The sequence below is a fragment of the Piliocolobus tephrosceles genome, chromosome 20, assembly GCF_002776525.5.
Source record: "Piliocolobus tephrosceles isolate RC106 chromosome 20, ASM277652v3, whole genome shotgun sequence".
Classification (NCBI taxonomy): Eukaryota; Metazoa; Chordata; class Mammalia; order Primates; family Cercopithecidae; genus Piliocolobus; species Piliocolobus tephrosceles.
Window position 1 is genome coordinate 1,298,806 of NC_045453.1, and position 68,843 is coordinate 1,367,648.

General features: G+C 49.3%; 5 protein-coding genes across 7 annotated transcripts in view; 1 reads left to right on the plus strand and 4 right to left on the minus strand.

Annotated features, from left to right (window-relative positions):
• Nucleotides 1-1,213: 1,213 nt before the first annotated feature.
• On the minus strand, nt 1,214-1,907 carry TMEM239 (transmembrane protein 239). 2 transcript variants are annotated; one of them, XM_023220299.2, is made up of 2 exons: nt 1,825-1,907; nt 1,214-1,697 (listed from the first exon to the last, which is right to left on the minus strand). In XM_023220299.2, the coding sequence occupies exon 2, from the start codon at nt 1,684-1,686 to the stop codon at nt 1,228-1,230; it is 459 nt and encodes a 152-aa protein (XP_023076067.1). In that variant the 5' UTR covers nt 1,687-1,697; nt 1,825-1,907; the 3' UTR covers nt 1,214-1,227. The 2 variants fall into 2 exon arrangements, with proteins under 2 accessions (XP_023076067.1, XP_023076066.1); XM_023220298.1 differs by having other exon boundaries at nt 1,228-1,734; nt 1,825-1,905.
• A 509-nt stretch (nt 1,908-2,416) lies between these two features.
• On the minus strand, nt 2,417-3,235 carry C20H20orf141 (chromosome 20 C20orf141 homolog). Its single transcript, XM_023220300.1, has 2 exons — nt 2,802-3,235; nt 2,417-2,708 (listed from the first exon to the last, which is right to left on the minus strand). Exons 1-2 carry the CDS (start codon nt 3,059-3,061, stop codon nt 2,471-2,473), a joined length of 498 nt encoding a protein of 165 aa, XP_023076068.1. The 5' UTR covers nt 3,062-3,235; the 3' UTR covers nt 2,417-2,470.
• Nucleotides 3,236-17,671: 14,436 nt separating this feature from the next.
• On the plus strand, nt 17,672-24,429 carry CPXM1 (carboxypeptidase X, M14 family member 1). Of its 2 annotated transcripts, none has more exons than XM_023220301.3 (14): nt 17,672-17,898; nt 19,341-19,502; nt 19,691-19,800; nt 19,937-20,076; nt 20,170-20,260; nt 20,886-21,036; nt 21,134-21,222; nt 21,565-21,688; nt 21,772-21,968; nt 22,054-22,233; nt 22,319-22,616; nt 22,799-22,938; nt 23,864-23,966; nt 24,072-24,429. In XM_023220301.3, exons 1-14 carry the CDS (start codon nt 17,727-17,729, stop codon nt 24,311-24,313), a joined length of 2,199 nt encoding a protein of 732 aa, XP_023076069.2. In that variant the 5' UTR covers nt 17,672-17,726; the 3' UTR covers nt 24,314-24,429. The 2 variants fall into 2 exon arrangements, with proteins under 2 accessions (XP_023076069.2, XP_023076070.2); XM_023220302.2 differs by having other exon boundaries at nt 17,727-17,898; nt 22,319-22,392; nt 22,797-22,938; nt 24,072-24,313.
• Nucleotides 24,430-39,440: 15,011 nt separating this feature from the next.
• LOC111548056 (COP9 signalosome complex subunit 9) lies at nt 39,441-39,867 on the minus strand. The gene has a single exon (XM_023220213.3). The coding sequence runs from the start codon at nt 39,857-39,859 to the stop codon at nt 39,686-39,688; it is 174 nt and encodes a 57-aa protein (XP_023075981.2). The 5' UTR covers nt 39,860-39,867; the 3' UTR covers nt 39,441-39,685.
• Nucleotides 39,868-62,888: 23,021 nt separating this feature from the next.
• EBF4 (EBF family member 4) overlaps nt 62,889-68,843 on the minus strand; it is a 68,974-nt gene continuing 63,019 nt past the window's right edge. Inside the window, exons 16-18 of the mRNA XM_023220206.2 lie at nt 67,145-67,342; nt 63,989-64,064; nt 62,889-63,713 (exon numbers count right to left, since the gene is read on the minus strand). Of these exons, the coding sequence (XP_023075974.1) occupies nt 63,994-64,064; nt 67,145-67,342 (269 nt within the window). The 3' untranslated portion in view covers nt 62,889-63,713; nt 63,989-63,993. The remainder of the gene's footprint in view (nt 63,714-63,988; nt 64,065-67,144; nt 67,343-68,843) is intronic.

Below are 68,843 nucleotides of genomic sequence, written 5' to 3' on the forward strand. Positions count from 1 at the left end.
ATTTGGCGGGCGCCTGTAGTCCTGGCTACTTGGGAGGCTGAGGCAGGAGAATGGCGGGAACCTGGGAGGCGGAGCTTGCAGTGAGCTGAGATCCGGCCACTGCACTCCAGCCTGGGCGACGGAGGGAGACTCCGTCTCAAAAAAAAAAAAAAAAAAAAATAGTTCAGCATCTGTGCATTTTGAGATTTCATGGCACATGACCTTTTATATCTTGTCCACACTTAACCAACCTCTTGTTTACCATTTTAGGGCCAAAATTGTCTCCAGGACAGAGAGTTGATCTGAAAGCCCAGAGAAGCTTCCTGTTCCTTCAACAGTCTTTGGGGTCAAAAGATCTTTTGAGCCTACCGAATGTTCTTAGAGTTAAAAACAACATCTTACAGGTTTTTGGTTTTTACAAAATGCTTCACAAATAGATACTGTCTTTGACTCACAACAACCCCATGACAGAAGTGGCCCACCTAACATTGAGACTCAAATGAATGAATTGGCCAAGGCCACACATTGTGTAAGTGGGTGAAATGAGACTTCTTGATCATTTTTCCATAACAGACCTTGGGATTCTTAGAGAGTGAGTAGGTACTGTCTGACCCCAGTTGGCCCATTTCTCAGACTTGGGGATGGGGACTGAGGCAGGAAGTAGGAACTCTAGGGAGGAGGATGCCTGGGCTGCAAGGTTTGGAGAACGAGGGAGTTGAGGTTTCCTGGGGCTTCTGGGCAGCCTTCTCCCTGATAGATTTTTGTCACTGGGACCCTCTCTAGAGTCTGTGGTTCTCCTGGAAATGGAAAGAGGGGATTGCTGGGAGGAATGGCAAGGCCAGGGGTGCCCAGGTAGAAGTTCTCAGTGAGTCTGAAGCTGAGACAGCTGAGTGGCTGTGAGAAAAAGATGCTGTCAGTTGCCAAGAGAGCCCCACGGGTATTATCGCATCCATATGGGCGCTGTCAGTGGCTTGGTCAAGCTCTGCCCCTGGCTAAGCAATTTCCACCAATGGCTAAGCCATCTGTCCTGCCCGCTCTTCTCAAAGGCCCCGGCCCCTCACACCAGGAACCTGCAGCATTGACTTGAGGAAGGAGTCCGGGGTCAGGCCAGTCTACCTGTTCAGGACTAGGGGTCTGGGGCCTGCCAAGGCAGGGGGCCCTTATCCCATTGCCCTCCCTCTGCCCACAGGGTCTCAGGCCCTAGGCCAGGGCTCAAAAGACACAGGCAGTGGGATGGGGTTGCCCTTCTTATTGATCCAAATCCTGAGTGTAGCCTGGGTGAGTCATGGAGGTGAGGAGGCCCACGAGGCTTAGCAGTGTGGAGAAGAGCAGCAGGAAGGAGGCCGTGAAGAGGAGGGCAGGCAGGGCACTGAGCACCAGCAGCAGGAGAGCCGGCAGCAGGTGGCGCCACACGGCGGCCACGACGGGCCACAAGGAGCTCAGCAGGTAGGAGCCAGTGGTGAAGAGTGCATGGCACAGCATCAGTGCCAGCAGCAGGTAGAGTATCCCCTCCAGACCCCACAGCAGGCGCTGCAGAGGTTGCCGCCAGTTCGAGGTGCTCCACCACTGGATCCAGCTCGGGGGCATGTGGCTCACCCACCAGCGCACCCAGCCGTGCCTTGTGACCCAGGCTGACCAGGGCACTGCCTGCTGTGGCCCCTCGCCAGCCCCGATGGTATCTGTCTCCACTCGCAGCTGCTGCATCATGGCTGGTGCACCTGGGGAGAGGGCCAGGGTCTTGGAGATGCCTGGGACCTCGGGGCAGGGGGCAGAGAGGGGGTACAGGGGTCAGGAGGACACCAGTGTGGGTGGGGTGGGGCAACAGAGTTGGGGTCTGGGACTTACCTCTGGGCAGTTACCTAAGTCATGTTGCTTCCTGCAGCACCCAGGACGGCCTGGCAGGCAAATCCAAGTCCCCACTCTCATCTACCCCCACCCTTCCCACAGGAGCTCCTTTGTGACCCGGGCTGGGGTGGGGTCCAGCCAAGAGAGGAGTCACTGCAGGGTGTGAGGCCCACCCGAGTCCCTCTGCACAGACCCTCCAGGCTGGCAGGGGAGCCTCAGTGCCCCGCAGATGTAGTTTCTCATGCTTTCTCATGGGAAGCCCTCCCTGGATCCCTGTCCCTTCCCTGCTTTCCCTGCTGGCTGATACCCACCCCTTTCCACCCTGCTCTCTTGCAAGTCTTTCTGTCTGGACCTTCATTCTCTAGAGCCACAGAGGCCAGAGTGACTGCCCCCAACCCACAGGCTCTGAGATGGCTGCCACATTCTTCCCCAGGCTCCCTGGCTTGTATCCTGCCTTCTCTTGCGGCCCCAAGACTCAGACCTAGGTATCTGATACCTATATTATGGGACTGGAGGTCCTGTGAGGTTCAGGCTGGGAAAAAAGGGGTATTGTCCCACCTGCCCAGCCAGGAAGGAGAAAAGGGGGCCTGAGGAAGCAGGGTGGCCATTGTATATTTGAAGGACACTGAGTTGTGGGGAGGGGCTCTCAGGCCCAAGGATGGAGGCAGAAAGCCAGGCCAAGCAGGGTCAAGGGCATGCCGCAGGCTCTCAGGAGCGGGCCCAGCCCCATGAGCAGCAGCAGCAGCGCGTCCTGGAGGGTAAGTTGTCCTGAGACTCTCCCCATTTGCAGGAGTAGAGCCTCCTGCTGTCCTGGACCCTCACCGGCCCCCTGACTCTGGCCCCTGGTGAGAAGTTTGTGCTGTGGCAGAGTGCGACCTGTGGGCCTGTGGAGAGAGAGGGTGGCGGCTGGGCTTAGGGAAGTTGTCCACCGGCCTGCCTGCCTACAATGCCCACCTGCCAGGCTGTTGGCCGCTTACCTATGGAGTAGGTCGAAGGTGAGGAAGCTGACTAGAAGCAGCAGCAGGGCTGGGCCAGTTGTGGAAAAGACTGCCCAGATTGTCAGCCCTAGTGCCCCCAGCCCTAGGACACTGTCCAGGAGCTGGGCCCAGTTAGGGCCCCAGGAGGACACACGTGGATGCACTGGAGTACCCGACCCCTCCCCAGCACCCAGGCCCCTAGGAGGAACTGGGATCGGATCCTCAAGGGCTTCGGGTCTGGGTAAGCAGAGCCGGGTCATGGAGGGAGGTGGAGGTGACAGGAAGAACTAGTGCTGAAAAAGATTACAGGAATGGGAGTTGGGGAAGGGGTAGGGCCCTGGCAGATACAAGGGTAAGCTCAGAGTGGGGAATTAGGCTCCTGCAGAGTCTCCCCCTCCCCCACACCCACCCACCAAACCCTCCTCACCTCCTCCCACTTTGGTCAGCATTCTGGGACTGGGCACCCGGGGCATTGTGACTTGTTGCCAGGTGGGGCCGTGGGGTAGGGAGGGGGCTGCTGCTGCTGCTGCTGCTCTAGCCTCATAAGCAGCTGGCGGCCTAGGTGGGGCTTAGCTGGAAAGTCAGGGATTTCTGAGAACTAAGACTCATCCTCTTGCCTTTGCTAATTCTCTGCCCTAGGGCCCTCCCTTGGGGATCTGAGTTGTCAGGAAGGCATTCTAACCCCATTACTATTTGGGCATCTGTCCAAGGGAGCGAGGTCTGCTTTCTTCTTCCTGTGAGTTTGCAGAGCTGCATGTCCAGGGGCAAATCATTCAATGTCCCCAGCTGTCTTCCCTGTGGGTCCTTCTGGGGGATTTTTCAGGCCTGCAGTTCCAGATTGCAGAGATGGGCTCTGCCAGGAGACTGCCTGAGGCGTCTGGGGCTGGGCTGTCACATAACCTGCTAAATGGGGGTGGGAGAGGAGGGGGCTATTCAGGTGTTCTAAGCACTACAGTTTATAGGAGGTATTATGCATACTGGGGTTCCAGTAATGAGGTAGAGGATATGAATTTAAGAGGACTATGACCTAGTAACCCCCATATTAGAGGTTAAGGTTACACTCTGAGAATGGAGTTATATGAACTTATAACTGAGAAGGGAGTTATATGAATGGAAAAAGAATATATAATGAAGGGGTTAGTCACTGGATTATCAGTATATCATATTACACTGATAATCTGTAAATGGGTGGTAGCCATAGGGGTCCAGCACATCTCAGTTTAGTGACTTGAGAGGGAAGAGTGGAAATGTGTCATAATTAAAAGAACTTAATCTTTGCCTGCATATCATACTTTGAAGGAAAACTGGTAGGGGTGGCAAAAGGGGAGACAATGGCTATACAGCCCCTAGGAGAGGAGGAGACAGAACAAGAATCAGGCTGCATATCCACCTCCAGCAGGCCTTGCCCAGAGACCAGTGTCACCAGCCCTAGCGACCATGCACTGATTGCCCTTGCTCTGGCTGTTCTTGCTTATCGCTGGACTTTAGGAGTAGATTTGTCCATAATAGGATAGGGTATAACAGAAGATCCCATATTTTTTTTTTTTTTTTTTTTTTGCATTAAGTTCCAATTGTGTTTGTAAAGGAGCATTAAGGTCTAAGATTGCCAATTCCCTGAGCCTGATCAACCCTGGATGCATCCACACAATTGCATTCCTGGACATACAGACCTGGGGAGCATGTCCTGATGAGTCCACCAAGATGAGGCTACTCCATATTGCAGGGCATGGGGGAATTGGAGAGACTAAAGCTCCTTAAAGATTTACTATGCACCAGGTGCTCTCCATGCATGTATAGGAGAGTTCTGTCTGTGATTTTCTCAGAGTTTATTTTTTATTCAACAATCATTTATTTAGGTGCTTCTTATGGGCCAGACACTGTGCCAGATGGTGAGTGTATTAGGCCATTCTTGCGTTGCTATGAAGAAATACCTGAGACTGGGTACTTTATAAGAAAAGAGGCTTAATTGGCTTGCAGTTTTGCAGGCTGTACAGGAAGCAGGGTACCAGCATCTGCTTCTGGGGAGGCCTCAGGAAACTTCCAATCATGGCAGAAGGCAAAGGGTGAGTAGGAGCAAGGGAGAGAGTGGTGGTTGGGGGAGTTGCCACACACTTAAACAACCAGATCTTGAGAGAACTCACTCACTATTTTGAGGACAGCACCAAGCCATGAGGTATCCACCCCCGTGACCCAAACACCTCCCATCAGGCCCCACCTCCAACATCGGGATTTGAGATTTCAACATGAGATTTGGACGAATATTCAGACTATATCAATGGGTCATAATTTCTAAGAATAGAATCTGAGATGGGGATACTTGTACACATGGTTTATTGAGGGAGTGCTCTCAGGAGGAAAACTTTTTTTTTTTTTTTTTGAGACAGAGTTTCGCTCTTGTCACCCAGGCTGGAGTGCAATGGCACCATCTCAGCTCACTGTAACCTCCGCCTCCCGGGTTTAAGCGATTCTCCTGCTTCAGCCTCCCAAATAACTGGGATTACAGGCACCCGCCACCACATCTGGCTAATTTTTGTATTTTTAGTAGAGACAGGGTTTCACCATGTCGGCCAGGCTGATCTCAAACTCCTGACCTCAGATGATCCGCCTGCCTTGGCCTCCCAAAGTGCTGGGATTACAGGTATGAGCCACCCTGCCTGACCAGAAGGGGAAGATTTTTAAAAATGAAGAGACTCTTCAGAATTGAAGGACATGATTCTCTAGACCATAAGTTTCCACCAATTCACAGCCCAATAAGTGAAAAAGGACTAGCTAACACCAAGGCATATAATGAAATTCACATTTAGCCGGGATAAAATGACACTCCTAAGAGCTTCCATCATATAAAAAATCACATACATTGGATCTGAAGCAAGAATGGTATCACACTTCTAAACACCTATACTGGTAGCTAGAAGACAATAAATACCCTCAAAATGATTTCCAATACAGAAATGTATATGTCTAAATGATTATTAATTGGGAGGGCAGAATAATGACATTTCAATTATACAAGTTCTCAAAAATTTGACCTTGCATATACCCTTTCTTAGAAAGCTACTAGGGGATGTGCTTCAGCAAAACAAGGAATTAAACTAAGAAAGAGAGCAATATGGCATTCAATAAATGAGATTAAACACAGAAAAGGGATGATGAAAAAAGCCTAGGATGTCAAATATACCCCCGGGTAAAGAAAGTAACCAACCTAGCCTGAAACCAGAAGATGTGCTCCAGGAGTGATGTCTCCAGAGGAAAATGAAATCAACTGATTATTAGCTATGTTTGGATATATTGAGTAAATGTTCAGTTATACTGGAAGCTTTGGGATTGAATTAATGATTGGTGCCTAGAAAACTAAGCAAATGATAAAAACAAAGTAATTACTAACTCCAGGTAGCACAAAAAGGTAAACATAATATTTACATAGTCATAACAAAAGCACTGAATATTGATTCCAAATGGTGATTTAGCTTTACGAAGACGGAAGGAGGGAGTGTATGTTTGTGTATCTGGATGTGCGTATTGAGGGGAGGGTGGTAGAAAAACTCCTTTTTTTCATAGCAGAAATCCACAGATAACAACTACATACAGAAAAATCAAGAAATGCACAGTGGCTCACATCTGTAATCCCAGAACTTTGGGAGGCTGAGGCGGGCAGATCACTTAAGGCCAGGAGATCAAGACCAGCCTGGCCAACATGGTGAAACTCCATCTCTACTAAGAATACAAAAACTAACTGTGTATGGTGGCAGGCACCTGTAATCCCAGTTACTTGAGTGGCCGAGGCACAAGGGTCACTTGAGCCTGGGAGGCAGAGGTTGTAGTGAGCTGAGATCTTACCACTGCACTCCAGCCTGGACAACAGAACAAGAAATTGTCTTTAAAAAAAAAAAAAAAAAGGCTGGGTGTGGTGGCTTAAGCCTGTAATCCCAGCACTTTGGGAGGCCGAGACGGGCGGATCACGAGGTCAGGAGATCGAGACCATCCTGGCTAATATGGTGAAACCCCGTCTCTACTAAAAAATACAAAAAACTAGCGGGGCGACGTGGCGGGCGCCTGTAGTCCCAGCTACTCGGGAGGCTGAGGCAGGAGAATGGCATAAACCCGGGAGGTGGAGCTTGCAGTGAGCTGAGATCCGGCCACTGCACTCCAGCCTGGGTGACAGAGCAAGACTCCGTCTCAAAAAAAAAAAAAAAAAAAAAAAAAAAGAAGAAGAAAAGAAAGAAAAAAGAAAAAAGGAAATAGCAAGAAATCTAAGCATAGAGATAAATATAGGAGAAATAACAAAAAGAACTAAAAGTGCTTGGCTTGGGAAAGGCATAGAGCAGAGTCTTCCATTACAAGCCTAAATGTGATTTACCTTTAAAACTATATTGTAGCCTGGACGTCTATGGAAAACTGTATGAAGATTTCTCAGATAACTAAACATAGATCTATATTCAATTCAGCAACCTCACTACTGGATATCTACCCAAAGGAAAATAAGTTATTATATCAAAAAGACACCTGAATACACAGTTTATTGCAGCACAGTTCACACTTACAAAGATATGGAACCCATCTAAGTGCCCATCAACTGATGAGTGAATAGAGGGAATGTGGTGTGTGTGTGTGGAATACTACTCAGCCATAAAAAAGAGTGAAATAATGTCTTTTGGATGGAACTAGAGGTCATTATTCTAAGTGAAGTAACTAAGGAATGGAAAGCCAAATACCATATGTTTTCACTTATAAATGGAAGCTAAGCTGTGGGTTTGCAAAGGCATACAGAATGGTATAATAGACATTGAAGACTCAGAAGGAGGAAGGTAAGTGGGGGTTGACAGATAAAAAACTACATGTTGCATACAATGTACACTACTCAGGTGATGGGTGCTCTAAAATTTCAGACTTCACCACTGTACAATTCTCCCTTGTAACCAAAAACCGCTTGTACCCCTAAAGCAATTGAAATAAAAATAAAAACTATGTTGTAGCCTGGATGACACAGCGAAATCTTGTCTCTGGAAAAAAAAAATATGGCTGGGAGCAGTGACTCACACCTGTAATCCCAGCACTTTGGGACGCCCAAGGCGGGCAGATCAGGAAGTCAGGAGATTGAGACCATTCTGGCTAACACAGTGAAACCTCGTCTCTACTAAAAATTTCATGTGCCTCAGCCACTCAAGTAGCTGATGAAATTTTAACACAGTGAAACCCAGTCTCTACTAAAAAATTAGTCGGGTGTGGTGGCACGCGCCTGTAATCCCAGCTACTTGGGAGGCTGAGGCAGGAGAATCGCTTGAACCCAGGAGGCAGAGGTTGCAGTGAGCCTAGATCACACCACAGCACTCCAGCCTGGCGACACAGCGAGACTTCGTCTCAAAAAAAAAAAAAAAAGGTGGAAATTAGCTGAGCCTGGTGATACGGCCCAGATACTTGGGAGGCTGAGGTGGGAGGATCGCTTGAACCCAGGAATTCAAGGCTGCAGTGAGCTGTGATCACACCACTGCACTCCAGCCTAGGCTGTGGGAAAGAGAGTTTCCGGGGTGCCAGCTGAGTTAGTCTTCCCTATGTGAGACACCCATGGGAAGTCATGGGCGGCCTCTGAGGAGAAACGTCTCCCTATTGCCTTCATGTCTTTATGCCAGAGAGCATAACCACTCAGCGGCATTCCACAGGTTGCTCAGGCAGATAACACTCCCTTAAAGCAGTGTAGTATACTCAAACATCTTGGCTCCTCCTGAAACCCACTCCCACCTATTTAAGTCCTGATAAGGTAAAGTTTTTTTTTTGTTTTATTTTGTTTTTTCTGAGACGGAGTCTTTCTCTGTTGCCCAGGCTGGAGTGCAGTGGCACGATCTCGGCTCACTGCAAGCTCCGCCTCCCGGGTTCACGCCATTCTCTTGCCTCAGCCTCCCTAGTAGCTGGGACTACAGGCGCCCGCCACCATGCCTGGCTAATATTTGTATTTTTAGTAGAGATGGGGTTTCACCGTGTTAGGATGGTCTCGATCTCCTGACTTCGTGATCCATCCGCCTTGGCCTCCCAAAGTGCTGGGATTACAGGCGTGAGCTACCGCACCCTGCCAGTTAAAGATCTTAAGTAGTTTAGACACTCGCCTTTTAACTGCCACTGCTATACATCTTATCAAATGACTCTCGAGTTCTCCTTCACTGATTAATCCTTTTCCTCATCCCTTCCTCCTCCTCCCATCTACCCTAAGAACAAAGAGCTTGTAAACCAATAAATTGGGCGGAGCCTGAGAGCTCTGGGCCCTGAGCAAGCCTCCGAGGCTCCGGTCCCTCCGGTCCGTGGACCCGCCTTTTAAACGCTTATTCTGCCTCTTTCTAACTCCTTTGTCTCCGCCGGACTCGGGGTAAACGCTAGGTGGTATGGGGCTGTTTTCCCCAACATAGGCAACAGAGCAGAACAGTGTCTCTAAAAAAACAAAACCAAAACTATGTTTTGTAGCATTTTGATAAAAATGACTTAGTTACAAAGAACAAATCAACAGTCATGCTGTGGAGATCAGGAATATTCCTTCCCAGGATAAATGAAACATTATGTGGATATACTCTTGTGGCTTAAGATAAAATTACCAGTGACAGCATCAAATACCAGGGATAAAACTCAGAATGTTGTGAATCTCCTGCATTTCATGTGGAGGTGCTCTAAACTACCATGTAGTGCTTCTCAGCCTTTAACACGCATATGTATCTCCTGGGGTTGAATCCTCTGGGGGTCTTGTTAAAATGCAGATTCTGAGGCCAAGGTGGGAGGATCACAAGGTCAGGAGTTCGAGACCAGCCTGGCCAATATGGTGAAACCCCGTCTCTACTAAAAATACAAAAATTAGCCGGGTGTGGTGGCAGACGCCTACAGTCCTAGCTACTTAGGAGACTGAGGCAGTAGAATTGCTTGAACCCGGGAGGTGGCAGTTGCAGTGAGCCGAGATCGGGCCACTGCACTCCAGCCTGGGAGACAGAGCGAGACTCTGTCTCAAAACAAACAAACAAAATGCAGATTCTGATTCAACAGGTCTGGGGCAGAGGTGCTTTTGTTTTGTTTTGTTTTGTTTTGTTTTGAGACACAGTCTAGCTCTTTCACCTAGGCTGGAGTGCAGTGGAGCCATCCCAGCTCACTGCAACCTCCACTTCTTGGGTTCAAGCGATTCTCCTGCCTCAGCCTCCCAAGTAGCTGGGATTACAGGTATGCACCACCACGCCCAGCTAAGTTTTGTATTTGTAGCAGAGACCGGGTTTCACCGTGTTGGCCAGGCTGGTCTCGAACTCCTGACCTCAGGTGATCTGCCCAGCCTCGGCCTCCCAAAGTGCTTGGATTACAGGCATGAGCCACCGCACCCGGCCTGTTCTGCATTTCTAACAAGTTCCCAGGGGACGCCACTGCTGCTGGTCTTCTGGTCTTTAACCACACTTTCTGAAGCAAGGCTCTCAAAGACCTTGATGTACGTAGGAGAGAAAGCTGGGGAGGACAGTTATTAGGGGAGAATGGGTGTGTGGGGAGATGCTACCCTGTGCATCCTGGTCCCATGTGAGGCTCCACCAATGCTCACCTACATCACAGGGAGTGAGTTCTGCTTTAGCATCCAGGCGCAGGAGATTAGAGGCACAGGCAGGCAGTAGATTCTACTACTTCATTAGTTGTACTGCTGGACACACAGTTTCCTTTCTTTTCCTTGATACTGTTTTATTCCATCTAAGTATGTAGGAGTAATAGGGCTGTGTTATGCTGTTTTCCCCACCTTTAATTCATCTGATTAATCTAGGAGCCCCCTAAGGCCCCATATTATCTCACTTTATCATCACAGCAACCCTGGGAGAAGGATACGGTTCCCATTTTACAGATGAGGAAACTAAGTCCCAGGGAAGTGAAACTACTGCCCAAGGATAGCCAAACAAAATACACGTCAGAAGTGGGACGTGAAACGAAGCCTGTGTGTCACCAGAGTCACCAATCCTCTCCCCCTCCAGCCACCTAACCACACCAGGGAGCTGGCAGGAGATTCCTAGCCCACCCCTTACATTAAAATCTCTTTTAGGCAGGTGCCACTATCCAGTCCTTTTCAGTTGCACCTAGTGAGACCACGAAAGATCTACCTGGCTCCTGGTAGACGAGATTTGGCTATACAGGTACCTGGATGCAAACCTACCCCTCTGCCCCAGGAGCTATCACCTTCAGATCCTGATGCTTGTACCTTTGCAGTCCCAGGTAGCCAGTGGCAAGGGCAGCAGGGCTGGGAGTGGAGAAGAGTGTGAGAAGGTGCTGCGGAGCTCAGGAGACACAGCAGGGAACCAAGGGGTCCTAAGGGTTGCAATAGGGCAGAGGGGCAGGGAGTGCAGAGTGGTGGGAAGGGGAATGGGGGGTGGGTGCAGGAGACATAAGGGGTGGAACATCCTAGCCACACATGGTGGCTCACGCCCATAATTCCAGCACTTTGGGAGGCCGAGGTGGGCGGATCACGAGGTCAGGAAATCGTGACCTTCCTGGCTAACACGGTGAAACTCTGTCTCTACTAAAAATACAAAAAATTAGCCGGGCATGGTGGCGGGTGCCTGCAGTTCCAGCTACTCGGGAGGCTGAGGCAAGAGAATGGAGTGAACCCAGGAGGTGGAACTTGCAGTGAGCTGAGATCCCACCACTGCACCCCAGCCTGGGAGACAGAGAGACTCCGTCTCAAAAAAAGAAGAAAAGAAAAAAGGTCTGCATCCTGCAGACCTGGCCCCTAAAAGATTGGTGAGAGGGTGCCAGCCGCTCCACCCTAGTCACTTTGGGAACTGGTCTTTCAGTTCATGGCCTGCCATGTCCTCTCCTGCAAAACCTGGCACTGTTAGGGAGGTCCTTTCAGCCCTTCCTTTGTCCCCTCTAACCTTGAATATGTTATACACACCCTTTATGAGAGCTGACTAGGGACCAGGTGGCTGTTCTAGGCTCTGAGGTACAGCTGTGGACATTTGGGTACAAAGTTCTTCTGGCGGGGTACTTACCTCCTGCTGGGGGCGGGGAAACCTGAACAGCCAACACATAAGTGTAGCAAGATCATCTCAGTATTGAGTGCCTTTAAGATAATAATTTAAACGGGTGGGAGGATAGAGTGTGTAAAGTGAAAGAGTTTGTTTTAGTCATGGTAGTCAGGAAAAGCCTTTGGGAGCGGGTGATGTTGAAAGGAAATCTGACTGAGAAGACAAACTTCATGCACAAGTGAAAAGGCCAGGAGGCTAGGTGGGCTGGTGCGTGGGAGGACCAGCTGGAATGCCAGAGTGACTGGAGGGATGGGAGCCAGGGAACAGGGAGGCAGATGGAATGGGAAAGGCGTGGGCAGGAAGAACTTGGTCATGAAGACCTTGCAGGTGAACCCATTGGGGACTTAAGCCTGGAGGAACTTGACACAATTTGCCTACTGTGTGGGGAAGGGCTTGGAGGGGGTGGGGGCTTCAGGAGGCTGAGATATTCTGTTTCTTGTGCCCCCTCCTTCTTTCCTGAGAAACATGGATGGGTGTGGGGACCAGAGACCTGGAGGTGGCCAGATTGGTCTTTGGCGGAAGGCTTAGCAGCCCACGGGACCTGTTCTGACTGCGGCCTCCCACCTTCGGGAAGCATCCGCGCTGCGCATCTGCCCCAGGAGTCCCAGCTGTGCAGCGCTTCCCTGGAATGTCTCTCTGTCCGCCCATCCAGTGCCTGGGATCCGGCAGCGCCGTCGAGGCAGGGCGCCCCGAGGCGGGACCCAGTTGTTCGTGGGCCCTGTGGGGTCACTCCCTTTCGGGAATCCTGTAGCTCTTCACCCTGTGTGAGTGGGGCAGCCCAGATGCCTTGAGGAGCTCCAGGACCGGTGCCTATGAGGTAGTCCCTTCCGGTGGTGGGCCCCAGTCTCAGACTGCGGTGAGCTATTTCTTTCTGGGGTTCGTGTGAGCGTGGGCTGCCAGAATGGTGCCGACAAGCTGATTTTGGGCGATTCTTATCATTTATACAGATAGTAGCCCCGCAAAAACATTTGCGCAGGGCCCCGCTTACGCCAGATGATTGCTGGCCACTTCTGGGCATCGCTTCTCACTTCTCGTGGGGATTGGGAGCATCTCGCTGGAGGGCCCTTTGCAAAGGCCAAGCGCTGGCCAAAGGCACACCACCGGACGCATTTCCTTCCTTCTGGGGAGATGACCAGGAATGGAGGATCCAAAGGGGGTCTTGGCGGGAGGACGGAAAGGGCATCTCCGGATCTGAGCAGCCCCAGGGCTGCCGGCTCCCCGAGGAGAATACGGGTTGGGGGCGAGGAGCTGGAGGGGAGGTCAGGGCGCGCATGAAGCCTTGGCTTCTTCACCCCAGCCCCAGCCCGCGGGCTATCGCTCCGGCTTCTCTCTCCGGGTTATGTAACCCCGGGACGGGACGTGGCAGCCGGGTGAGTGAGCGAAGGAGTAGGGGAGGGAAAGGAAAGGAGAGGAGGGGCGGGGCCGGGGTTGGTGATGGTGGTGGGAAGCGCCGTCACGCCGCCTCTTTTTGGGCCCCTTGGGTTGTCTTTCAGGGGGATTCCGGGACCAGCCCTCTCCCCAGGCGCCAGGTCGCCCCCCAGCCCTGCCCGCCGCCTCATTTTCCCTTCACTCTTTTCCTTCTTCTGTCCCACCCGCCCTGCCAGGGGGCCTCTGGCTCTGGATAGCTTTTCCTCTCGGGTTGTAATTTCCTTCCCAAAGTTCTCAGCTTTGCTACCTCGCCCAAGTCAGTTAGCCTCTCTGAGCGTCAGTTTACCAGTTTGTAAAATGAAGTTTGATTGAGAGGCCACGTGTAAAACTCCTGAGGTAGCGCATGGTACAAAGTAGATGCCTGCTGCGGGCTGATGGCCTCAAGGGGCTAAGTGAAATGGTGTGTGCCAGGCGGGGTGTCAGAGCCCCGGCAGCGGCAGCTAGGAGTGGTTGGCTCTCGGGTGGTAAAAGAATTTACCAATAGCAATATAGGTTTGAAAAGTTTTATTAGATGGAAAGAACTCCGCAGCAGAGCACAGCAGGGTGCTTCAGCAAGAGAGGCCTGAATTCACTTGCAGGGAACTGAAGGGTAATTTTGACCACATTAGTTATGTAAGTCATAGTAAATGATATTCTGAGTTCCTCAGATAAGGGGCTTTGCCTCCTGATGGTCTGCTTGATAACCGCCAGGTGATCCTAGCTCTCCTCATTTTCCCGCTGATAAATATTTTGGGCAAATCTTTGATCTTTTGTATTTCTCCATGCTCATGTCTACTTGTCTGTTAGGATCCCAAGAAAGGGAAAATGGCACAGTGAAGAGGGGTGTCCAGTCTGTCTGGCTACTTCCTGCTGAAAAGGGGCGTTGAAAGGATTAGTTGCATTTTTCCCTTTCCTGCTTTCTGTCATGAAGGGAATGAAGGGTCATGACAAACTTGTTGGTGGAGGGAAGGCCAGATTCCAGCAAGAAGACCCATGAAAATGGAAGTTGCTGTTGCAGGCTGGTATTGGGATTGCATAGTCATCTGTAGGTGGAATCATTATAAGCTGGAAGATATAAGCGTTAAAAGGCAGGAATTATAGGCATGCACCTCTGTGCCCACAAATTTTTGTGTTTTTAGTAGAGACGGGGTCTCACCATGTTGGCCAGGCTGGTCTCCAACTCCTGACCTCAGGTGATCAGCCTGCCTCACCTTGGTCTCCCAAAGTACTAGGATTACAGGTGTGAGCCACAACGTCTGGCCCCGGGGTTTCAATTTGTGTATTTATACATGGCCTCCACCAGTCTAGCTTGGAAAAGGGCAGGGCTTTCAGATAGTTCCATACATACAAAATTATTATTTCTTTTTATTTTATTTTATTTGAGACGGAATTTCGCTCTTGTTGCCCGGGCTGGAGTGCAGTGGCGCAATCTCAACTCACCGCAACTTCCACCTCCCAGGTTCAAATGATTCTCCTGCCTCAGCCTCCGGAGTAACTGGGATTACAAGCATGCACCACCATGCCTGGCTAATTTTGTATTTTTAGTAGAGGCGGGGTTTCTCCATATTGGCTAGGCTGGTCTCAAACTTCTGACCTGAGGTGACCCACCCGCCTCAGCCTCCCAAAGTGCTGGGATTACAGGTGTGAGCCACCATGCCCAGCTATTGTTCCTTATAATTTAGAAAACTTAACAGGTTTTATTACATTTTTTTTTCATTCCTTCCAACGGAGAAGTTATCATAGGATCCTGTCTGCCCCTACCTCTGTTTGGGCTAGCATTGGCGGTCTGGTATTGCCAATAGGTTCTGTGCTGGGGATAGCTTCTGCCCAGCTCTGTTATTAGGATTGGGAGCATGAGTTTCATCTGCCCATGCTAAAGACCACATGTGAGATTTTTTTTTTGGCGGGGGGTACAACAGGTAGTTAATATCACAAATACATCTTGCCAGGTTAAATCAAAGGTGACAGTTAAAGTCCGAAATTCTTGAATGAACTTAGAGGGATCCTGACTAAATGAACCAACTTGGATTGAATTTGCAAAAGATCAGACATGATCAGAAAAGGGACACGAACTCGGCTTGTTCCCAAATCTTCATTAGCCATCTCAGCGAGAGGCAAAGTATTTTGGGGATTTCTCTGAGGACTCTGTGCTGGTAGCATGTGTGACTCCCCTGAGAGTATGTGAAGGGGAGAAAGTATTTGGGTATGTGGGTGGGAGATTGACTAGGGAATGGAGCAGATGGAGAGGGTGTACGTGAAGAGTGAGCAGGTTGAGGAGGGTATAATAGGCAAAAGGAAGGATCATCTAAGACATCAGAATCGGGGAGGGAGGAAGTTCCTTGGAAGCATACACGACAATTTTTATGTAATTTCGGGTTTGGGTTTGGGGATAAAGCAAAAAAGACCTGAACATATGGGACTTCTGAATCTTTTCCAAGGTTCTGGCAAAAAATCAGTTAAGTTGTAAAATAACATTGCAATCCAAAGTTTCATTAATTGGCCAAATTGATTGATTAGGGAGCTTGTATTGAACCCAAGCAATATTACAAACAAAGTATTTGCTTTTTAAAATCTTATTTATTTTTTATTTTTATTTTTTGAGACAGAGTCTTGCTTTGTTGCCCAGGCTGGAGTGCAGTGGCGCCATCTTGGCTCACTGCAACCTCCACCTCCTGGTTCAAGTGATTCTCCTGCCTCAGCCTCCGGAGTAGCTGGAATTACAGGCACTCATCACCACACCCAGCTAACTTTTGTATTTTTTTTTTTAGACGTTGTTTCGCTTTTTCGCCCAAACTGGAGTGAAGTGGCACCATCTTGGCCCACTGCAACCTCCGTCCCCAGGTTCAAGCGATTCTCCTGCCTCAGCCTCCTGAGTAACTGAGATTATAAATGCCCACCACCACGGCCGGCTAATTTTTTTTTCTTTTTTTTTGTATTTTTAGTAGAGACAGGGCTTTGCCATGTTGGCCAGGCTGATCTCGAACTCCTGACCTCAGGTGATCCACCCGCCTTGGCCTCCCAATTTGCTAGGATTACAGGTGTGAGTCACTGTGCCCAGCCAATTTTTGTATTTTTAGTAGAGTCGGGGTTTTGCCATGTTGGTCAGGCTGGTCTTGAACTCCAGACCTCAGGTGATCTGCCTGCCTTGGCCTCCCAAAGTGCTGGGGTTACAGGCATAAGCCATTGTGCTCAGCCTTATATGCTTATTTTTAAGAGTTTGTGGGTCAAAATGAGACCAATGGGACTATTTTTAAGGAGGCAATCCAAGGACGAGTTGGATGCAACTGAATTAATTGAACCCATGTTGGGTTTAGACAAGGAACTACAAGATCCCTGAGGCATCCCTGTGTAGAATTGAGATCAACCGCTTCCAGGACAAGGCTTATGGAGTGTTAAAATGAAAGTGCCTTGCCACTTTGATGGGCAATGGCTCTTCTGTCTTGGCCTTGGGGTAACACTGGGGGATGGCCCTTGGCCAGAAACTGTCAATTGCCAAGCTGAGAACTCAAGCTGATTCACTGGCAGTCTGAAAACAGAAAAGAGCCCTAGCCAGTCCCTCACCCCTAAGGGCAAGGACAGCCAGATATCCCTTCTCTAGGGCTTCAGGATCCCACCGAAGAGCTGCGTCCACATGGACCCTCAGTTCCCCAAAGAGTAAAGAATCAGACCGTGGAAGGAAGCAGAGAGAAAAAGGAAGAGGGAAATCCCAGTGAAGTCCCCGTATGGGCCACCAAGATGCCAGGCGAGGTGTCAGAGCTCCAGAACCGGGGAGTGGTTGGCTCCCGGGTGGTAAAATAACTTATCAACAACAGTATAGGTCTGAAAAGGAAAGTTTTATTAAATGGAAAGGACGCTGCAGCAGGGCGCAGTGGGCGCTTCAGCAAGAGAGGACTGAGCTCCCTGCGGGGAACTGCAGGGTAATTTGGACCGCATTAGTCACTTAGGTCATGGTAAATGGTTACATTTGTCGATACTTTGGTGCCTTGATGTCAGCAAAGGTTGCACAATGGGTCTTAACGTGCATGCATTACGGAAATGTACAGAAATTCTAGTTACTTATAAATTCTTGGGAAGGAAGCTTGGTACCAGATGTGGCTTTAGACAATAGGGAAGTGTCATGCTGAATTCCTCAGATAAGGGGCTTTGCCTCCTATTTGTCGGCTTGATGGCCACCAGGTGATCTTTGGTTTCTTCAGTGTGGCTTTGTAGACTGTAAAGGCGCAGCGCGCCAGTGAGGCTGGTTAGCCCCAGACGGCCGAGAGGAAGGGCAGAGTCGGCGGTCCCGAGACCTGGGGCGGCCCCTTGGAGGTCAGCCCCGCTCGCTCCTCCCGGCCCTCCCCTCCTCTCGGAGGTCCGAGGCGGGCAGCGGGCTGTGGGCGGGCAGGAGGCTGCGGAGGGGCGGGGGGCAGGAAGGGGCGGGGGGCTCGGAGCACTCGGCAGGAAGAGACCGACCCACCACCCGCCGCGGCCCGCGCGCCCCTTCCACTGAATCCCCGCCATGTGGGGGCTCCTGCTCGCCCTGGCCGCCTTCGCGCCGGCCGTCGGCCCGGCTCTGGGGGCGCCCAGGAACTCGGTGCTGGATGTCGCGCAGCCCGCGACCACCAAAGTCCCAGGCTCGATCCCGGCCCCGAACAGCAGCCTGGCACAGCTGCCCGCGGAGACGGCTAACGGTGAGTTCCCCGACCGCGGGTCCGCTCCCCCGCAAGCCGACTGCCTGGCCCCCCTGCCCCGTGGAGCGACCCTTCCCTAACACACGCGGGCACACGCACACTCACACCCCCACACACGTACACTCACACTCATCCCACACGCATACTCGCACCCACACGCGCACTCACACTCACATGCACATTCACACGCACACACGAACGCGCGCGCGCGCACACACACTCTCACACTCACAGTGCACACACACTCACACTCCCTCAACTCTCTGCTGGGAGCAATGGCTGCTGACTCGGCAGCCCCGTTCCCTGCCAGACCTAGTCAGCAGTCCCAGGACAGGCGCCAGTGGGATGCTGCCTCTTCCAAGCCCCAAACCTTCGCTTTTCACCAAAGACGAAACAGGCCAGAACCGGCAGGAGGGGAGACAGAGAGGTAAAAGCTCTCAAGGTGCAAAGCAAGACTGTGTAGGAGGGAGTTTGAAGGCGAGGGCTGGAGAGAAAGAACAAAAGGAAAGAAGGGAGAACCCCTCGCTGAGGCTGCCGGGAGGATGGGGCAGAGCGGGAGAGGAAGGCAGCCTGACTTCCCAGCTTTCCAGATGTGGAATAGGAGTGGAGGAGCGCAAGGGGATGACACTCGGGGCTTCTAGAGGAGGCAAGTGGAAGTGGGCCTTGAAGGGTGATGTCAGGAGAGTCTGGAGGGAGCGGGGGGGTGGGGGGGGGAGAGAGAGAGAGAGATAGAGAAGGAAGCGGCGGGCAAAGGCACAGGGGCACCAGATGCAGAAATGGGCAGCCTGTTCTGGAGGCAGATGTGGAGCTTCGATGGGTACCCCCAACGCCTGCCCTGTGCAGAGCCTTGTGCTGAAGGGCAGCCAGGCAGGCAGGCAGGCCCAGCCCTGAAAACCTCAGCACCCAGGCAGACGTGGATTCCAGGACAGGCCATCTGAACCCAGAGGGCAGACACAACAATGGAAGCGGCACAGGGGTTTTGGGGCATGATGCTGAGTCTGGAGCTGAGAAAGCCTCCTTGGAAAGACATCTGGGCTGAGATGCAAACAAAGAATGGGAATTAGGTGAAAAAAATCAGAGGCGAGGGGTAGCATTACAGGGGAGGGGATAGCTAGTGCAGAGACCTGGAGGTAAAGTGCCAGACTCAGCTCTTTGGAGCAACCAAACAGTTTCTAGAGGCTGAGTGCAGCTCTCCATTGGATTAGAGGTTCAGAGAGGCTGGCCAAGCATGTAGTCACATCAGGGAGGAGAAGGAGGAGCCAAGGAAGTGACTGGAGAGGCAGGTTGGGGTCAGATTGCAGGCCTTTGATGTCATGTGAAGGCTGTTAGATCCTGGTGGTGTGGCCTGCTGTGGGCTCGCATGTCTTCTTGGGCTGGCAGATCTTTCCATCCGGGGTTCCACCATTCTTCCTTTCCCCATGCTGTGCCTCTCGGACCCCAAGGGACCTCAGAACGGCATGTCCGGATTCGAATCATCAAGAAGAAAAAGGTCATTATGAAGAAGCGGAAGAAGCTAACTCGCCCCACCCCCCTGGTGACTGCCAGGCCCCTTGTGACCCCCACTCCAGCAGGGACCCTCAACCCCGCTGAGAAACAAGAAACAGGTACTTCCTCTGCAGGGGCCCAGCCCAGACTTGCAGCCCCTAGGGCACTTTACCAACACAGCTCTTGGTCTCATGGGCACCGGCATGCCCCTTGCTTGCCTAGCACAGGAGCAAGCTTAGGCTCAGCTTCCCACCTGCCCTGGCTACCCTCCCTCTGGTCCTGTCTCACTGCTCTATCCCCGCCCCAGGCTGTCCTCCTTTGGGTCTGGAGTCCCTGCGAGTTTCAGATAGCCGGCTTGAGGCATCCAGCAGCCAGTCCTTTGGTCTTGGACCACACCGAGGACGGCTCAACATTCAGGTCAGTAATCCTGGCTCAGAGCCGTGGTCTCAGGGTAGGGAAGGCAGCCCCTCGGAGCGTCTCTCCTGCCTCCTGTCTGTCCTGGCCTGCCCCACTCTGTCCACCTGAGCCTGACCACCATGTCCTGTGTCTGCAGTCAGGCCTGGAGGATGGCGATCTATATGATGGAGCCTGGTGTGCTGAGGAGCAAGACACTGATCCGTGGTTTCAGGTGGACGCTGGGCACCCCACCCGCTTCTCGGGTGTTATCACACAGGGCAGGAACTCTGTCTGGAGGTGAGGCAGACTAACCCTAGGTCAGGAGGTCACAGAAGGCCTGGGGTGGGAGTCCTGGAGGCACTGATGATCTCTCTGCACCTCTCCTGCCAGGTATGACTGGGTCACATCATACAAGGTCCAGTTTAGCAACGACAGTCGGACCTGGTGGGGAAGTAGGAACCACAGCAGTGGGATGGATGCGGTGAGTGGCCCCACTGTGACTGGGCCCTCCATACTGGGAGTTGGGCACCCAGTCCAGGCTAGGCTGAGGCTCCTCTGAGGACAAGGAATAGATGCCTGCTTGGGCTTCCAGGGGGGTGGGGCTTGTTGTCAGGAGGGTGGCACACAGCAGGCACCATTGGGAGCCAGCTGCTTTAGGACATGCCCACGTCCTCCCCAGATAATGCCACCACAGGCTGGGTGCTACTTCATGGTACAACTTCCTCCTGGCATGCCCCTTCTGGCGCAGGGCCACTCGTCCACATCACTTCTTGCCTCCTTGTGGTTCTGACTTCCGTGTCTCATGGAACCTCTTTTTACCCCAGGCTACAATGTGGAGTCCTGGCCAGCTCTAGGATTGGTTTCCCCTGAGTACGTGGCCAAACTGGTCTAATGAACTGTGTCCAACCCAGAGAGCAGGGCTGCCTAGGGCTGCCCATTGGCAGGGGCTGTGGGCCAGGGTCTGTGTTTGATGCACAGTACAAGTCTCTAGCTGAGCCCACTAAGGTGGGGAGACAGTGAGCTTGGAGGCCTGAGCTCCTTCCCTGGGTCCTGGGTCAGGCTTCTGGGGTTTGAGCAGCCACAACAGAGAACTTGGCTGCCCCCAGGTATTTCCTGCCAATTCAGACCCAGAAACTCCAGTGCTGAACCTCCTGCCAGAGCCCCAGGTGGCCCGCTTCATTCGCCTGCTGCCCCAGACCTGGCTCCAGGGAGGCACACCTTGCCTCCGGGCAGAGATCCTGGCCTGCCCAGTCTCAGGTGGGCAGTCAGGCCAGGGCTGGTTGGGCAGGGCCTGGATGCAGGGTGCATCCTTCACTGTGGACACACCCTTTACTATAAACTCAACCTCCACCAGACCCCAATGACCTATTCCTTGAGGCCCCTGCACCGGGATCCTCGGACCCTCTAGACTTTCGGCATCACAATTACAAGGCCATGAGGAAGGTCAGATATAACCCCTATGACCTGGGAAGGAGGACCCACCCATCTCATGTCCCCCTCCCACCAGGGCATAACCTGCTGTCACTGTGCTTGTTTGCCCTCGCCACCTCCTGATGTCTCAACCTTCTCTCCTGTGGACCCCTAAGCTCTGTCCCACTTTCCCTTATTATGGTGCCTCCCCTGTCCTGCCCCTTCCTCCTGGCTCTGCTGCTGCTCCCCTACTGTGCCATGATGGGATACCCCCTCTGTGCCATCGCTGACTTTTTAAGTCTTTCCATGGCACACGTGATCTGCCCCGGGCGTACCCCTCCCATGCCTCATGCCATGCTACACTGTGCCCGCCAGCTGATGAAGCAGGTCCACGAGCAATGCCCCAACATCACCCGCGTCTACAGCATCGGGAAGAGCTACCAGGGCCTGAAGCTGTATGTGATGGAAATGTCGGACCAGCCTGGGGAGCATGAGCTGGGTACTGGCAAGGGGAGTGGGGAGAGGTAGGCACAGGGCAGGGTCCCGGGCATGAGCCCACTGCAAGCCCCCATGTGTCCCCAGGGGAGCCTGAGGTACGCTACGTGGCCGGCATGCATGGGAATGAGGCCCTGGGGCGGGAGTTGCTTCTGCTCCTGATGCAGTTCCTGTGCCATGAGTTCCTGCGAGGGAACCCACGGGTGACCCGGCTGCTGACCGAGATGCGCATTCACCTGCTGCCCTCCATGAACCCTGATGGCTATGAGATCGCCTACCACCGGGTAGGCCACCCAGCATGAGGGTCACTCTGTCCTTCTGCCCTGGTGCCTGGACCTGCTGGGCTTGAACAAGCCCCTTCCCTGGCAGGGCTCAGAGCTGGTGGGCTGGGCCGAGGGCCGCTGGAACAACCAGAGCATCGACCTTAACCATAATTTTGCTGACCTTAACACACCACTGTGGGAAGCACAGGACGATGGAAAGGTGCCCCACATCGTCCCCAACCATCACCTGCCATTGCCTACTTACTACACCCTGCCCAATGCCACCGTGAGTATTCTGAAGGCAGCACTGGAGGGCTGTGGGGGGCGGACCTTGTCTCTGTCTCCTGCCCCTCCTGACCTGCCCCATCCAGGTGGCTCCTGAAACACGGGCAGTAATCAAGTGGATGAAGCGGATCCCCTTTGTGCTAAGTGCCAACCTCCACGGCGGGGAGCTCGTGGTGTCCTACCCATTCGACATGACTCGTACCCCGTGGGCTGCCCGCGAACTCACACCCACACCAGATGATGCTGTGTTTCGCTGGCTCAGCACTGTCTATGCTGGCAGTAATCTGGCCATGCAGGACACCAGCCGCCGACCCTGCCACAGCCAGGACTTCTCTGTGCACGGCAACATCATCAACGGGGCTGACTGGCACACAGTCCCCGGGAGTATGTGCCTGAGGGTGGAGTTAGCCCTGGCCCCGTAGCCCCTGCCCTGATAAGACAGCCTGCCATTGCGTACAGTGCTGGCATCAGTTCCCACCCCGAAGTGTCCCTCAGAGAAGGGAGGGTAGTGGGAAGATGGGACTGCATCCTGCCTGCTTAGGCACCAGTGTCTGTGGTACCCTTAGGCATGAATGACTTCAGCTACCTACACACCAACTGCTTTGAGGTCACTGTGGAGCTGTCCTGTGACAAGTTCCCTCATGAGAATGAACTGCCCCAGGAGTGGGAGAACAACAAAGACGCCCTCCTCACCTACCTGGAGCAGGTCGGCTCTGCATCCCAGTCCCCAGCCTGCTTGAATCACTCCTGCTGTCCATGTAGCCTACAGCTCCTACCAGGGGTTCTTTTTTTTTTTTTTGAGACGGAGTCTTGCTCTGTCGCCCAGGCTGGAGTGCAGTGGCACGATCTCTGCTCACTGCAAGCTCTGCCTCCTGGGTTCACGCCATTCTCCTGCCTCGGCCTCCTGAGTAGCTGGGACTACAGGCGCCCGCCACCATGCCCGGCTAATTTTTTGTATTTTTAGTAGAGACGGGGTTTCACTGTGGTCTCGATCTCCTGACCTTGTGATCTGCCCGCCTCAGCCTCCCAAAGTGCTGGGATTACAGGCGTGAGCCACCGCGCCCAGCCCAGGGGTTCTTCTAAGGTCCAGCTGAGCATTCAGACTCACAAGATGCCATGGGCCATGCTTGCTATCAGATTGTCTCGGAAGCACACGGGACAGGAAGTGCAGCTGGCTGGCAGCGTGGCACCGTGTTAGAGCCAGTGGGAGGAGCCTCCATTGCAGTCTATGTGGTGGTCCATGGCGCTGCCCCAGAGCTGTCCTCAGGAGAGACTCATGTGAGGCAGGTGCAGGAGCTGTCCTGGCATAGAAGCTTCATGTTCCATGGAGCTCATAACCCTTGTAATGGCTCCATAAGCAGAGCTTCCAAAGCTTCTACCAAAGACAAGCCTAATAACCTGGGAAAGCCCAAGGATAGTTAAGCTTTCCTACCAGGTATTTATCGTTTTCTTAGTCCAGATGTGATTTATCAATCAAGATTTCTTTTTTTTTTTCCCAGAAGTAGTGTCACCTAGGCACATAGTAGACTTACACTTTGATCAGGTTTGCAGGGCAACAGAGCCAGCAAGTTAACTAAATGTCACGTTCTCCTGCAGAAGGGGAAGGGCTCTGATAACCTGTTCCCACACAGGTGCGCATGGGCATTGCAGGAGTGGTGCGGGACAAGGACACGGAGCTTGGGATTGCTGATGCTGTCATTGCCGTGGATGGGATTAACCATGATGTGACCACGGGTGTGTTTAACTGGGAGGGCAAGGGAAGGGGCTGGAGGGCTGGAGGCCCAGGAAGAAGCAGAGGATCATTGATTGGGTCCTGATCATGTCCTTCACTCTCCTCAGCGTGGGGCGGGGATTATTGGCGTCTGCTGACCCCAGGGGACTACATGGTGACTGCCAGTGCTGAGGGCTACCATTCAGTGACACGGAACTGTCGGGTCACCTTTGAAGAGGGCCCCTTCCCCTGCAATTTCGTGCTCACCAAGACTCCCAAACAGAGACTGCGCGAGCTGCTGGCAGCTGGGGCCAAGGTGCCCCCGGACCTTCGCAGGCGCCTGGAGCGGCTAAGGGGACTGAAGGATTGATACCTGCGGTTTAAGAGCCCCAGGGCAGGCTGGACCTGTCAAGATGGGAAGGGGAAGAGTAGAGAGGGAGGGACAAAGTGAGGAAAAGGTGCTCATTAAAGCTACCGGGCACCTTAGCTCATCTTCGTGTTGTCTCTATGCCCCAGGTCCTCCCCCTGGGATGGGCCTCAGTTCCTATTCTGTACACTTGCACACTCTCATCCGTTGGCTTCTGGACACATTGTGTGAAAAGAGGATCCCACCTGGGCTCTTCTTGAACCAAGGGCCTGGCAGAGCAACTCATTTCTGCTGATCAGCTTCTGCTACAGGTACCATTATGGTGCTGCCAGGCATTCTGTAAGCACCTGCTCATTGCCGGGTGTGCAAGGAATCAGGATCAGCAGTGCCTGCACTCAAACTCCTAGGGCTCCTAGTCAAGGGAAAGGACAGTTCAGTATATTATGAGGCATGCTAGGGTGGAGGCTAGGTGCCGTGGGAGTGCAGGGGAGCCGCACACGTGAAATACAGCACTGCAGATCAACAGGACTCGGCAGTCAAGGATGCAGTAGAGGTAGTGGCTCTAGAAGTTCAGGCGGGAGTTGGGCAGGGTGTGGAGTATGGATAGGGATGGATCCAAGGAGGAGGGTCGGCCAAAGGTGAGTCAGCTGAGAACATTTGAATTTGCTTCAGCTATTCTCAGACTATTCATAGCTGATAGGCTTTGATGAGTTTCTATCAGACTGAAGGGGAAGTTGTGTATCAGTCTGTCTTGCCAGGTAAACGACCCATTCTAGGCATTTAATGTGGAGGGAAATTTAATGCTGGAAACTGGATAGGAAGGTGTTGGAAGAGCTGAGGCCGGGTGTGGTGGCTCACGCCTATAATCCCAGCACTTTGGGAGGCTGAGGTGGGAGGATTGCTTGAGCCCAGGAGTTTGAGACCAGCCTGGATAACATAGCAAGACCCCATCTCTACAAAAATAAAAAACAAGAAACATAGCCAGGTGTAGTGGTGCATGGCTGAGGGAGGCTGAGGTGGGAGGATCACTGGAGCCCGGGAGGTGGAGGCTGCAGAGGCAGCAGTGAGCCATGATGGTGCCACTGTACTCCAACCTGGGTGGCAATAACAAAATAAACAAAAAAGAGCTGGCTGAAAAAAAGGAAGGGAATTTTACCCAGAAATCAGGATAGCACCCTTGGTCTGGTGTTTATAACCTATATTTGCTGATGGTGCTGGAGCTTGTAATCACTTGTGACTACTTGCAACCACAAGCAATCACCTGCCATGGCTAGAGCCAGAAACAGGATAATTTCTCATTTCCTCCCACTTTCTAGTCCCTGACCTATGAAGTCCACTGACAAAATCTAACAGTAACTCAGCTGGCAAGGAAGCCTACAAAATGTAGTCTCCTAAACCCCTTGTCATTCAGAGTAGAGCTTCCAGGGACAGGAATGGGGCAAATACTAATAGGCAAAATCTGGCATAAAGACATCATGCAGCCTTCTGCCATGTAAGTTCTGCCTACTACTTGGCTCTCGCACTGTTTCTTGAGATGTCTCTGTCTCTCCCACACATGGTGAGTATCCATTAATCACCATGAAGGATCTAGTGCCAAATTTCCCTGCACCTTTCTTCCTTACCTCCACTTATATAGTGTCATTTTTCAAAAACATTATTAATTCATTGAAGTTTATCATATATAATGAAAAGTGCATGTAAGTTCACAGCCATATAAATGTACACAGACAGAGCACACTCAGGCACCCATAACCCAGGTTTAAAAATCCCCAATACTACCAGTACTCCAAAATTCTCCCCATGTGTACCCTTCCAGTCAATACCCCCGTCTGTCAAGGGTAACCACTATCCTCACATCTAACATCATAGTTTAACTTTGCCTGCTTTATTGTCTAGGATTTCTTTTTTTTTTTTTTTGAGACGGAGTCTTGCTCTGTCGCCCAGGCTGGAGTGCAGTGGCCGGATCTCAGCTCACTGCAAGCTCCGCCCCTGCCCTGGGTTTACGCCATTCTCCGGCCTCAGCCTCCGGAGTAGCTGGGACTACAGGCACCCGCCACCTCGCCTGGCTCGTTTTTTGTATTGTTTAGTAGAGACGGGGTTTCACCGTGTTAGCCAGGATGGTCTCGATCTCCTGACCTCGTGATCCGCCCTTCTCGGCCTCCCAAAGTGCTGGGATTACAGGCTTGAGCCACCGCGCCCGGCCTTAGGATTTCTTGTTACTGTACTCTTGAGTTTGTTCTACAGTTGCTTGGATTCTATTTTGGTTTCACTGGATATGACTTCTTAGGTGTGGATGATAGAATCCACTCTAAATAAGCAGAAAGGGATTGATTAAAGGGTCTTAGGAAGGTCACACACTCTCCAGGAAGGTCAGAAACCAGCCTTGGATGCTCCATAACCAGAAACGTTATAGTCAGTGTCAACAAAGGCAATAGGGAATCCCCAACCATGTATGTCATGGGAATATTCCTAGAGAAATAATCACTTTCACCATTGCTTTATATTTGGCAACTAAGATACTGGGGACTAGATGCCAGAACATTTCACATTTGTACCAAAGAAACCATACAGCTCCATGACCGTGACTGCCAGAAAATCTGATCTCCCTGAATGTGGTTGCCATCTCCTTTTGCCCATTCTTAGCTCCAAGTCTAGGGCCAGTGCATCTGTTTGACAAGACCTAGGTTACACCAGGAATGCCAGATAGAAAAGAAGCTGGGATATTTAGGTTTTAGCTTTCCAGCTTCTACATTATAGGAAGTCAAGCCAAAGAAAGGTTAAAATGAAGATGTTAAATGGGCCAGTCTCTCTCTTTCTTTCTCTCTCTCTCTTTCTTTCTTTCTTTCCTTTCTTCCTTCCTTCCTTCTCTCTCTCTCTTTCCCTCCCTCCCTCTCTTCCTTCCTTCCTGCCTTCCTTTCTTTCCTTCTGCCTCTTTCTTCCTTTCCTTTCCTTTCCTCTCCTCTCCTTTCTTTTCTTTTCTTTCTTCCCCCCCCCCCCTTCTTTCTCTTCTTTCTCTTCTTTTTTCTTTTTCCAAGAGAGTCTAGCTCTGTCACCTAGGCTGGAGCACAGTGGCATGATCTCAGCTCACTGCAACCTCCACCTCCCGAGTTCAGGCAATTCTCCTGTCTCAGCCTCCAGAGTAGCTGGGATTACAGGCATGTGCCACCATGCCCAGCTACTTTTTGTATTTTTTTTTTTTTTTTTTGAGACGGAGTCTCGCTCTGTCGCCCAGGCTGGAGTGCAGTGGCGCGATCTCGGCTCACTACAAGCTCCGCCTCCCGGGTTCACGCCATTCTCCTGCCTCAGCCTCCGGAGTAGCTGGGACTACAGGCGCCCGCCACCTCGCCCGGCTAATTTTTTGTATTTTTAGTAGAGACGGGGTTTCACTGTGTTAGCCAGGATGGTCTCGACCTCCTGATCTCGCGATCCGCCCGCCTCGGCCTCCCAAAGTGCTGGGATTACAAGCGTGAGCCACCGCGCCCGGCCTACTTTTTGTGTTTTTAGTGGATACAGGGTTTCACCATGTTGGCCAGGCTGAACCCCTGACCTCAGGTGATCTTGCCCGCATTGGCTTCCCAAAGCGCTGGGATTACAGGCATGAGCCACGGTGTCTGGCTGGTCAGCCTGTATCATCTGAAATGTTGTAGAATACCCATGAGTAGGATCACAGTATTGGACAACTTTAGGGAATACTGTTTGTAAAAAGAACAGAAAATTTTATATTGGTCAGTCTGTTACATGTGACACATAATTTTTAAAATGAACCAAGAATTTTACATCAGTCAACTTGTTACTCAATTGTCATACAAATAATTTTTTAAGTACAATAAACATCACATCAAAAATCAAGGAAATGAGGCAGCAGTAACAAATAGGAGATCTAGACCTACAAAAATTTAATAAATTTGATTCACCAGTTACAGATTATAAAATAACTATGTTCACATTGTGTAAAATAAAAGTCATACAAGATGCCTCCTCAGATTAGAGGGAAAAAAAGCATTAAAATGAGCTATTTGGGTCAGGCACTGTGGCTTGCGCCTGTAATCTCAGCACTTTGGGAGGTTGAGGCAGGCAGATCACCTGAGGTCAGGAGTTCGAGACCAGCCTGGCTAACATGCTGAAACCCTGTCTCTAATAAAAATACAAAAATTAACCAGGTGTGGTGGCAGGTGCCTGTAATCCAAGCTACTCATGAGGCTGAGGCAAAATTGCTTGAACTCTGGAGGTGGAGTTTGCAGTCAGTCTGGGTGACAGAGCGAGACTCCCATCTCAAAAAATATGTATCTGTATTTATATCTATACTCTATATCTATATAACCTAACAATTTCTACAAATAAAAATTTAATAACCTAAAGTAAAAACTGAATGGATGTGTATAATAGTGGGTTAGATAGTTAAAGAGAGAATTAATGAACTGGAAGTTAGGTCAGAAGAGAATATCCTTTCTGGGAAATGGACAGAGAGATATAGAGGAAAATGTGGAAAGAGATAAAAGATATTGAAGAGATGGTAAGAGACATGGAAGAAAAACTGACAAGTGAAGAGAGGAAGAATGGTGAAAGGCAGCTTTTTTTTTTTTTTTGAGACAGGGTCTCACTCTGTCACCCAGAGTGCAGTCATCAAAGCTCACTGCAACCTGGACCTCCTGGACTCAAGCATCCTCCCACCTCACCCTCCTGAGTAGCTGGGTCTGCAGGCATGCACTACCATGCCCAGCTAAGTTTTGTACTTTTTGTAGAGACGGGGTCTTGCTATGTTGCACAGGCTGGTCTCAAATTCATGGGTTCAAGTGGTCCTCCTGCTTCAGCCTCTCAGAGTGTTGAGATTACAGGCATTAGCCACCACCAAACTCAAGAGCAATTTTTTACTTTTTATTTTTGAGACAGAGTCTTGCTCTATCACACAGGATGGAGTGCAGTGGTATGATCACTGCCCATTGCTTGCAGCCTCAACCTCCTGGACTCAAGTGATCCTTCCACCTCAGCCTCCCAAATAGTTGGGACTGCAGGCATGTACCACCATGCCCAGCTAATTTTTGCATTTTTTGTAGAGACAGTGTTTTGTCATGTTTCCCAGGCTAGTCTTGAAATCCTGAGTTCAAGGGATCCTCCTACCTCGGCCTCCCAAAGTGCTGGCATTACAGGCGTGAGCCACCATGCCCAGTCCAAGAGCAATTTTTGAAGAGACGCTATCAGAATTTTTCAGAACTGATGAAAGACACCAATTCACAGGTACATGAATCTTGACAAACCCCAAGAAGAATAAATAACCCAATATAATAATGATTAAAAGATGTGAACATGCATTTCACAAAAGAAACAGTTCAACATGACTGAAATGGCATGTGAGCTCGCCAAGTGATGTCCAAGCTCTGGATTCTCCTCATTTACAGCTAAGACATTTCTTTTTCTTTTTTTTTCTTTTTTGAGACGGAGCCTTGCTCTGTCGCCCAGGCTGGAGTGCAGTGGCCAGATCTCAGCTCACTGCAAGCTCCGCCTCCTGGGTTTACGCCATTCTCCCGCCTCAGCCTCCCGAGTAGCTGGGACTACAGGCGCCCGCCACCTCGCCTGGCTAGTTTTTTGTATTTTTAGTAGAGACGGGGTTTCACTGTGTTAGCCAGGATGGTCTCGATCTCCTGACCTCGTGATCCGCCCGTCTCGGCCTCCCAAAGTGCTGGGATTACAGGCTTGAGCCACCGCGCCCGGCCACAGCTAAGACATTTCTATGGCCAGAAATTTCCATGGGTTGTTGCTAGTTTTCCAGGTGGCCCCGCCCTCTCTTGCCTTCATAAATATGTAGAGTGTCAGGAGAAGGGGTCCACTCTCCTGGAACTCTTTCAGCAGTGAGTTTAGCCCTGCCTGACCTAAGCAAGCTTCCTTTTGGATAAAGGGAATTTGGGGCATCATATACATTTTTTTCAACTCTTTGCCTGGAAGTTTCCTCCAGTAAACCCTTAACCTGTGTATGTACCACATGTCATTAGAGGTATTTGCTCTTGCATTCCATTTGACATGTATGGTATGAGAAGATGGAGAACACTTCAGCATAATCTAGTAATATTAAAGACACATATGCCCAATTCTTAGATATATAATGTATACCATAGAGAAACTCTTGCACATATATAAAAGATACATGTACATGAATGCTCATAGCAGTTTTGTTTGAAATAGATCCAAATTGGAACAAATCCAAATGTCCACTAAAAATAGAATGAAGAGGCCAGGTATGGTGGCTCACACTTTTAATCCCAGCACTTCAGGAGGCTGAGGTGGGTGGATTGAGCTCAGGAGTTCAAGATCAGTGTGGGGAACATGGAAAAGTGCTATCTCTACAAAAAATACAAATATTAGCCAGGCATGGAGGCACCTACCTGTGGCCCTAGCTACATGGGAGGAGGAGCTGGGAGGATCACAAGCCCAGAAGGAGGTTGAGGGTGCAGTGAGAAGTGATCACGCCACTGCACTCCAGCCTGGGCAACAGAGTGAGACCCTGTCTCAAAAAAAAAAAAAAAAAAAAAGGAGAAAAGAATGAAGAATAAAATATGGTACATTTATGCAATTGAATTATACAAGAATGAAAATAAGTAAACTAGTACACACAGCATAGATGACTCTTGCAAAACAATTCTGAGTAAATAAGCAAAATGCAAAAGGAAAAGAATTCTATTTTTTAGTGATACATGAATGATAAAAAGATAAAGAACAGCTGGGCACAGTGGCTCACATCTGTAATCCCAGCAGTGAGGGAGGCCAAGGCGAGAAGATTGCGTGAGCGCAAGAGTTCAAGACCAGCATGCCTGCTCAACACAGCGAGACCTGGTCTCTAAAAATCAAAATTCAAAAATTAGTTGGTTGTGGTGGCGGGTGCCTGTGGTTCAAGTTACTTGAGGGGCTGAGGCAGGAGGATCACTTGTACCCAGAAGGTGGAAGCTGTAGTGAGCAGGAATTACACCACTGCATCCCATCCTGGCCAACAGAGTGAGATCCTGTCTCAAAAACAAAGAAACAAATAAACAAACAAAAGTAAATAAATAAAAAAGAGCAAGGACGTGATTATCATAAAATTTAGAATTGTGATTGGTTCTGTGGGGGAGCAATGAGGCAACATTCAGGGAGAAGAACATAGGGAGCTTCTGGAATGCTCACAACATGTTTTTCCATTACCTGGGTGAGAGTACATGGGTGTTCACTTAAAAATATATGTTCATGCCAGGTGTGGTGGCTCACGCTTTTCATACCAGCACTTTGGGATGCTGAAGTGAGCAGATCACCTGAGGTCAGGAGTTCGAGACCAACCAACCTAACCAACGTGGTGAAACCCTGTCTCTACTAAAAATACAAAAAAAAAAAAAATAGCTAGGCATGGTGATGGGTGCCTATAATCCCAGCTACTTGGAAGGCTGAGGTAGGAGGTTGAACCCAGGAGGCAGAGGTTGCAGTGAGCTGAGATCATGCCATTGCACTCTAGCCTGGGCATCAAGAACAAAACTCCGCCTCAAAAAAATAAAATAAAAACGTATGTTCAGCTTTGTGTGAACATGTTACGTATTTTTAAAAATTATCAATTTTCGGCTGGGCATGGTGGCTCACACCTGTAATCCCAGCACTTGGGGAGGCCGAGGCGGGCAGATCACAAGGTCAGGAGATTGAAATCATCCTGGCCAACATGGTGAAACCTTGTATCTACTAAAAATACAAAATTAGCCAGGTGTGGTGGCATGTGCCTATAGTCCCAGCTAGCTACTCGGGAGGCTGAGGCAGAAGAATCGCTTGAACCCAGAAGGTGGAGTTTGCAGTGAGCTGTGATCACGCCACTGTACTCCAGCCTGGGAGACAGAGCGAGACTCTGTCTCAAAAAACTAAAGGCCGGGCGCGGTGGCTCAAGCCTGTAATCCCAGCACTTTGGGAGGCTGAGATGGGTGGATCATGAGGTCAGGAGATCGAGACCATCCTGGCTAACACGGTGAAACCCCGTCTCTACTAAAAATACACAAAAAACTAGCCGGGCGTGGTGGCGGGCGCCTGTAGTCCCAGCTACTTGGGAGGCTGAGGCAAGAGAATGGCATAAACTCGGAAGGTGGAGCTTGCAGTGAGCTGAGATCCGGCCACTGCACTCCAGCCTGGGCGACAGAGCGAGACTCCGTCTCCAAAAAAAAAAAGAGCACAAAGGCATGAGAAGAAATGGAACTAAATGGGAGAAAAATTGAAATTAAGTTATGTTGGTATTAATTGAAATTAAGTTGGCATTAATCCAACCTAGATGTTAAAAGTTAAGATGTTATTGTAATCCCCAGCACAACCAAAACATATATAATATTGTAATCCCCAGCACAACCAAAACAACTCAAAAAATATATAGGAAAGGAAGAACAGGGGAATTAAAACGATACTGTGGAAAATATTTATTTAACACAGAAGGGCAGCAATGGAAGAAGAAGAATAAAAAAAAAGACAGAAAACAAACAGCAAAATGGCAGATGTAAATCTTACCTCATCAGTTTAAATGTAGGTGGGTTAACCCTTGGCCGGGCATGGTGGCTCACGCCTGCAATCCCAGCACTTTGGGAGGCTGAGGCAGGCGAATCATGAGGTCAAGAGATTGAAACTATCCTGGCCAACATGGTGAAACCCTGTCTCTACTAAAACCACAAAAATTAGCTGGGCATGGTGGCACGCACCTCTAGTCCCAGCTACTTGGGAGTCTGAGGCAAGACGATTGCTTGAACCCGGGAGGCGGAGGTTGCAGTGAGCCAAGATGGCACCATTGTACTCCATCCAGCCTGGCAACAGAGCGAGACTCTGTCTCAAAAACAAACAAACAAACAACAAACAAACCAGCCCTCTAATTATATAGCAGAGACTGACATAATGGATTAAAAAATATGACTCAACTATTTGTTGGCCAGGCACGGTGACTCACGCCTATAATCCTAGCACTTTGGGAGGCCAAAGTGGGCGGATCACTTGAGCTCAGGAGTTCGAGACCAGCATGGGCAACGTGGTGAAACTCTGTCTCTACCAAAGATACAAAAATTAACTGGGGATGGTGGTGCATGCCAGTAGTCCCAGTTACTTGGGGGACTGAGGCAAGAGGATCGCTTGAACCCAGGAGGTCAAGGCTGCAGTGAGCTGAGATTGTACCACTGCACTCAAGACTCGGGGACAAAGTGAGATTCTGTCTGAAAAAGAAAAAGAAAAAATGAAACCTATTTGTTATTTTCAACAGACATGCTTCAGATTCGAAGACACAAATAGGTTGAAGGTGAGATGGAAAAAAAACTATGCAAACAGTAACCAAAAGAGAGCTAAAGTGGCTATAGTTTTGCCCTTCCAAGAGTGTGATGTAAGTGGAATCATAAAGTATGCAATCTATCGAGTCTAGGTTCTTTCACTTAGCATCATGCGTTTCAGAGTCATCCATGTTGTGGCGTGTATCAATCATTTGTCCCTTTTATCTCTGAGCAGTATCCCATCTTGTGGACCTGTTTACCCCTTGTGGACCTATTTACACATTGAAGGACATTTAAGTTGTTTTGGCCATTATGAATAATGCTGCCGTGAACATGTACAGGTTTTTGTGTGAATATACTTTTTTTTTTTTTTTTCTGAGATAGAATCTCGCTCTGTCGCCCAGGCTGGAGTGCAGTGGCCGGATCTCAGCTCACTGCAAGCTCCACCTCCTGGGTTTATGCCATTCTCCTGCCTCAGCCTCCCGAGTAGCTGGGACTACAGGCGCCCGCCACCTCACCTGGCTAGTTTTTTGTATTTTTTAGTAGAGACGGGGTTTCACCGTGTTAGCCAGGATTGTCTTGATCTCCCGACCTTGTGATCCGCCCATCTCGGCCTCCCAAAGTGCTGGGATTACAGGCTTGAGCCACCGCGCCCGGCCATACTTTTCATTCTTTAGGATAAATACCTAGAGGTAGGATTGCTGGGTCATGTGATAAGTGTATTACATAGTTTTATGTAACTATAAGAAACTGTTCCTGAGTGGCTGTATTATTTTGAATTCCCACAAGCAATTATGAGAGTTCTTGTTGCTCTGCATTCTCATCAGCATTAGGTATTAATAGTATTTTTAATTTTAGTTATCGGAATAGGCATGTAATGATTTCTCATTTTGGTTTTAATTTACATTTCCCTTAATGATGCTGAATGTCTTTTTATGTGCTTATTTACCATTCATATATATTCTTTGATGTAATATCTTTACATCTTTTCCCCATTGTTTAACTTTTTTTTTTTTTTTTGAGGCTGATTTTGCTCTTGTTGCCCAGGCTGGAGTGCAATGGTGCAATCTTGGCTCACTGCAACCTCTGCCTTCCGGGTTCAAGCGATTCTCCTGTCTCAGCCTCCCGAGTAGCTGGGATTACAGGCATGCGCCACCACGCCTGGCTAATTGTGCATTTTTAGTAGAGACGGGGTTTCTCCATGTTGGTCAGGCTGGTCTCGAACCCGACCTCAGGTGATCTGCCCACCTTGGCTTCCCAAAGTGCTGGGATTACAGGTGTGAGCCACTGTGCCTGGACTTTTTTTTTTTTTTTTTTTTGAGACAGAGTCTCTGTTGTCCAGGCTGGACAGCAGTGGTGTGGTCTTGGCTCACTGCAACCTCCCCCTCCCAGGTTCAAGAGATCCTCCCACCTCAGCCTCCCGAATATCTGGGACTACAGGCATGCGCCACAAGCCTGGCTAATTTTTGTATTTTTTGGTAGAGACAGGATTTCACCATATTGGCCAGCCTAGTCTCAAACTCCTGACCTCAAGTGATTGGCCCGCCTCAGCCTCACAAAGTGCTGGGATTACACAGATGAGCCACCATACCTGGCCAACTTTGTATTTGAAATAATTATAGGTTCACAGGAAGTTGTTCACATAGTACAAAGAGATCCATTCGCGTTTGACTATTTCCCCAGTGGTGACATATAGCTCAGTACAATATCGTATGGCTCTAATCGTCTTCCTCCCAAATTCATATGTTGTCGTCCTAACCCCAACTTCCTCAGAAGGTATACGGTGATAGGGTCTTTCAAGATGTAATTAAGGTCAAATGAGATCAAACGGATGGTCCCTCCAATATGACTGTTGTTCTTATAAGAAGAGGAGTTCGGGTACATTAGCTGATGCTTGTAATCCCAGCACTTTGGGAGGATTGCTTCAGCCACTGCACTCTAGCCTGGATGACAAAGAGAGGCCCTGTTACGAAAAAAGAAAAAAGAAAAAAGAAAAAAAAAGATTTGGACACAGATGCACACAGAGGGAAGACCACATGAGGACACAGAGAGAAGACGTCCATCTACAAGCCAAGGAGAGAGGCTTCAGGAGGAATAAAATCTGCTGACCTTGGACTTCCAGACTCCAAGACTGTGAGGAAATAATTTTCTTTATTTTTTCTCCAAGACAGAGTCTTGCTCTGTCACCCAGAGTGGAGTACAGTGGCGCAATTTCAGCTCACTGCAACCTCCGCCTCCTGGGTTCAAGCAATTCTCCTGCCTCAGCCTCCCAAGTAGCTGGCATTACAGGCGCCTGCCAACATGCCTGGCTCATTTTTATATTTTTAGTAGAGACGGGGTTTCACCATGTTGGTTGGCCAGGCTGGTCTCCAACTCCTGACCTCAGGGGATCCCCCCTCCTTAGCCTCCCAAAGTGTTGGGATTACAGGCGTGAGTCACCGCACCTGGCAGAGAAAATAATTTTGTTGGTTTAAGCTACCCAGTCTGTGGTACTTGGTGTGGCAGCCCTAGCAAACTAATACAAACATCCAAATGAGAAAATTGACATTGGTACATTACAGTCAACTCGATTATAGACCTCGTTCAGTTTTTGGCATTAAAAAACCCCAAAACCTTGTATCCATTTGTGTGTGTGTGTGTGTGTGTGTGTGTGGTGTGTATGTTGTGTTTGGTTTTGTGCAGTTTTATCCTATGTATAGATTTGTGTAATCACCACCACAATCAAGATACACAACTGTTCCCTCACCGCCAAAGAACTCCCTTGTGCTACTTTTTTGTATTTGTGTCTGCTGCCTCCCCCATCTCCATTTCTTTCTCTTGGTTACTACTAATTTGTTCTCTCATTTCTATAGTTTTGTCATTTAGAGAATGTTATAGGAATGAAATAATACAGCACGTAACCTTTTGAGATGGAGTTTTTTTCCACTAAGCATAATGCCCTTGACATTCATCAAGGTTGCTGCATGCCTCAATAGTTCATATCCTTTTATTGCAAAGTGATATTGCTTTATATGGATGTTCCAGAGCTTGTTCAACCATTCACTCATTAAAGGACATTTGAGTTGTTTCCAGTATTTTGCTATTATAAATAGGGCTGATAGGAACATTCAAGAACAGATTTTTGAATGAACATAAGTTTTCATTTTTCTGGGGTAAATGCCCAAGGGTGTGATTGCTGGATCGTATAGTAAGTGTATGTGAGTGTCTGTACCATTTAAATTCCCATCAGGAATGTACGAGAGAGCCAGCTTCTCTGCACACCTGTCACCACTTGGTGTTACCATGACTTGTTATTTTAGCTGTTCATTCCGCACCTATTTTAGCTGTTCTAATAGGTGTGTAGTGAAATAGTGTGACTTTAATTTGCATTTCCCCAAAGGCTAAGGATGTTGGACATCTTTTCATGTGCTTATTTGTCACCTAAATCTCCTCTTTGGAAAAATATCTGTTTATGTCTTTTGCCCATTTTATAATTGGATTGTTTTTATTTTTTTAAACTGCAGAGTTTTGTTTTAAACTGCCCATTTAAAAATTGCATTGTTTATTTTCTTATTTTTAAGTTTTGAGAGTTAGATACAAGTCCTTTGTCTGATATATGATTTGTAAATATTTTCTCCCAATCCGTGGCTTGTCTTTTCATTCTCTCTCCCTCTGTCTCTTAAGGCAAAAAAAGAGACTTGTTTTATTTGAGTGACTGGTCTATATAATTGCTGAGGCCACTGAGTACGGACAAGGAGGGTAAGGGGCGCTTTTTTTTTTTGTCTCTACCTCCTTGGACAGAGCCTTGATGAACCTTCTTGGACTAGAGGTGAATACATTTGTATGCTCCTTGGTCTTAGACCTCAACTTGTGGATGTGTTCCATAAGAATCCATGTATTTTTTTTTTTTTTTTTGAGATGGAGTCTTGCTGTGTCGCCCAGGCTGGAGTGCAGTGGCCGGATCTCAGCTCACTGCAACCTCCGCCTCCCGGGTTCACCCCATTCTCCTGCCTCAGCCTCCCGAGTAGCTGGGACCACAGGCACCCACCACCTCGCCCGGCTAATTTTTTGCATTTTTGGTAGAGACGGGGTTTCACCGTGTTAGCCAGGATGGTCTCGATCTCCCGACTTCGTGATCCGCCCATCTCGGCCTCCCAAAGTGCTGGGATTACAGGCTAGAATCCATGTATTTTTGAACATGTTCTCTTTCACCTTCAGGTATAGGCTGTGATACATGTGGTGGCCAATCTTCGTAGATTCCCAGTATCTTCTGAGCAGCTGATGCAGAATTTGCATCCTCCCCATCTAGGGTAACTTCTTTGGCACTCGAGCGTTGACAGTATCCTTTCACTTACTTATGCCCATAGTCCTGCCCTCCTGGCAGGTCAAGGTGTTTTTCCTGCATGAAGCCCAAGAAAGGACAGTCAGGGGCTTGGGATTATCAGCCCATCTTTGATCAGCTTTCGAATCTGCTGGCAGGTGTTGGCATTAGCGATTTTGTTGGTCTTACTAGGGTCCAGCCAGATTATCTTTTTGCTACAGTGGAGATTCTTAGAGGCCAGTCTCTTCTCAAGCTTGGACATACAGCTGCTGCTGCAGTGACAAAAGGAAGGAACTTTTTATTCTCTTAATAGTGCTTTTTGCAGAGCAGAAGTTTTAAATTTTGAGAAAGTTAAATGTATCCATTTTTTCTTTTATAGATGGTGTTTTTTGTGTCCTATCTGAAAGCTCTTTGACTAACAAAAGATTATGAATATTTTCTCCTAAGTCAAAGAGTTTTATAGTTTTACATATTAATTTAGGTTTATCGTATAATTTGAGTTAATTTATATATATATATGAAATGTTAGTCTAGGTTTTTTTTTTTTTGCATATGAAAGTCCAGTCGTTCCAGCACCTTTTGTTGAAACGGCTGTTCTTTCTTCATTGAGTTATCTTTACATCTTTGTCAAAAATCCGCTGACCATATTTATGTGGGTCTATTTCTAGAATTTTTAGTTTGTTGCATTGGTATGTATTTGTCCTTTTGCCAATACCACAGTGCCTTGACTATGGTAGCTTTATGATACATCTAAAAACCAGGTAGTGTGCACATGCAAAAGAATGCAGCTGGATCCTTACGTTGCACCATATCCAAAAATTAACTCAAAATGGATCAAAACCCTGCACCGAAGAGCTAACACCATAAAATTCCTAGGAGAAGAAAACAGGGAAAAATCTTCATGACGTTGAATTTGTCAATGATTTCTTGGACACGTCACCAAAGTACAGTCAACAAAAGAAAAAACAGGTAAGGTGAACCTCATCAAAATTAAAAACTTTTGTGCATCAAAGAAGAGAGTGAAACGACAGCCCACAGAATGGTAGAAAATATTTGCAGAAATTTAAATATCCAGAATATGTAAAGAACTTCTACGACTCAACATCAAAAAAAACAAAAAAACCTAATTCAAAAATGGACAAGTAACTTTAATAAACATTTATTCAAAGAAGATACATGAATGGCCAGTAAGCACGTGAAAAAATGCTCAACATCATTAGTCATTAGGGAAATACAAATTGAAATGAGATATCACTTTACACCCTAAATTAGAATAGCTACTGTCAATAAAATTAACAATAAAAAGTGTTGGTGGGCTGGGCACAGTGGCTCATGCCTGTAATTTCAGCACTTTGGGAGGCCCAGCCAGGTGGATCACTTGAGGCCAGGAGTTTGACACCAGCCTGGCCAACATGGTGAAACCTCATCTCTACAAAAGTACAAAAATTAGTCGGATGTGGCGGTATGTGCCTGTAGCCTCAGTTACTCAGGAGGCTGAGCTAGGAGGATCACTCCAGCCTGGGAGTTCGAATCTAGCCTAGGCAACATAGTGAGACTCCATCTCTTAAAAAAAAAAAAAAAGTTAAATGGTAAATTTTATCTTTTTTTTTTTTTTTGACGTTGCTTTCTTTTAATTGGAGTGAGGATACAACTTGGTCATGTTCAGAGACGAACAGCCTCATCTAGGTGGTGAAGAACATTCTTATCTTTCTTGGTTAACCAGGTCCTAAATTCAAGGGATTTCCAAGTGTTCTTTAAAACCACCTGAAACTGTCCCATGCAGGCTCACACTGCGACTCTGTACCAAGGGCCTGGCCCCGCCTGCAGCCAGAGGTCATCTCACTGGATGTCATCATCATCGAAAAGATCTTCAAAATCATTTAAAAAGTCTGCATGAAAGGCCTTTTCATTGGCTGCCAAGTCCATCAAGAGCCCGGTGCTGCCACCCGCCTCGTCCAGGTCCACGTACGGCCCGGCGCCCTCGGGGAACATCTCGTCCACGGCTGGCTTCATCTCGGGCCCACGGCCGGTAAATTTTATCTTATCCATACTTTACCACAATAAAACAATCTGGGAGGCCGGGTGCAGTGGCTCATGCCTGTAATCCCAGCACTTTAGGAGGCTGAGGTGGGTGGATTACCTGAGGTCAGGAGTTCAAGACCAGCCTGGCCAATATGGCGAAACCCTGTCTCTACCAAAAATACAAAAATTAGTTGGGTGTGGTGGCATGCACCTGTAATCCCAGCTACTTGGGAGGCTGAGGCAGGAGAGTCGCTTAAACCTGGGAGGTAGAGGTTGTGGTGAGCCGAGATTGTACCGTTGCACTCCAGCCAGGGCAACAGAGCAAGACTCCGTCTCAAAAACAAACAAACGAACATCAATCTGGGAAACACACACACATACACACACAAATGGGCAGTGTGAATCCCATGCCTTTTGCTTTTCAAACTTGTTTTGGCTATTAATTGTCTTCTTACCTTTCCATACACATTTTAGATTCAGTTTATCTATCTCCAAAGAATCTTGCTAGGATTTTGATTGGAATTGCATTAAATCTGTGGGTCAATGTGGGGACAATTGGCATCTTAACTATACTGTGAGGCTGGGTGTGGTGGCTCATGCCTGTAATCCCAGCACTTTGGGAGGCTGAGGTGGGCGGATCACGAGGTCAGGAGTTTGAGATCAGCCTGGCCAACACAGTGAAACCCTGTCTCTACTAAAAAATACAAAAATTAGCTGGGCATGGTGGTGTGTGCCTGTAATCCCAGCTACTCGGGAGGCTGAGGCAGGAGACTTGCTTGAACCTGGGAGGCGGAGATTTTGGTGAGCCGAGATCATGCCACTGTACTCCAACCTGGGCAACAGAGCAAGACTGTCTCAACAACAACAACAACAAAACAAAACTATACTGACTGTGCTTTCCAATCCTTGAACACTGTGTGTTTATTCGCTTATTAGGTCTTCTTCTATCTCTTTCATTGGTGTTTTGTAGTTTCCAGCATACAGATCCTGCACATCCTTATGTTCGATTTATATTGAAGTATTTCAGTTTTTGAGCTCTTATCAATGGTATTTTTATGGGCTGAACTATGTCACCCCAATTCATATGCTGAAGTCCTAACCCCCAGTACTTCAGATTGTGACTGTATTTGGAGACAGAACCTTAAAGAAGTAATTAAGTAATTAAGTTCACATGGGTGGGCCCTAATCCAGTATGACTAGTGTCCCTTTAAGAAGAGAGAGAGGCTGGCGCGGTGGCTGACACCTGTAATCCCAGCACCTTGGGAGGCCAAGGTGGGCAGATCCCTTGAGGTCACAAGTTTGAGACCAGGCTGGCTAACATGGCGAAATCCCATTTCTACTAAAAAAACAAAAATTAGCTGGGGTTGGTGGCGCGAGTCTGTAATTCCAGCTACTCAGGAGGCTAAGGCATGAGAATCACTTGAACCCCGGGAGGTGGAGGTTTCAGTGAGCCCAGACTGCGCCACTGCATTCCAGCCTGGGCAACACAGCGAGACTGTCTCAAAAAAAAAAAAAAAAAAAAAAGGGAAAAGGAGAGGAGAGAGACACAAGAGCTTTCTCTGTCCACCATGTGAAAACACAGGGAGAAGGTAGGCACCTGTAGGGCCAGGAGAGAGGCTTTAAGAGAAACCAAATCAGCTGATGCTTTGATCTTTGACCTCTACCCTCTAGAACTGTGAGAAAATAAATCTCTGTCGTTTTAGCCACTTGGTTGGTGGTACTTTTTAATGTCAGTCTTAGCAAACAAATGCAGGTGTTATTTTTTAAATTTTGTTTTTAATTGTTCCTTGCTAATATATTGAACTGTAGTTGATTTTTGTATATTGATATCAAATCTTGTGATCTTGATAAACTTGAATATTAGGTAGAAGCTTTTTTTTTTTTTTTCTTGACAGCTGTCTTGCTCTATTGCCCAGGCTCTATGCTGCAGTGGCACAATCCAACTTACTGCTGCTTCAGACTCCTGGGCTCAAGTGATCCTCCTGCCTCAGCTTCCCAGGTAGCTGGGACCACAGGCACACACCACTATTTCTGGCCATTTTAAACATTTTTTTGTAGAGATGGAGTCTCCCTATGTTGCTCAGGCTAGTCTCGAACTTTTGGCCTCAAGCAATTCTCCTGTCTTGGCCTCCCAAAGTGCTGGGATTACACGTGTGAGCCGCCATGCTTGGCCATGGAGCTGTTTTTTTCCAAAAAAATATATATATTCCTTAGGATTTTATGCACAGATGATTATATCATTTGTGAGTGGGGATAATTTTATTTTTTCCTTTCAATATTAAGACTTTTCTTTTTCTTGCCTTGTCACACTTGCTAGGACTTCCAGTACTATATTAAATGAAAGTTAAGAAACAATGGCTGAAAACTGCTCAAATTTCGTGAAAGCCATATATTTTCAGATCAAAGAAGCACAAACAAGAGTGGTAAGAGTGGGCATCCTTGCCTAATTTCGGGGCAAGTTCCTGATTTTAGGGCAAAAACATTCAGTTTGGGGTTAGCTGTTAGGTTTTCATAGATGCCCTTTCTCATGTTGTGGAGGTTTTCTTCTCATCCCAGCTGGCTGAGAATTTTTATATTAGATGTTAGGTTTGTCAAATGCTTTTTCTGCATCTATTGAGGTGACCATGTATTTTTTTCTCCTTTAGTTTGTTATGGTGGTGGATTTTATATTAGAGTTCCATCCCAATTAGAAAAGAAGATCGGAAACTGTCCTCATTCACATAAATATTAACTCAGTGTTTTGCTCTAGGGCTATGTTAATTTTCCTGGTCTCTATCATAATATAGTTTGAAGGTATCTGTACCATCCATATGTCATGCAGACACTGCAGTGATCCTTTGTGTTACTGATGTCATGCAGGCAGGCAGGATGAGCACAACATGGCTAGCACACTGGAGGCCTTGGTGAGACACGTGCAATCCAGACGGTGGGAGATAAACCCTGGGAGGATTCAGGGACCTGCCATTTTGGTCAAGTTTTGCAGGATCTGTTAGCCAAGGGCATGCCAGGATATCTCCTCCAAAGTTAGCGACTAATTGCTGTATCTTGTATTCCCTGCCACAAATAAGGAAGCACTGTGCTTGGTGGCCTCTGGATTATGGAAACACATTTCTCACCTAGGAGTATTGCTTCAGCTAATATATCAGGTGACACGAAGGCTCTCAGCTTTGGGGGAGGGGCAAGTGCTCCTGTACGTTTATCTTAATTACTGTTGTTAAGGAATAAATATTAACATAACACTTTTTTTGGGGGGGGGTTGAGGAAGAGATACCTTTTTCTAATTTGTACAGACACCACAAGTACTATGCTTGACATGAAACCTATTTAATTTCCACGGAGAGGAAGACAAAGGTGGTTTCAGCCTCTGCGAGATAAGTCCCAAGCTCAATGCCCCCAAGTTTATGAAGCAGTATGGAGGAAATAAAGAGCACAGGCTTGGCCAGATGCAGTGGTTCGCGCCTGTAATCCCAGCTCTTTGGGAGGCCAAGGTGGGTAGATCTTCTGAGGTTAGGAGTTCGAAACCAGCCTGGCCAACATGGTGAAACCCGGTCTCTACTAAAAACACAAAAATTAGTCGGGCATGGTGGCGCATGCCTGTAATCCCAGCTACTCGGGAGGCTGAGGCGCAAGAATTGCTTGAACCTGGGAGGCACAGGTTGCAGTGAGTCAAGATCGCACCACTGCACTCCAGCTTGATAGAGGAAGTGAGACCCTGTTTCAGAAAAAAAACAAAACAACGCACAGGTTCAAAATTTAATTTAAAACTATCACTAAAATCTGCATGTAAGAAGAAGAATTGGGGGGGTACACTCAGTTCTGAGTGGCATCTTAGAACTTTAAGTTACAAATGTTCTTTTAATTACAGCTTTATTAGAAACACAGCTATATGAAATATAGAACCTCTGATGACTTACTTGTATTAGGTTACCAATACAAGCTTCAAAAAGTGTTTCAGCGCTTGGAATGGTGGCTCATGCCTGTAATCCCAAATTTTGGGAGCCCAAGGAAGGAGGATTGCTTGAGGCCAGGAATTCAAGATCAGCCTGGGCAGCACAGCGAGACTGCATCTCTACAAAAAACTAAAAAATTAGCTGGGTGTGATGGCACATGCCTGTAGTCCCAGCTATTGAGGAGGCTGAGCAGGAGGGTTGTTTGAGCCCGGAGGTTCAAGGTTATAGTAAGTTATTGTCGCGCCACTACACTCCAGCCTGGGAAACAGAGTGAGAATGTCTCAAAAAAAAAAAAAACAACAACAACAACAACAAAAAACAGCAGGTGGGCATGGTGATTCATGCCTGTAATCCCAGCACTTTGGGAGGCCAAGGCAGGCGAATCACGATGTCAAGAGATCTAGACAATCCTGGCCAACATGGTAAAACCCCGTCTTTACTAAAAATACAAAAATTAGCTGGGCATGGTGGTGTGTGCCTGTAGTCCCACCTATTTGGGAGGCTGAGGCAGGAGAATCGCTTGAACGTGGGAGGCGGAGGTTGCAGTGAGCTGAGATTGCGCTATTGCACTCCAGCCTGGGCGAGAGAGTGAGACTCCATCTCAAAACAAAAACAAAAAAACAAAACAGAACAACCCCTCCCCCTCCAAAAAAAAAGAAAACCGTGTTTCAGTGGCTAAAGGCCCTTATTACATGAGTGATAAGTGGGAAATTTTCAGCCACTATTTCTTTGAGTATTTTTCTTCTTTTCTTTTTTTCTTTTCTTGTCTTTCTTTTTCTTTTCTTTTTTTTGAGATAGGGTCTCACTCTATTGCCCGGGCTGGAGTACAGCAGTACAGTCTCAGCTCACTGCAACCTCTGCCTCCCACATTCAAGCCATCCTCCCACCTTAGCCTCCTGAGTAGCTGGGACTAAGGTGTATGCCATCATGTGTGGCTAATTTTTGTATTTTTTGTAGAGGCAAGGTTTCACCATGTTGCCCAGGCTGGTCTTGAACTCCTGAGCTCACACAATCCTCCTGTCTCAGTCTCCCAAAATGTTAGGATTACAGACATGAGCCACTGCACCCAGCCCTGCTCTCCTTCTGGAACTCCAGTGACACTAATGTTAGCTTTTTTGTTATACCTCCACAGTCTCTGAGGTTCTCTTTAATTTTTTTTTTTTTTTAAGTCTCTCCTCTCTCTTTACAGATTTGGCCATTTCTGTTATTCTGTCATTGAGTTTATGGATTTTTTCCTTTGTACCTTCCATTTTGCTGTTGAGCCCATCCACTGAATTTAAAAATTTTAGTGATTCTGTTTTTTCAGTTCCAGTGTTTCCACTTGGCTCTTGTTATCGTCTACTTCTTCAGAAACTTTCTATTTCTTTGCTGAGGCAATTTTTTCATTTGTTTTAAGCATATTCTTAGTTGTTTGTTGAAGTATCTTGATCATGACTGCTTTAATATCTTCATCAGTTAATCCAAGCATCTTGGTGTTACATCCAATAGATGACCTTTCTTTATTTGGTTTGAGATCTTCCTGGTTCCTGGCATGATAAGTGATTTTTGGTTGAAACTTGGACTTTTTTTTTTGAGATGGAGTTTCCTTCTTGTTGCCCAGGCTGGAGTGCAATGGTGCAATCTTGGCTCACCACAGACTCCACCTCCCAGGTTCAAGTGATTCTCCTGCCTCAGCCTCTGAAGCAGGTGGGATTACAGGCATGCATCACCATGTCCGGCTATTTTTGTGTTTTTAGTAGAGACGGGGTTTCTCCATGTAGGTCAGGCTGGTCTCGAACTCCCAACCTCAGGTGATCCGCCTGCCTCAGCCTCCCAAAGTGCTGGGATTACAGGTGTGAGTCACTGTGCCCGGCCTGAAACTTGGACCTTTTTGTATTGTGTTATCAGACTCTGGATCTTATTTAAACTCTATGTTTTAGCAGGGCGTGGTGGTGCATGCCTGTAGTCCCAGCTACTTGGGAGGCTGAGAGGGGAAGATTGCTTGAGTCCAGGAGTTCAAGGTTGCAGTGAATTGTGATCATGCCACTGCACTCCAGCTTGGGTGACAGAGCAAGACTGTCTTTAAAAATAAAATGGAAAAATATGAATAAATAAATATAAACTTTATGTTTTAGCTGGCTTTTATCTGACACCAATCTGTCTGGCAGGGCAAGGCAGGGTGGTGAGGGGTAGGGTCGGGTCTTCCCTGCCAGGTGGAGGTAAAAAATGACCACTATTGACACCTGTAGGGGGCAGATGCTCCATTTTACTGATGGGCAAAGGTGGGAAGTCTGACTCCAGCTGTGATCTTCACTGACACCACAGCTGGGGGGCGAAGAGGCAGGGTAAGTGGTCTAATAAATTGCTCTGGGCCATGGCAAAAATCCTGACTCTCCACAAGGCTTCCTATGACACATCTCAGCAGGAAGTGGGAGAGGCACCTCTTTACTGGAGAGTACAGGCGGGAAATCCAGGTTCTTCATGTGGTTCCCAGCATGGTGGTGGTACTAGTGAGACTGTGGAGCATGGAGGAGGCCGCTTTGCTGGCTGACACAGATGGACGGCTCAACTCTCTGCCGGGTCTTCACTGGCACTGCTCTGGTAGTGGTGGTTGTGTAGCAGGACGAGCCACAGACAAAACTCCTCAGACACCGGATTAAAGAAGGAAGAGGTTTTTTATTCGGCCGAGAGCGTCGGCAGACTCGCGTCTTAAGAGCCGAGCTTCGGCCGGGTGCGGTGGCTCAAGCCTGTAATCCCAGCACTTTGGGAGGCCGAGACAGGCGGATCACGGGGTCAGGAGATCAAGACCATCCTGGCTAACACGGTGAAACCCCGTCTCTACTAAAAATACAAAAACTAGCCAGGCGAGGTGGTGGGCGCCTGTAGTCCCAGCTACTCCGGAGGCTGAGGCAGGAGAATGGTGTAAACCTGGGAGGCGGAGCTTGCAGTGAGCTGAGATCTGGCCACTGCACTCCAGCCTGGGAGACAGAGCCAGACTCCGTCTCAAAAAAAAAAAAAAAAAAAAAAAGAGCCGAGCTCCTCAAGAAAGAAATACTTGGCCTTTTTAAAGGCTTATAACTTTAAGGGGTCCACGTGAAAGGGTCGTGATAAATCGAGCAAGCGTGGGAAACGCGACTGGGGGGCTGCATGCATCAGCTAACAGAACAAAAAGTTTTACAATGCTTTTTTCATACTGTGTCTGGAATTTACAGCTAACACAAGTAGTTTAGGCCAGGGGTTGATGTTATTATTATTACTTTGTTTAACCTCCTAGGACTGGGTGGTGGTGCCAAGGTTGTCTGGCTATTTTTCTTACTTATGTTTCTCTCTCTCTTTTCTCCTGTCTTTGAACTAGGCAAGGTCGGGGGAGGAGGGCAGCAGGAGTAGTAGTGGTCTCCTCCCTTAGTTGGGGAACCTCATTGCAGCCTTGGGAGGGTGGAATTTAGGCTCTCCACTGGGCCTTTGCTGTGCGGATGTAGGTGGGGCCTCAGTTTATTCTGCGAGGCTTGGCTGAAATAGAGTGGTTTTTGTGTCTTGGTTTCAGCTTTACTAGGTTGCTGTTCACTTGGTCCGTTGGCTAGAGGAGCAGATTTTTATTGGGGCTTTTTTTTCTTTTTTGGCATACCTTGGCATTGCTGGGTTGCCATCTTCTTAAGTTCCAAATCTAGAATATGTGGAACAGAAAGAAAACCCAGGGGACTCTCTGCCATGTCTTTCCTGCGGTGCAGAGGCCTCTAGATAATCTGCCTCTTTTTCTCCACTATTCAGAATCCTGTTTTCCCCCCCAGAATCCACTTATGCTTATTTCATATATAATGTCCGGGGTTTTATTTTTTATTTTTATTTATTTATTTACTTAAGGGACAAGGTCTCACTGTTGCTCAGGCTGGAGTGTGGTGGTGCTACTATAATCTCAAACTCTTGGCCTCAAGCAATCCTCTCACCTCAGTTCCCTGAGTAGCTGGGACTACAGGCGTGCACTACCGCGCCTGGCTAATTTTTCTTTTGTAGCACAGGTGGTCTCACTATGTTGCACTGGCTGGTCTCGAACTCCTGGCTTCAAGTGATCCTCCTACTTGAGCCTCCCAAAGTGTTGGGATTACAGGTGTGAGCCGTTTAGGATTTTAAATTATACTTAGCAGAAGAAATGGCAAAACGACATCATTCCATTTCCTGGGAAGTCTCTACTTTTGTTTTGTTTTTTGGGGCCTGAGGTGCTTTTCACACGTTTTCTTTTCCCCTCATGCTCCCTCCACCTCCTGTCATCTTTCCTGTGGGGCGCCTCTTTCTGGGGCTCACCCTCCCAGAGGACGCTGCTGTCCTTCCTCTCTGGCCACTGCACCGAGTCCCTTGGACTTCCCTTTGCCCCTTTGTTCTAATTTCCGTGAGCTTCCCCTACTTAGTCAGTAGTGTCCCTATTGCCTAAGGGAGATTAAGGTGGCTGCCAGGCATTGCAGAAGGAGAAACAGAGCAGACTCATAGTTTTTGTTTTGTTTTGGTTTTGGAAACGGTTCCTTTCTTTTGTTTGTTTGTTTGTTTGTTTTGAGACGGAGTCTTGCTCTGTCACCGAGGCTGGAGTGCAGTGGCTTGATCTTGACTCACTGCAACCTCCGCCTACTGGGTTCAAGCAGTTCTTCTGCGTCAGCCTCCCAAGTAGCTGGGATTACAGGCACGCCCCAGCACACCCGGCTAATAGTTTTATATTTTTAATGGAGATGGGATTTCACCATATTGGCGAGGCTGGTTTCGAACTCCTGACCTCAAGTGATCAGCCCACCTCGACCTCCCACAGTGCTGGGATTACAGGCGTGAGCCACCACTCTCTTAAGTATGAAAAGGGAAGGTGCTGGGATTACAGGCGTGAGCCACCACCTTCTTGAATATGAAAAGGGAAGACCACAGGGAAGCAGGAGCAGATGCCAAGGTGAGATCTTGGAAAGAGACTAGAGCAACAGCAAGACTGCCAGCCCTCACCCTACCTTGGGGACTGGCTCCGCGTCGCTGATCTTGGAGGCAGAAGAGAAGGGAAATGGGGCTCAACCTGGGTAGGGTGTAGGTGGGAGGACAGGCAGAAGAGTGAGTCAGCTTTTAGAGACATCCAAGGCAATGACGGGAGTCCTGAGCCAGCAGAGCTGATGTGGACAGCAACCATGGCCCTCCCAAGGAGTCACTATGATTGAGTCAACTGCATGCTTGCTGTGTGTGTCCACCTCTGCTGCACAGCTCTGTTGAGCATCAACTGATCTCCCTGGGTGGATTCCTGCCCTTTGTTTGTCAATGGCCCAGGACATTCCCTATAAGCCCCACTTGAAACAGAAAGGGAATCCTTGCCATCCAAGAAGTAGGGCTGGTATAAAGATGGGCGTTGCTCCTGGTCTCGGATTTACTAGGTAGAGGGGTAGAGTGGAGGCTTTTAGAGTTCCACCAGATCCTTACCAGCCACTGTGCTCACCCCCAGCTGGGGTGAGTGTTGGCTGCTGACAGCTCACAGCTTCCCCCTTCTCCTAAGTATTGCCCTTGGCCAAATGAGAGCTGCTTTGCCCAGGAGGTTTAAATCTCCACTACCCTCTGGCAGCCTGCAGCCAGTGGTTGACAGGTTCAGGGATATTAGAGGCATCTCCTTGTCACGGCAGGGTCCAACTGAGGTGCCCTTCATGCTTAGGCTCAGTGTGGGACTGTGCTGGTCTCCTGCAGAGACCGTATTCTTGCCCAGCTCTTTCCCCTGCCCTGTTCTGCTTTCTTGTCTCCTTTCTGTCCAAAGAGCCCTTCCATGTGCCCCCAAATCCCCATTTCAGGCTCTGCGTCCAGCGAACCCCACCTAAAATAATGGGCTGATGGCATGTGCTGAACAAATTGTGGATCTGGCTGGACGCGGTGGCTCACATCTGTAATCTTGGCACTTTGGGAGGTAGAGGTAGGAGGGTTGCTTGAGGGCAGGAGTTCAAAACTATCCTGGGCAACATAGCGAGACCCCTGTCTCTAAAAAAATAGAAAAATTAGCTGGGTGTGGTGGCACATGCCTGTAGTCCCAGCTACTCAGGAAGCTGAGGTAGGATTGCTTGAGCTCAGGAGGTAGAGGCTGCAGTGAGCTGAGATAGTGCCACGGTACTCCAACCTGGGCGACAGAACAAGACCCTGTCTCAAACAAACAAACAAACAAACAAACAAACTGTGGCTCTAACAGCAATGTAGCCCCATCCCACCGGGCTGTGTTAAGGGAAGAAGAGGTCTTGCCGGAGCTCTTTCTCTTCCCCTGGCAACTCCTGCTTTATGCCCACACCCACACGGGCGCACACCCCTCCCCGCACCCCCTCCCCACCATGCCTTCTCCTGCACAGCCGCTTCCCAGAGGAAGTGGGTGGAGGAATTCTGTCAACCTTGACACTTGAGATGATAGCCTTTTTCACTTCCAGTTGAGACCAAAAGAGAGGCTGCCCTGGCCTCACTCAACAAGGGACAGAGAGGTGCCTGGAAGTCTCTTGGTACCTGCTCCTGGCCCTGCCTGACTCTGTAGGGCTCTGTGCTGTGGAATCTGCGGGGGCAACACAGACAGACCTGCCAGGTTTGGGCCTGCTCAACCACTCGACCACATTCCACCGGCAGCCACAGTTTGTCTTGGCAAGGTCAGCCTCCAGGCCCAGCTCCAGGAAGGCCCTGGGAAGCAGCCCAGACAAACCAGCTTTCACCACAGAAGCCAACGCTGGCTGGGCTTGAGGCAGTGCCAGCCTGAGAGTGGCTGGAGCCTCCCCCACCCACCTAAAGGTGAACTCAGTTCTGGGTGAGCGGGTGGGTGCGTGGAGGGGGCAGGCTCCTAGATGGGTGGAACCCCCAGAGAGGCAGCAAGGGCAGGAGCCAAGTCAGAGGGTTTTTCTTCCCTACACGAATCAGCCCTTCAGGAACTGGACTCATGGAATGACTGCCCAGAGCCCCGGCAGCCTAGCCTGAGCCTCCTCCTCACACCCTGCCAGCTGAAGGTGCATCGGGCAGGTCTCGCTCCCAGGCTGGCAGGAGAGGGGCAGGAGAGGCTGTGGGGAATGAAGATGCTGGGATACTGAGCCCCAGGGAACAGCAAATCTGCTACTGGATGGCCAGCTTTCCTTCCTCTGTAAACACTTGGCGCCTTCTCTCTCAAGGAATAAAATACTCAAGGATTGTATACAAACAAAACAGTCTTGTTTCTGTTCCCACCCTGCTAGGCAGCCTCTCCTGCATCTTTAGAGTCATGAATTCTCTTCCATTCTGTCTTCAGTGGGAGTCTCTGAGACCCTCCTACCCATTCTGCTTGGCAGTCTCTGCAGCTCCAAACCCAGGACCTCCTACCCTCTCTGTGCCCTGCTGCCAAGGTGAGGCAAGGAGGGGAGCTTTGAGCACCTTCGCCTTTGGAAGTGAGTGGTCGGGGCTCCTGAACAGAGGACTCACGAGGACTCTTCCGGATTTCCGACAGAGGGGACCCAGAACTAAGGAGCCCAGCCGGGTTTGAATCTTAATGGTTAGAATAGAATGGTAAAAGATGGGTTAGAATCAAAGTAGAATGACTTAGTGAGAGATTAATTTGTGTTTGTTCTTGTGTTTTTCCCTTCACTGCTCCCAGAAGGTAGCTGAAGCCAGCATGGCAGTGTGAGATACTGAGGTAGTCTGCAGAAAGCCTCACTTCTCCAGAAGCAGGGAAGGGCGAGGCCCAGTAAGTGCCTTCTTAGACAGCAGTGCAGAGAGAGGAAGAGAGAGAAAGAGAAAATGGGCTCTGTGTTAATAATTGGTATACCCTGTATAAAGAATAAGGCTGTTTGGATGAACGGAGGCAGGATGGTGCACTTCCGGGTTCTTCTTCACCACCAACTCTTCCCATGTGTGCGAGAATGCAGCTGACGCCCGGGAAGGTGCAGATTAATCAGGCATGCACCAGGTGATGTCAATCCGAGGAGACCAAGATTTACCTGGTGGCACCTGCGGAGCGCCCCCCCTCCCCTGACATGCCCGTGCCCCGCCTATTGCCCTTCCACTCCTAGAAAAGTCGCTCCCAGCAGATGCGCCCGGGGCGGGCTTTCTCAGCCCCCACTCTTGTCCGGACTGTATTAGAAACTCCACCCCACCCCCCACCCCCCAGCTCCGGTCCCTGAAGCTAGATGACCAAAAAATAAATTTGCAGTTTTGCTTTTAGCCTTGCCTACTCGCTGGTTCTTTTGTGCCCACTCTGGTGGTCTTAGAAAAACAAATCAGTTGGTGCCGAAGACCCGGGAGGAGACCCCTCCTCAGGCCTCTAGGGATTGAGGAACCTCCTCCTGCTTCCACACCGCAGACGGACCAGGACCTGAGACCCGCTTCCCTCACTCTCATGGCCTCTCTGGGGTAAGTGTCCTTGTCTCCTCTTTACCTCCCTCGGCCAAAATCCTGCGCAGGTCCAAGGTCCATTTTGAGCCACCAAGTGGCTCGGGAGACCGGTTCAGGACGGAGACGTCTGCCTGAAGGTAATCTCCACTTTGGCTCCATGAGCCTCCAGTCTGTCTCTGCTGGTTCCGAAGGACGCTTTGAAGCCAGGCAGAGATCCACTTCCATTTCCATTGTGTCCATTGTGTCCCTCGGCCAAAATCCTGCGCAGGTCCGAGGTCCATTTTGAGCCACCAAGTGGCTCGGGAGACCCGTTCAGTACGGCGACGTCCACCTGAAGGTAATCTCCACTTTGGCTTCAAGAGCCTCCAGTCTGTCTCTGCTGGTTCCAAAGAACGCTTTGAAGCCAGGCAGAGATCCACTTCCATTTCCATTGTGTCCATTGTGTCGGTAGAGAGGAAACAAATGGGAAACCCCCAGTCCAAATTTCTAAAGAGCACCCCCTTAGGGTGCCTCCTAGCCGATTTAAAAACCTTACAGCTCGAACAAGACCTTAGGAGGAAGCGGTTAATTTTCCTTTCCACTGTGGCGTGATCGACCTCAGCAATTTCTGCCAGCGGCTAGGCAAGTGGTCCGAAATTAATTACGTACAAGGCTTTTGGGCCTTAAGCTCTCGTCCCTCTACTCCTCCTTCTCTCCACCCCCTCCCTTCCTGCCCAGACTCCTCCTTCCTCCTCCTTATCTACTAGTAATCCACTCGGTCCCATGCCTCCTTCGGGGGCCCCTACTGGCTGTCTTGAGTCCCCTATCTCTGCCCACACCCTCCTACAGTGTTAGCACCTTTGCGAGAGGTGGCTGGGGCGGAGGGGGTAGTCAGAGTACATGTCCCTTTTTCATTGGCTGATCTTTCCAAAATTGAGAAGCGTTTAGGTGATTTCTCAGCTAATCCTACCATATACATAAAGGAATTTAGATACCTTTGTCAGGCCTATGACTTAACTTGGCATGACCTCCAGGTTTTCCTAGCCTCTACCCTAAACTGACTGAGGTTCTAACCCAATATACCCGGTTAGATCCGGCCTCCCCCACAGGGGCCACCATTTTGGCATCTTATTTCATTTCTCAATCAGCTCCTGACAGTCGTAAAAAAAAAACTTCAAAAGGTAGAGGATGGTCCTCAGACACCAATACAAGACCTAGTTAAATTAGCCTTTAAGGTCTATAACTCCAGAGAGGAGACGGCAAGCTCGCCTTGAACAGAAAGTTCAGCTCCTAGCAGCGGCTTTACAGCCCAGTCGTAACCCCAGGCCAGAGAGCACACACCCCACAGACTCCAAGGCTGCAAAAAGAGCCTGCTATATAAGTGCGGCAAGGCAGGACACTATGCCAACAGGTGTCCACAGGGTCCCTGAGCCCCAACGCAGCCTTGCTATAAGTGCAAGGCATCAGGACATTAGGCCAGTGAATGTCCTAACCTTCGTCCACCAGCAACCCCCTGCCCTGCTTGCCAGCAGGGAGGACACTGGAAGTCTGATTGCCCCACCCTGAGAACAGGTGCTGCATCTCCACGTGACCCCCTTTCCCAGGATCCTGGGAGCTCCTTCCAGCTCCTACATCTGGACGACGACAACTGAAGGTGCCGAGACTCGGGGACCCCCATCACCCTTGCCGAGCCACGGGTAACTCTCCTGGTAGCGGGTAAGACAATTACTTTTTTAATCAACAGCGAGGCTACCTATTCTGTTTTGCCGTCCTTCTCTGGACCTAGCCTTCCATCCAATATCTCTGTAGTAGGAGTAAGTGGAAAGCCATCCACTCCACGAAAAACTCCACTCCTTAATTGCTGCCTGGCCAACAACTACTTTGCGCAGTCGTTCCTGATTCCCAGCTAAAAAGGGCCTCTACCGAAAGCAATCAGTGGAAATTAGTTTGGCTTTCCCCCACTCGCCTCAAACTTACTAAATTTTCTTAACTATCTCATACTCCCCAACCTTGCCAGGACCATCCTTCTGGGTTTTGCCCATATTCCAACAAATGCTTCCATTCCTCATTCCTATACTAATACTGTGCCTTATTTTATTCTTCATCCATACGTCCAAATACCAACCATGGGCCCCGACCTTAACGATGCCCCTTAACAGCAGGAGGTAGCCAGACAGACCACGGTACCCCTTTATCACTATTATCAATAAAAGGTTGGACTGTTTGGACGAACGGAGGCAGGATGGTGCACTTCCGGGTTCTTCTTCACCACCAACACTTCCCATGTGTGCGAGAATGCAGCTGACGCCCGGGAAGGTGCAGATTAATCAGGCATGCACCAGGTGATGTCAATCCGAGGAGACCAAGCTTTACCTGGTGGCACCTGTGGAGCGGCCCCCCTCCCCCGACATGCCCGTGCCCCGCCTATTGCCCTTCCACTCCTAGAAAAGTCGCTCCCAGCAGATGCGCCCGGGGCGGGCTTTCTCAGCCCCCACTCTTGTCCGGACTGTATTAGAAACTCCACCCCCACCCCCAGCTCTGGTCCCTGAAGCTAGATGACCAAAGAATAAATTTGCAGTTTTGCTTTTAGCCTTGCCTACTTGCTGGTTCTTTTGTGCCCACTCTGGTGGTCTTAGAAAAACAAATCAAAGGCCAGGCATGGTGGCTCATGCCTGTAATCCCAGCACTTTCGGAGGCCAAGGAGAGTGGATCACTTGAAGTCAGGAGTTCCAGATCAGCTTGGTCAACACAGTGAAATCTCATCTGTACTAAAAATACAAAAATTAGCCAGGCATGGTGGTGCGTGTCTGTAATCCCAGCTACTCAGGAGACTGAGGCAGGAGAATCACTCGAACAAAAAAAAAAAAAAAAAAAGAAGAAGAATATATGGCCATTTATAATTAAACATATAATTAGCTAATGCAGTGGCTTAAAATTAGACATGTAATTAATGTAACTCAGCACATTAATGAAATAATGGAGAAAGTAATTTGATTACTTAATATATGTAGAAAAATATTTCATAAAATGTGGCATCTATTTACAATTTTCAAACATTTTTAGAAAATTAGGAATAGAAGGATATCTATTAACCAAACATGATGCTTAATGGTGAAATATTAAAAGTTTGCCCTCCAGAATCAGGAGCAAAACAAAGATGTCCACTCTCACTACTTCTATTCAACATTTTATTAGAGGTTGCAGCCAGTGCGTTTAAGCAAGAAAAATAAGTATAAATAAAAAAAAAGGACTGCAAGTGAAGAAATGAAACTGTCCTTTTTTGCAGATGCCATAACTATGTAGCTAAGAAAATCCAAGATAATCTAAGGATAAGTGGCTAAGCAAGATTGCTGGATACAAGGTAATTATACAAAAATCCATTGTGTTTCTGTATATTCACAACAAATAAATAAAATTAAGAAAATGATACTATTTATAATACCACAAAATAATCAAATAGAAATAAATGAAATATGTGTAAAACTTTCATACAGAAGTCTATAAAACATTATTAAGGGAAGTTTTAAAAGATCTAAATAAATGGAAGGATATACAATATTCATAGATTGAAACGCACAATATTTTAAAGACATCAATTCTCCATTAATTAGCTTGTAAATTTAATGTAAACCCAATGAAAATCCAGCAGGCTTTTTTTTTTTTTTTTGGAGATGGAATCTCGCTCTGTTGCTCAGGCTATGGTGCAGTGGTGCGATCTCCGCTCACTGCAACCTCTGCTTCCAGGGTTCAAGAAATTATCCTGCCTCAGTCTCCCGAGTAGCTGGAACTACAGGTGCATGCCACCAAGCCTGGCTGGTTTTTTACATTTTAGTAGAGATGGGGTTTCACTGTGTTGCTCAGGCTAGTCTTGAACTGCTGAGCTCAGGCAATCTGCCTGCCAGTTTAAAAAATAGAAATTAATAAACTGATTATAAAATTTGCATTGACCGGCCGGGCGTGGTGGCTCAAGCCTGTAATCCCAGCACTTTGGGAGGCCGAGACGGGCGGATCACGAGGTCAGGAGATCGAGACCATCCTGGCTAACACGGTGAAACCCCGTCTCTACTAAAAATACAAAAACTAGCCGGGCGAGGTGGCGGGCGCCTGTAGTCCCAGCTACTCCGGAGGCTGAGGCAGGAGAATGGCATAAACCCGGGAGGCGGAGCTTGCAGTGAGCTGAGATCCGGCCACTGCGCTCCAGCCTGGGCGACAGAGCAAGACTCCGTCTCAAAAAAAAAAAAAATAAAAATAAAATAAAATAAAATAAAATTTGCATTGAAATGAAAAGGACCACATGTAGCTGGCATAATTATGAAGAACTAAGTTGAACAGGCCGGGTATGGTGGCTCAAGCCTGTAATACCAGCACTTTGGGAGGCTAAGGCAGGAGGGTCACTTCAGGCCAGAAGTTCAAGACCAGCCTGGGTAACATAGTGAGGCCCTATATCTATAAAAAATTAAAACTAAAAATAAAAAATTTTGAAAGGAAGAATTAAGTTGGATGACTTGCCATATTATATATCAAGACATACTATACATCTAAAGTTATTAAGATAATGTGGCATTGGTGTGAGGTAGATAAAATGATGAATGGATCAGAATAGAAAATCCAGGACAGACACACACATATATGAACATCTGATTTATAACAAAGACTTCAGTTCAATGAAATGGGGGAAAATATACTCATTTCAGTAAATAGTGCTGGGTCAATTGGCTATCCATATGAAAAAAATTAAATTTGATCTCTGGCTTACACTGTACATAAAAATAAATTTTAGTTGGATTGTGGACCTAAATATAAAAGCCAAAAACAAGAAAAATTCTAAAATATCTTCTTGACTTTGGTGTAAGTGAAGATTTTAAAATTTATTTTAATTTAATTTAATTAATCAACTAATTTTTTTGAGATGAGGTCTCATTCTGTTGCCCAGGCTGTGATGCGATCTCAGCTTATTGCAACCTCTGCCTCCTGGGTTCAAGTGATTCTCTTGCCTCAGCCTCCTGAGTAGCTGGGACTACAGGCATACGCCACCATGCCCAACTAATTTTTGTATTTTTAGTAGAGACGGGGTAGATGGGGTTTCATTATGTTGACCAGGCTGGTCTTGAAGAACTCCTGACCTCAAGTGATCCGCCCACCTTGGCCTCCCAGAGTGCTAGGATTACAAGTATGAGCCACCACACCCACTGAAGATTCGTTTAAAAGCATACAAAGGGGAGGGGAAGCGTGAAGCAAAATAATAAATAAATTAAAAGCATATAAGAAACACTAACCAAGGCCGGGCGCGGTGGCTCAAGCCTGTAATCCCAGCACTTTGGGAGGCCGAGACGGGCGGATCACGAGGTCAGGAGATCGAGACCATCCTGGCTAACCCGGTGAAACCCCGTCTCTACTAAAAAATACAAAAAACTAGCCGGACGAGGTGGCGGGCGCCTGTAGTCCCAGCTACTCCGGAGGCTGAGGCAGGAGAATGGCGTAAACCCAGGAGGCGGAGCTTGCAGTGAGCTGAGATCCGACCACTGCACTCCCGCCCGGGAGACAGAGCGAGACTCCATCTCAAAAAAAAAAAAAAAAAAAAAAAAGAAACACCATAAAGAAAAGACTGATAACTTAGACTACATTCAATTAAGAAATTCTGGTTATCAGAAATCTAATGACTGGGCATGTGGCTCACAACTGTAATCCCAGCACTTTGGGAAGCTGAGGCAGGTGGATTATTTGAGCCCAGGAGTTTGAGACCAACCTGGGCAACATGGAGAAACTTGTCTCTACAAAACACACACACAAAAATTAGCCAAGTGTGGTGGTATGTGCCTGTGGTCCCAGCTACTCTGGGAGCTGAAGCAGGAGGATCACTTGAGCCAGCAGGCTGAGGCTGCAGTGAGCTGTCATTGTGCCACTGCACTCCAGCCTAGGTGACAGGGCAAGATCCTGTCTCAAAAAAAAAAAAAAAAAAAAAAAAAAATCTCATAATGAAGGCAGGCGTGGTGGCTTATGCCTGTAATACCAGCACTGTGGGAGTCTGAGGCAGGAGTATCACTTGAGCCCAGGAGGTTGAGACTAGTCTGGGCAATATAGTGAGACCTCCATCTCTTACCCCCCAAAAATTAGCCAGGTGTGGTACCTGTAGTCCCAACTACTCAAGTGGCTGAGGCAGGACAGTTGCTTGAGCCCAGCAGTTCGAGGCTACAGTGAGCTATGATTGTGTCACTGCACTCCAGCCTAAGTGATAGAGCGAAACCCTGACACACACACACACACCTCATAATGAGAGAGAAGAGAAGGGGAGCATGGGAGGAGTGATAAGAGGATCCTAGGTCCATATTTGTGGTCGATGCCTCGCACCCATCAGGACTCTCACGTTGAAGGTCTTCTTGTGAACAGCCAACTTCTAGGCTGGTGGCTCCAAGGAGGTGGCCCATTCCCTTCCATCATCCAGTGGGTGTTGTTACTACCACTAAGGTGGTAACAGAGGAGGGAGCTGTGGACAGGGTGGGGAAGGCAGCTGCCCCAGGATAAGCAGTTAAGAGCTTCGGGGAATCACTAACTGTGAAGACCTAGTCTCTCCTCGGGTAGAAAGACACTGTGAACTGTGAACTTTTTCCTATTTGGAAAAGTTCTCCTAGAGAAGTGAAAAGAGACTTTGGGGACCATTTGAACCATTTCAAATATGTCCAGTGCTTGCTTCAATCCAAAGTTGGTCATGTGGGTAGGAAAATAGACCTTGGATATCACTCTGGCAAAAAGCTTCTAGTCTGTCTTCAAGGGCATAAAGATTTATTGCTTTAGGTTTCACAGTTCCATCCACGATCCACCTGGAACTGATTTTTGTGTATGGTGTGAGGTAGAGGTCAAATGCAACTTTTGCATATGACTATCCAATTAACCCAACACCATTTTCTTTTTTGAGAGATGGGGGGTCTCACTTGTTGCCCAGGCTGGCCTCAAACCCCTGGGCTCAAGCAATCCTACTGTCTCAGCCTCAGCCTCCCAAGTAGCTGCCTGGGCTCTGACATCTTTTTTTTTTTTTTTTTTTTTTTGAGATGGAATCTCACTCTGTCGCCCAGGCTGGAGTGCAGTGGCATGATCTCGGCTCACTGCAAGCTCCGCCTCCCAGGTTCACACCATTCTCCCACCTCAGTCTCCCAAGTAGCTGGGACTACAGGCGCCCGCCACCTCGCCCGGCTAATTTTTTTTATTTTTTTAGTAGAGACGGGGTTTCACTGTGTTAGCCAGGATGGTCTCGATCTCCTGACCTCGTGATCCACCCGCCTCAGCCTCCCAAAGTGTTGGGATTACAGGCGTGAGCCACCATGCCCGGCCTAACATCATATTTTTTTAAAAGACCATCCTTTCCATACTGCACAGCAATTTCCATTTCTCTAGGGGATTTTTCTTTTTGGAAGAAGTTAAAAGTCCCTGCCAATACGGGCAGGGGGCAGGGAGAATGATATTTTGCAGAATAGTCAGCAGAGGGCTGGTGAAAGCTGCTGCCTGGCTTCTCTTGAGCCAGTGAGACCTGTCTATAGCAGGTCCTGTCTGAGCCAAAATGTAGCCCCAGAAGCTCTCTGGTCCGCAGGGTCAGATGCAAAATGCAGCAGCCTGGTTCTACTGGAAAACATTTGCAAGAGGAAAGCAGAGGACTTAGTGGAGACGCACTCTCTCCGAAGGGTGAGCAGTCAAGGGTCTGATGCCCATTCTACTCCCACCCCCATTAGAAGCCTGGGGGTGGGCTGATACTGAGAAGGACCCCTTTGTCATCTGGCATCTTGGTACTTCAACTAGAAATAGCCTGGGCAGTTTCTGTCACCTGGTCCCAGGTAGAGGTGGGACCTGCAGATAAAGGAAAAATCCATGCCCACTCCAAACTTATTTTAAGTAGAAAAAACCATCTTCCCTTTGATGACTGTCAGGGACCACCTCCAGGTGTGTGCCCCACCCACATCCCCTCATCTTTACCTCCTCTGTGTACACCTGTCTGATTCCAACTGTCAGCTCCTGCTTCTCTTTGTCTGAGTGTTTTTCCTAGCTACTGGACTGTTTTACCACCTGTGGGGAAGACTGGAGAAGTGCCAGAAAGCTAGTGCTGCCCTCCCACTCCATCCAGAAGCCCTAACCACTGACTGATGAGAATTGGTGTATAACTACCCCAACTGCCTCGCTCCTCAGGTACAAAATTCCTGAGGTATGCATTTTATAGCCTTCCAGAGTTCCCAGCTGGGATTAAGCTTCAGAAAACCTCACAGTAGCAGCGTGCTCAGTAGCACTCTGTATTGGGCTTCCTTCTCTCTGCTGCCTCCCTTCCCTGCTCCCCTGACTGGTGCCTTCTGGGATTGCGGCCCAAATAAACCATCTGAACCCACCTCCTGTCCCAAGGTCTGCTGCTGGGGGAACTGAAACAAAGACAACTTCCATTCCAGGTGAATGATCCCACCCTGACCAATATTCACATAGGAATTGGAGCTAAGGTTAGGATTTTCATCACTGGCCTGGGATATCCGGGCTCTGTAGGGATGAATGCCAACAAGTGAATCAATTCTACTTGTGTGCAAGGTCTCAGGACTGAGCTAAACTAAGACCTGGTCATTTGATAGCATTTATTGGGTAGTGGGTCTCCATTACAGATTTATGTAAGCTCAAGGCCAAGTTTCTGCCACTCGGCTTAATGTCATCTTCAGACTGAGGATTGCTGGTGCTATTGAGAAAGGAACCTCTTTGACTACAGAATGTAGGAAGTCCAGAAAGGTGTTCCATTTGCAAGGCCCAGAAGATGCCCCAGTTGCTTTGTAGAAGGTGTCACAGACCCAGATACAGGCCCAGGTTTGCTGGCGGGCCCGTCTTGTACTGACTCATGGTCAGCAGTTTGACTTGCTGATTTATAGACTACAAGAAGGCCTGGTGTGATACTGACTTGGCTAATAGTTTTCATCTCAAGTAACAACTGTGATCGGTAGCTTTGGTCAAAATGATTCTGTGATCATGGCGGTTTTGTGGCATAGCAGAAGCTGTTGGTGTCCTGTCCACATCACCTCGGATTACTGTCCCAGAATTTGCCAACAATATTCTACAACAAAACCTAACTGGTGATTTTTCCTCCGTGTAGGTGGGAGGGGCTGGCCAGAAACACTAAAGGGTTAATTTCCTGGAAGCACCCCTCAGCTCACAGGTGGAAAAAAAAAATGTTGTATTAGTTTGCTTGGGCGACCGTAACAAAATACCATGGACTGGGTGGCTTAAACCACAGAATTTTGTTTTCTTACAGTCCTAGAGGCCGGAAGTCACAGGCCAAGGTGCCAGTTGATTTGGTTCCCGGTGAGGGCTCTCTTCCTGGTTTGCAGACGGCTGCCTTCTCTGTGTCCTTACATGATAGCAAGAGAGCACTCTGCTGTCTCTTACTCTTCTTATAAGAGCACCAATTCTATTGGATCAAGACTCTACTCTGATGACCTCGTCCAGTCTTAATCACCTCCTTAAAGGCTCCATCCTCAATACAGTCACGTGGGAGGTTAATGCTTGCTTCAACATATGGATTTTAGGGAGGCACAATCCAGGCCACTGCAAACATGGTAATTGATTAGCTATGTCTGCTGTGGATGAAGGAAAAGGACAGTGTGGACTCAAACGGTGGCTTGAGCAGCATTGTGGGATTATTAGGGATAGACATCATGTCTCATTTATATCCACCATGGCACCTGACCCATCCTGGGAACCAGAGTATGACCACTATCCAGTTACCACCTGTGTCCAGTGTAGATTAGAACTTTGCAGGACCTCAGCTGGGAGGGCCCTGGGCAACAGGAGCTGCTCAGAGCCAAATAAAGCAGGGCGTGGGTTTTGGTGCTCTGAGCTGGAGGCCACACAAGGACTGAGAATGGGGCCGGATGACCAGAAAGCAGCATGACCTCTTGCCCTGTGTCCAGGAGAGATGAATCCCAGGTGCTGGCCAAGAACACCAGAGAAAGAAGTGGAGGACTCTGAAAGACAAGACCAGCCCATCTGCCCTGGCAAGTGTGCCTGTCCAGAAGGTTGCATTTGCAGGTCATGGACGCATGGGTTGAGAGGGCCAGGGTGTCCAAAGGCCAGAGGCCAGGAGCATGGCCAGGAAGAGAAAGAGGAAAGCCTGAGGCCTGGGGCTAGACACGGGGCTCACTGGATCATAGGTCAAAAAAGTGGCTTTCAGGGTCAGACAGCTAGCCAATCATCCAGGGGACATATCTCAGGGGACAACTGGGACCCATCCTAGAGGGGTGGGTGGTGGAGTGAATGGGCATAGGAATCTTGCCTCCTTACCCTCCTTCCACCCAAACTCTGAGACAGGTGAGCCATAAGGTGCCTAGGCCTGGGGGCGGTAGGGTGGGATGGGGTTGGGGTGTGGCTCAGATAAACAGCCCTGGAAACCACAAGCTGCCCCACCCAGCCCAGGCATGGCCCTGCAGCCTCTGTGTTGGATTGGATCTAATTTCTGAGCCTCTGTACATTTGGGTCAAATTTGGTTTGGTTTGTCCTGGTTCTCAGCAATGTCTGGACAACCACCACTTTGGTCCTGACCAGAGAGCTGGGCGACTGAGTCCTCAGTGGCCCTATTATGCTCCCAGGCAGAGCTCAGGCCTGCTAGCCTGCTCCCCCTCCCCCAACAGTCCCCAAGAACAGACGTGGGGCAGGGAATACTTGCGTAGTCAAACTCTGGGGCTGTTTAAAAAGCCCAAGGCGCAAGAGGGCTCCTGGGGGCAGGGTTTGGAGCTGCCCCTAGAGCTGCTGAATGGCTGCTGAGAAAAGCAAACTCACACCAAGGAGGCAGGTGAGAGGCCGGGCGGGCACCACCTGCATCTGGTTTATTGTTCTGTTTTCTCCAAACTTAGCAGAGCAGAATGTGAGGCCACCTGGGGGCAGCTGGGCCCACTGCATGGGGCCAGCCAGAGTCATTGTGAGTGTGTGGGCCAGAGTCCATGAGACATCCAAATACAGGAGGCCTGGCACCCCGTCTTCTGCCTCCTCCATGCCCAAAGCCCCCACAGGGAGGCATGATGCGGCAAGCATGAGAGTGCAGGTCTCAAAGGAAGTGGGGGCAGCTGTGGGGCGAAGCAGCTGTTGGAAGCTCCATGGGAGCCTGGGCAGGCCTCCCCAGGCTGTGGGGCACTGCCCTTTCGCTGCACAGAAGTTGGGATGTTGGGCCACTTGAGATGGGTCAGATGCAAACAGGACCTTTCCAGGTCACTTCTCCCTGAGCTGTCCTTTTTCCCACAGTCCCCATCCCATGCTCCCCTCACCCGACATCCCTTGTCTGCACAAGATCCATCTCTTTCAGAGGAACCAAGACCCAGACAGCGAGGCCCAGAATCCCAGCACCTCCCTGGGATGCTCTACTGCCAAAAGCATCTGCACAGTGCTGGGGCTTCTGACCACCCCAAGACAGGGAGGCGAGAGAAGCCTGTGGGGCTACTAGCGGGAGGCTTGAGCATGGGGTGAAGGCCCCTCCCCGTTCCACTCATGGGCTGAGGTCTGCCCATGGCCCCCGCCCTGCATCTGTCTGTGCCACCATCCAGGGTGTGGCTGTGAATCCCAGAGGGACCTCCAGTCCGGGCTCCATGGGAACAACAGCTGCAGACCTGGTGGGGCGAGAGAGGGAGAGAAGGTCGGGGAGGAAGGCTGGCTGCTAGGGGACACGAAGCCACTTTACCTGGTCAGCTTGGGTTACTGGGGTGGGCTATGTACCTCACAAAGCTGTCTGGATGGGCCCTGGGGAGGAAGACCTGGACCCCAGCTCCCCAGCCCTGTGAGGCTGCTAGTGGGGAGGCTTGAGCATGGGATGAAGGTGTTTAGAGAGCAAGCCCATCTCAGGGCCAGGTGGGGTGCGGGAGGCCAGACCCAGCCAGAGACCTACCGTAATTAGGAGTATGCCAGGCCCTGAAGCCCCCGGGCTGGAGAGTGGAACTTGTCAGAATCCTCAAAAGACTGGTCTGCAAGAGTCAAGGAGAAAGGAGTCATAAGCCATGTGCCACCCGGGGAGCCACCTGCCTGTCACTCTCTGGGCTGAAGACGGCAGGCAGGCGATATAGCACTTTCTGAAGGCAGTCAGCCATCCCTAGCTCTGGCCCGGGGCACCACTGCAGATCAGGGATGAGGGTGCCTCTCAGATGCTCAGGGGATGCAGCCCATGCCCTTGCTCCCCACCTCCCTCAAGACAGAGACAACCCCAGGCTCCTTCTCCCAGGGTGGCCTCCTTCAGAGGGCCCATCTGCTTCCTCAAGCACATGGACATGTACCAGGGCAGAAGAGGAAAGAGGCCAGCCTCTAGGAGTACTGACATACCCACAGCAGCATCCTGTCTGCCTCCCCAGCCTATGAAATTCATCACTCCACCACTCCCCACCCCTGCCTGACTCCCTCCCATGCTTCTCCTTGCTGGCAGGAGAAATCGGTGACCCTCTGTTCTCTCCATTCCTCACATTCTAAGCTCCAGACACACCTAAGAAAAAATATCCAAAACTTGGAAATATGGCAAAAAAAGTAACTGTGTATCCTTTGGAAGTCAACCTAGAACATTATCAAATAAGCCCACCTTAAGAGTCATCTTTTTCTGGGGCATGTGACGTCTTTTGACTTCACACTACTGGCTAGGGCCCAGGCTTTGCTCATTGGATGGACGTTCACTTGGAGGAGGCTGAGAAATGGCAGATGATTTCTCATTGGTAGAAAAGACAATCCCCAGAGGAAGGTTACAAGTTTATTGCTCTGTAGAAGCAGTTTGCAGCCAGCAATCTTATTTCAGCCCTCCTTGTTTTACTGGCTTCAGTCTCTCACCGTCTACTTTAAGCTGCTTTGTCATCCTGTTATGTCCCTCATTAATGAGTTAAATAAATCGTTGGCATATATTTGTATGTTATGTTTTTATGTATTTATGTATTTATTTATTTTTGAGACAGAGTCTTGCTCTGTTGTCCAGGCTAGCCAGACTGGAGTGCGATGGCGCAATCTCGGCTCACTGCAGCCTTGACCTCCTGGGCTCAAGTGATCCTCCCACCTCATCCTCCCAACTGGCTGGGACTACAGTCATGTGCCACCACACCCAGCTCATTTTTGTATTTTTTTTTAGAGATGAGGTTTCGCCATGTTGCCCAGGCTGGTCTTGAACTCCTGACCTCAAGTGATCTGCCCACCTCGGCCTCCCAAAGTGCTAGGATTACAGGTGTGAGCCACTGTACTCGGCCATGTTAAGTTATTAATGTTTTGAACGTGGGCTCCAAATCTCTGCCTTCCCACCCCCACACCTTTGGCCCAAGGTCTTCTCTATCTAGGGCATTCCTCCCCGACTAAGGACCTCTGCCTCCTTCTTCAAACCCTGCTTGGGCAAGTCCTTCCCTGAAGATGGGCTACCCTCTACCCTCTGGATGGGTCACCTAGCAGCTCCCTTGCCCGCCCTCCCTGGCACAAAAGTCTGTTATTATTTGAGTCACCATCACAGGCCTGCCTGAGCTGTGCAGAGGAGGGTCCCTGGGGGGAAGGGGCCCCATTCTGTGTGCAGGGCAGGCATTAGCACAGTTCTCAGAAGTTTCTGGGCTGCACCTAGTTGCTCTGACTGCCCCAGAACAGTTGATTCTGTGGGACGCCGCGGACATGTATCATCCTCAGTTGTTCTCCCAGGCCCTGAGCTTTCCCACCCTCTTTCCAGTGTCCCTGGACTCTCATACAGGGACCCTGGAGCACAAAGGCTCCCTAGAGCATTGTCCACAGCCCCCTCCCCTGCCTCAGCCTGGTGGCTGCCCCACCTGCCCCTGCCTTGGATTTGGAGATGGCTCTGGGGCCCAAGCCACTGGCCTTGCTCTTGTGACAGGCATCCCAGCCTGATCAGCCCCCACATCAGGCTGAGGAAATGATGAGGGTGTCTCTTCCTGCATCTCAAGGTCATTCCCCAGAAACTAATCTCAAGATGCTCTTGGAAAAATACATTTTTGTGCTCAAATAAATTTGCATCTCCTGTTTCCTAGAAGGTTCACAATGTACCCTGGCACATGAAAGGCTCTGACAAATTCTTCAATAGCCACTTACGTAATTTCAACACCGATTCTTTCCTAAGCTCTGTTGCTCTGACTCATTATTGCCTTGGGGAATACTCAATAGGATGTGCTCTAACCCAACCTCTTCCAGATCAGTGCCCCACAAACTGCACTGCAGCCTTCTGTGTGGGTGTGAACGGTGCCCTTCTGACTCATATATTCATTCAATAATTCGACTATTTATTAAGCACCTGCTGTGTGCCAGATTGAGTCCTAGGGGATCCCATGGAAGCATCCGTTAGCCAGAGAAGAAAACACCTGTAAGCCTCTTAGGGAAGACACTGGCCCCAGCCCCCACTATCCCCATACACAAGGACCTGTTCCGCCCCACCCACATCCTGTTGCCTTCTCCTTTTCCACAGCCTGTCCCTTCCTCTGTCCTCCCAGTGAGTTTCCAATCACCACTTGGATAGGAAAGGTTCTGCTGGTTCAAAGGTTCTGCTGCACGTGAGTAAAGTGAGGGAAGAGCCATTTCAGGAATGGGATGTGGGAAGATGACTTGGTCTCAAGTCCTAATCTGTACAATGTGGTGAGGGAAGCTGGGCTAAGCTTCGTCTAAGGTCAGTCCCCTTCCATCGTCAGCGACCCAGTCCCTCACAGTGGTGTGTGCTACCCTCTGGTGGACACAGGGAGGCACAGGTACAGGCGTGCAGCTCACCAGCTCCGAGGGTCTTTGCTCTGGGCTCAGCTGGATGGGGATGGGGTGTTGGGGTAGTTTCTAGACCTCATCAATTGTGACTTGAGTCTCTTTCCCTTGGCCAAGTGGTCAGTTGAGAGCATCCAGAGTGGCGACCATCCCAGGCTGGGAGGCCAGGGGAGTGGGGGCCAGAGGCCAGCAGAGCTACCTGCTCTCTGTCCTCCAAGAAGAGCTGGTCAGCCAGCATGAGGCACTGGTGAGAGGCGGATGCAGTGGGCCCCTCTAGCCCAGCTGCTCCACAAGGGCCCCTCCTTCCTGCCACAGTGAGGCAGGGTGGATCACTCACCTGGAAGCCCTTCTCCGTGGGCTCTGGGGCAGGCCTGGGGTGGGGAGCTCGGGGGGCGCAGCACGGGGGCGAAGGCGCTCCTCTGTTTGACAGCGGAGATCATGTTGACAGGCGAGAAGGAGAAGACGCTGGTGGTGGGGGCAGCGGCCGGGAGGGACATGGAGGAGGCAGCTGCCAGCGGGGGGCTAGAGGGCATGACTCCGGGGCGGGGCGGGGAGGGGCAGGCGCAGCAGGGAAGGCGGTGGGAGACACAACAGGGAGACAGCACCAGAGTGAGCAGCTTGGCTGGGGCCCCACGTGGGCTGCTGACCCAGGTACCAGGCTCAGACCTCACTGGGAGCTGTGAGGGTCCTGGGCCAGCCCTGCCTTCTCAAGGGTTCTGAAGACCTTTTCTCGGGGCTGGGGATGACAGGGCCAGACCAGGTTAAGACAAAAGCAAAACCAGAACATTCAATAAAACCAAAGAGTGGGAGGTAACCCCCAAAAATGAGATGAGCAACAGCTGGACCACTTCAGGATTTCTGCTGAAAACCCCTGGGATTCTGAGATGCTAGGAAACATTTATGAGCCTTGGGGTGACAAGGCAAGAGTCATAGTTCAGGAGTCACAGAAGAGCTGGACCAAGTAGTCAGGGATGAAGTTTGGGGGAACACACAGGCTCCTGTTATAAGCCTCTCTATCCAACATCACAAACAGCACTCCAACTTCCTCCTCAAATATGCTCTCCTTGCCAATGTCCCCTATTCCTCTGTCCCTCTCCCACCTCCCCCTGCACCCTGGGGCACTTTGCTTCCTTACAGCTTAATGCAGGTCCTTGTCATCTCCAGCCTGGGCCCTGGGGGGGTCTCCTGAATCTCTCACTTCCAGCTGGTCAATTTAAAGCAAAGTGCAGGGATCTACGTCCTCAGATCTTCCTGTTCTCACACTCCCCAGCCACCCAGGCTGTGGCTTGCCCTCCTGGGAATGGCAAGGGAGCCTCCTGCACACAGGCTTTGCCTGCCCCCTCTTCCTGCAGCCTCCTTTCCTGGGGGCTCAGGCCCAGGGCATCGCTGGATCCTACCTTTCTACATTCTCATCTGAACCCAATTCCCTGCCTCTCTCCTGTAAAGACTGGTAAGGCTGTGATTTGAGTATTGTCCAGGCAGCAGGCAGTGGGGTTGGTGGGGCTTCCTGGAAGAAAGCAATAGCCTAAGAAGGCTGCCTTTGGCATCAGAGGACCCTCCTACTTCCCTTGATACAATAATGCCTTCAACAGCTGCCCCTCTTCCAAATGTCCTCAGCCTCATCTCCTTTAAGACAATAGTTACTACCAGCTGGAGAGGCCCCCAGAGCCTGATGAAGGGCTTGAGACCAATGCCAGAAAATGTACTATATCTCTCAATGCCCAGGGCTCACAGCCACATTTTGCACCTTGGATAGGTAGTGTGGGGAGTTGTGAGTTATTCCAGGGTTGCTGGTGGCTGAAGTAGAAGAACAAAGAGAGACCCAAACAAACAGCCCCTGAGTCTCTGGCTGGGACAGTTCTGATGTCATTCCAGGAATGTTCTGGGAAACTCAATGAGAATGACATCCCTTGGAGTTGGGCCACAAAGCACCTTGAACGTAGGGGGTGGAAGGGTAAGCCTTCGTCAAGACAGTATCATGAAATGGGACCAACCCTCCCTCAAGTCTACTGTGTCTCCAGCTGATGCTGGGTTTA

Bases quoted from the DNA above. Each gene is read 5' to 3' on its own strand.
- LOC111548056 (XM_023220213.3), bottom strand. From the start codon at position 39,859: ATGAAGCCAGCCGTGGACGAGATGTTCCCCGAGGGCGCCGGGCCGTAC.
- C20H20orf141 (XM_023220300.1), bottom strand. From the start codon at position 3,061: ATGACCCGGCTCTGCTTACCCAGACCCGAAGCCCTTGAGGATCCGATC. The intron at 2,709-2,801 runs GTAAGCGGCCAA...CTCTCTCCACAG, and splicing joins ACCTTCGACCTACTCCATAG to GCCCACAGGTCGCACTCTGC.
- CPXM1 (XM_023220301.3), top strand. From the start codon at position 17,727: ATGTGGGGGCTCCTGCTCGCCCTGGCCGCCTTCGCGCCGGCCGTCGGC. The intron at 22,617-22,798 runs GTATGTGCCTGA...TGGTACCCTTAG, and splicing joins CTGGCACACAGTCCCCGGGA to GCATGAATGACTTCAGCTAC. The intron at 23,967-24,071 runs GTGTGTTTAACT...CACTCTCCTCAG, and splicing joins TAACCATGATGTGACCACGG to CGTGGGGCGGGGATTATTGG.
- TMEM239 (XM_023220298.1), bottom strand. From the start codon at position 1,905: ATGAGAGTGGGGACTTGGATTTGCCTGCCAGGCCGTCCTGGGTGCTGC. The intron at 1,735-1,824 runs GTAAGTCCCAGA...CCCTGCCCCGAG, and splicing joins ACTTAGGTAACTGCCCAGAG to GTCCCAGGCATCTCCAAGAC.